The sequence below is a fragment of the Pogona vitticeps genome, chromosome 6, assembly GCF_051106095.1.
Source record: "Pogona vitticeps strain Pit_001003342236 chromosome 6, PviZW2.1, whole genome shotgun sequence".
Classification (NCBI taxonomy): Eukaryota; Metazoa; Chordata; class Lepidosauria; order Squamata; family Agamidae; genus Pogona; species Pogona vitticeps.
In genome coordinates, this window is record NC_135788.1 from 105,641,031 (window position 1) to 105,691,943 (window position 50,913).

Genomic DNA, 50,913 nt, shown 5'->3' on the forward strand with positions numbered 1-50,913 from the left:
TAGGTTTTTTCCTTCTTTTTATGGACACTTGGACACAATTTAGATTTGCCACACTGGATGCATTTATTCCCATTGTTGTTGTTGTTTAGTCGTTAAGTCGTGTCCGACTCTTTGTGACCTCATGGACCGGAGCACGTCAGGCCCTCCTGTCTTCCACTACCTCCCGGAGTTTGGTCAAATTCATGTTGGTAGCTTTATTCCCACACAATGACCATATTTTATTCTGCCTTGCATGTCCTCCTCCTCATAGTATTTGAATTGCTGTATGGTGTTTATGGTTGTCCTTGTGTCCTTGTGTTCCTCTTTGTCTTCTGTGCTGCAGGGCTGGGTCGAACTTTCTCTTTCCAGAGCTCAAATCCTATCTTTGCACAACTCAGCTGTCCTGAAAAATCTCTCTTACCTGGACTCCACACACTACCCAATCTTTTATTGATGATTCGCTGATACCTTCAAAATTGCAGGAGTTCGTTAGTATCTTTGCATTCATGCAAGATTCCTTAAGCCTTTCTCCTATTGCCTGGTTCCAGGTGAAAAACTTAGATCTTTCTATTCCCTTTCCCCCCCTGGGTTTACAATGGATAATGGTTGAAATAATCTATGAATGTAACAAGTATACTCTGTGCTTCAATATTAGCATACAGTGCTTCACATATTTCTGTCCCCTTTTCTTCAATCAAGTATAAAGAACATTTCAATTTCCACAGCTTCCTCTTTATCTGCCTTGGCAATATTCACATAGAAATAGAACTCCTCTTTTGAAGTTGTCTGGGCTTTAAAGCTAGGCTCTGTGTTTGCATATGTAATAGAATTTGTGGTTTTAGGCCATAGACTTATAACTTTCTCCCTTTTTCTCCCTTGAATTCCTTTTCCTTTGGCCCTTTACAGATTCTTGAATTTAATTATCTCTGCCACCAAGTTTGAAGATTCTGGCAGACCACTTACAAAAATCACAAGACTTCTGCTTTCAGACAAATTTTAAATTGATTTAACTAAAAATCATTAACAGAACTTTCTCTTACAGTGCCCTCTATCACATAAACTTGAAGGAGTGTTTCTGTCCAGTCCCTGTTCTTCTGCAAAGCATGCAGTTCATTCAGGAACTATCTAGTGTCTTTGTTTATATATTGCTTCCGCAAGGTAAACTTGATGTTATAGCCACATCATCAGCATGGTGGCTTAAGATGGAGCAGTGATAGTGTATCTATGACACACAATGTATATAATGACAAACATAATAATGTTATTAATGCCACAGAATTCCCTAGCTATGATGAAACAATATGCAGTACTTTTCTAAGAGAATACAATACAATTTTCATTGTAGCATACTGCCTAAAAACTATCAGCATATTCTGGCCTTGGCATTTGCCATAAAGGAGATCAATGAAAATCCTCGGATTTTACCTAATCTCACCCTGGGCTTCCACATATATGACAGCTATGATGATGCAAGGAGGACCTATCAAGCCATTCTGGTGCTTCTTTCAGGATTGAAGGGATTGGTCCCCAACTATAATTGTGACACACAAAATAATCTCAAAGCAGTCATTGGAGGGCTTGAATCCCATATTTCCATGTATCTGGCAACTGTCTTCGATATCTATAAAATTCCACAGGTAAGACATTTCTTTGACTGTAGATTATGGAAAATGTCCAATCTTTCTTGGTCCTTCAGGGCTGGAGACAGTTCAACACTTCAAGAAACATCCAGTTGATGAGATATTGTGCTTCTGTACCCACAATTCAAAAAGCCAGGAAGGGGCCCAATATTGCTGCACAATTTTGTGCCCACACTGCCAGCAGAAAAAAAAACATGCCAGGTTCTACATAGTAAAGGGCAGCTTGAATGTTGACAACACCAAAGGTAGCAGTCAAGATGGTCTATAGGATACCCTCTTGTGCTCACTATCATTCACAATGAGACACCAAGCAGGGGAAATTCCCAAAATTTGACTCCTTTTTCCATCATTTAACTACTTCTCACCCAAACACAAAGCATTTGCCAGGGCTATACCTGATTGACTCGAAGTGAAATGGTTGAAATTTGTTGGGTAAATAATTCAAACTGAATTAAAATGCATAGCATTTGTACACTCTGAGTAAGAGTTCTGGTGATTCAGCTTGGCCTTTGCTGGTGAGGTGCACTACAATTCGATAATTCTAGGGAAGCAGCAAATCAAATTGTCATGTACAGTGTGTCTTAAAAGGTTAATCTCCAAGAAAGAAGGTCCCCATGATGGGTCAGCCAGATGACTGGGAAAGAGAGAACCTGGTTGAAAAAAGGGATGAGAGGGGCCTCTTGGGGAGCATGAACAATTTCAGGTATCAAAGCCCACATTCTATTCTTTCAGATCAATCCCTTCTCTCAAGAACACTAATATAATATAACCCTAGAACTGCAGAGGTGGAAGGGACCCTATGGATCATTGAGACCAGCTCCTGTCCAGGAGGCACAGTGGGGAATCAAACTCCAAGGCTCTGGCTTTGCAGTCAGATGCCTAAACCACTGAGCTATCCAGCACTTCAATAGTAATTATACCCATTTACCTTATAGGATCACAGTATTTATTTTTTGTTATAGTGTGGAAGAAATGCCACAAAAACTTTGAAGTGCAATGTACTCGCCATTATTATTATTATTAATACCTCTTTCATTCCCACACTTCTTTTAACTTTTTCTTAGCTCATATATGGCCTTGCACCAGTAATGAATGATAAAACTCCTGGTATTTCCTTCTACCAGATGGCACCTCCAGAAGACCTTCAGTACAAAGGGATACTCTCCTTGCTTCTCCATTTTAGGTGGAGGTGGATTGGGTTTCTTGTTATGGACAATGACAATGGAGAGCAAATTCTGCAACATGTAATTCCGCAGTTTTCCAAGCATGGTGTGTGCTTTGACTACATAGAAAGATTACCCAAATTTAATTTTGACGATAATATTTTTGAAATGGTAGAAAAGGGGATAAAATTAAAAAATGAAGCAATAGGTAGCAAAACCAATGTAACAGTGGTGTTTGGAGAATCTTATTCTATGGTCCTTTTGAGAATGTTGGAGTACACATCACAAACTGAACAGGAGACAAATACACCAAAAGGAAAAGTATGGATAATGACATCCCAGGTGGAGCTCTCTTCATTGGCTTTTCAAAGGACATGGGGATCTGATATAATCCATGGTGCTTTGTCCTTCACAATTCACTCCAGTGATCTGCCATCCTTTAGATCATTTGTTGACCTCAGAAACCCCTTCAACACAAAAGAAGATGGTTTTCTCAAGGATTTCTGGCAGCAGGCCTTTGACTGCATTTTCCTCAATACAGTTGGAGCCCCAGTTGATGAAGGCATTTGCACTGGGAAGGAGAAGCTAGACCATCTTCCTGGGCCTATTTTTGAAGTGAGCATGACTAGCCGCAGCTACACTGTCTACAATGCTGTCTATGCTGTGGCCCATGCTGTACAGAATATGTTCTCATCTGGACTCAGACGCAGAGCAATGAGCAAAACAAACAGTAAGAAGGCTCAGAATTACCAGGTGTGGCAGGTAAAAGGTTTAATATGATAGTATATACAGTGGGGTCTTGACCTGAGAACTTAATCCGTATTGGAAGGCGGTTCTCAAGTCAAAAAGTTCTCAGGTCAAATCTGCATTTCCCATAGGAATGCATTGAAAACCATTTGATCCGTATCTGCTCTTTTCCGTCCATAGAAACTAATGGGAAGCTGCTATTTTGCCTTCCAACACTAGAGGGGGATATTTTGTTTCTTTTTTTCTTAGGTCAAGAAAGGTTCAGGGAAGGCAGGGAAGATACAATCCAGGCAGTACCAGGCAGTCTGAAGACTCCCAATCCACTTTCTAAACGCTGGGAAGAGTGAGGAAGCAGACAGGCACCCTTTTCACTGGCCAACAGTTAACTGAAAGTTCAAATTTTGCACTTTCCCTGCCTCCCACGTGGGTTTTTTCAGTTCTTAACTCATATCTAAGTATGTAAGTCAAGTCAATATTTTCCTATGAGAGTGGTTCTTAAGTCAAAATGTTCTTAACTCAAGCCGTTCTTAAGTCAAGACCCCACTGTAATATCTTGGGTACTGTTAGAAGGAACACCATATGGTGTGAAATAGTCTATTCAAGCTCTTCTTGTACTCGCATATTATTCCCATCCTCCTGTTTTAGACCATATTTAGACCACATCCACTGGACTAAATGTCAAGGGGAACCTTTACCTTTACCTAAGGTTGAAATTATTGCAAGGAATGCCATCATGAAAGGCTCATAGGAACAATGCAAAAGCCTAAGAGACAACAATACAAGGGACATCACTCTAATACATTAGTGCCTCAACTTACAAACGTCCCGACTTATGACCATTTCGAGTTACAACCAGCTCCGGCTGCAAAATTTTGCTTTGACTTGCAGCTGGAGCTTCTAGTTATGAACAGAAAAAGGCAGGGGGGAAAGGTGGCTTCTATGGCTGGGTGGTAATCAGGCCAGCCACCTGTGCCCGTGGGCTTCATATTCATATATGAATACAAAACTCCCATGTCTAGTTTCAGCCTTTAGGCAAATTGCACCTTCAGTAATTTTCTTCACTGCAAATTAGAGTTAGTTTACAAAACTTCATTTGTTTTCTCAAGACATGTGTAAATTCATATATGTGCTTGGAGAACATATACAAAGGCTGACAAATGAGTCTTGCATCCTTTTGTATTCAACAAAATAGAAACTGCACCATATGGTAAAGCAGCCTTTGCAAATCTGAGTTTAAAATAACGAACTGCAGGCTTTCATGACTTCTTCGTTTTCCTTTTTCCAACCAGCTCCATCAGTTTTTGCAAGGCATTGTTTTTAATAACAGTGCAGGGGAAGAAGTTTCTTTGGACCTTAAGGGGGAGTTGGTAGCTGGATTTGATGTGATCAACTGGATTCTTGCAAAAAATCAATCTGTTCATCGTAAGAAGGTTGGGAAGGTAGATTGCCATGCTCCTTCAGATCAAGCATTTACCATCAATGAGAATGCCATAGCATGGAACAGCTGGTTTAACCAGGTAGGATCCCATTACTGTTACTCTAGGAGAATGTGTGATCTAATCCTCTTCACATGAACTTAAAAGAAATCCATTTCTTCTGCTTAGTTTTTATTCCTTTCTTAAGTGTACACAGTTTCATTTTCGTTGATTCTTATCAAATGTCAGCATTACTTGAGCGTCTTATGGAAAGTTCCAATATCTCAAGGACCTGTAACCTGAACATTACTATTCTGCTCTTTAATCATTTAGACACAACCATTTTCTCTATGTACTGACCCCTGCCATCCTGGTTCCAGCAAGAGAATAAAGGAAGGGGAGCCATTTTGCTGCTACGATTGCATCTCATGTCCAGGAGGGAAGATTTCAGACCAGGAAGGTAAAAAAATTAAAAAAAATAATAAAAGCCCCAAAATGTTCCAGATGTAGTATCAATAGTATTATTCACATTAAATCATTTAACTGTATCTGCAGGTCAGCCAGTAAAGAAACACTTTTGTAAAGAAATCCCCATGGAACAGCCGCTGGTGACTTGTAAGCAACTTCCTGATCCTCAGTGGGAGGGTCCAGTGCCTTTACTAATGGGGGGGGCAGCTATGCTGCTGTGCTTACTCCCACAGGTCCTTTTTGGATCCCAGGCCATATCATGGGAAGAATGAGCTGGCATCGCAACCTGCAGAACCCAATTCCGGAATTCCAGTGATGGTCCTGGAGCAGGACCAGATGACTGTGCATTGCTGGAAGCGCCTAGTCCGACCTGAAGGCACTCAGCCCAAAGTTACTTGGGGGGGATGATAAATACGCTGAGTGCTGATGCAAAAAGAACTCTAAATCAGCAGCAAATCCCGGAAACTCCTGAAACTTTTCTAGCAGCCATTATCTCGCAGCTGGATGCCAATTCCATGACGCTGTTGTGTTGTGTTCTCATTCATGGAATTATGCTCCTCATACTCCTTATAAGTTGCCGAGGCTTTATTCAATGTATACCAATCTTCTTTTCCATGATAACTACCTGTCTCAAAGCTTCGCCGGCAGGCCTTCACCAAAAAGATTTATATGTAGTTCGCAAATATATGAAACAATATGTGTGTTTGCGTAACAAACAAAAAAAGGGGGGAAATGTGGGAAATAAAGGCTGTAGCTGCATTCTGTTCCAGTGACATGCATACACTCCTGGCAGGAAGTGGCAGGTGCCAGCAGGCAGGGTAACCCCTTTTCCTGCCCTTTCGCTTAGAGGTAGAGCATAAGATCAAAGGGTTATTTCAGCCAATCCTAGTTATGATTAGGTAACTAGTATCCTATCTGAATTCTAACAACAGACTATGCAAATCATGCTAAGTTAGCTCTCAGGGCGTTGCCTGTAAGCTCCGCTGGCTCGGACATCCACTATCAACTCCTTTGTTCTCTCTCTAAGGCAATTAGCCTTCCTTTGTTCCGTGATCACCCACATATGATTATTTCAAAGGTATAATGAGAGAGATCTTCACAAATGAACAATTTGGTAAGGAGACAATGCAAGGAAGATGCTGAAGAGAATACATCATGCTGGGTTGTGCTTGTCTATATTCTGTCTATTAAAGAGCTGTTTTCTGCATGAAAATAGCAGTTATAGCATTTGGGTCATTTTGGTGATGAGATGTTTTCTGAGATGAGCATGTCTTTTCTTTTACAGACATGAATGACTGTCAGCCATGTGCGGAAGGAAGTTATCCAAGCAAGGAGCGCAACTCATGTCTTCCAAAACATGTTAGCTTCTTGTCCTATGAAGACCCTTTTGGGATGAGTCTAGCAACATGTTCTCTTTCCTTCTCTTTCATCACAGTTCTGGTGTTAGCAATATATATAAAGCACCACAACACTCCCATTGTGAAAGCCAACAATCGGGACCTCACTTACATTCTCCTCGTCACCCTCTTGTGCTGCTTTCTTTCTGCTTTGCTCTTCATTGGCCGTCCTCATGAAGGCACGTGCCTCCTGCGTCAAATTGTCTTTGGTATTATCTTCTCGGTGGCTGTTTCCTGTGTGCTGGCAAAAACCCTCATAGTGCTGCTGGCTTTCATGGCTACCAAACCAGGATCCATGATGCAGAAATGGGTGGGGACAAGACTTGCCAGTTCCATTCTTCTTTTTTGTTCCCTTATCCAAGTAGCCATCTGTACCATGTGGCTAGCAATTAATCCTCCATATCCAGATGTTGACATGTACTCGGCGACTGAAGAAATTATCTTGACCTGTAATGAAGGGTCGGTGGCCATGTTTTACTGTGTCCTTGGCTACATGGGTTTCCTAGCCACTGCCAGCTTTATTGTAGCTTTCACAGCCAGAAAATTACCAGACTGTTTCAATGAGGCCAAATTTATCACTTTCAGCATGCTGGTTTTCTGTAGTGTTTGGTTAGCCTTTATTCCAACCTACCTCAGCACCAAAGGAAAATATATGGTAGCTGTGGAAGTCTTGTCCATCTTAGCCACCAGTGCAGGCTTGCTGGTCTGCATCTTTTCCCCAAAATGTTACATTATTCTTCTAAGGCCAGAATTGAATAATTGGAAGCATCTAATAAGAAGAAAGACTTGAGAAAATGTGGGCTTTTGATTTAACTTTGCTTGTCCCTTAGCCAAGTCTGGCTAAAAACCTTCAGAGAACTCTGAAATCCTCTAGATGGCTGGATAATGGACTGAAAGGCTTTTTTCTTCCTTATCTACTGTTATAGATTAGGGCTTCGGCTTTATATTCTTTCCTATGGATTCTGTCTGTTTGAGTTTTGCCCTTACAGGTCTGCCACCCTATCTGTCAGATGTACACCTCTATAACACTAGCCTCTTTCAACAGCTCTTATTGAAATCTATAGTATGTTTTTGATTTTTTTCTACAAAGGAAAAGGTTGCAAGCAAAGCTATGTCATAGCTCTTCTGCATAACTACCATACATGTTCCACCAAATCAAAGGCAGTCCTCCTTTCTATAGAATGGTGCCTCGGTAGCTGTAGGCACTCCACTCTGTTTTTAACATCACACAGTCAACCCAACAGGAGACATTGTAGTCACATGTCTTTTGTGCAAATTCCAATAACATTTTTAACTCTTCAATGGCCATTGTGCATATAGATAGACATGCATGCAAAAAGCCATTAACACTAGAATCAAAACACTCCACTGGCATTATCAGATAGCTATCACATTGATTTCTAGCTTTTATGTGATATATGACCAACCTGACAAAGTTTCTGAGTGTTTGAACACATAGTGGATCAAGAGTGAGTATTTAAAAAACAGAACAGATTATGAATAAATTCTTCTTTGGTGTACGTAAGTAAACGTGTGTGTGCCAGCCGTTGAAATAATATTCATTTAGTTATGGTAAAAGTTTAAGAATGTTTACTGTATAATGTGGTAAAATAAACTAACAGTACTTGACCCTTTTACTTGATATAGATTTGTGCTTGACAGATATAACAGCTTCATAACAACTTCCTTAATGATATACAGAAAGCATATGTGAAAAACCGTGCTTCTCAAAAGAAAAAAAAACTCATGCTAACAGACAAACAGAACAAGCAGAATAAGACTCAGCCTAACCATCACTTCTTCTATCTGTCCAGCAGTTAATCCTGTTAAACACCCATGGGCTAGCACAAACAGAATCTGGTTGGTTACAATATTTTATTATGTAAATATCACATCTCAATCATATATATACACACACACATGCTGGTTTGCACAATGATATATTCTAACACGATCAAGTAAAATGCAGACTTCCTTTCAAGTTCCCACGAGTTGCGGACCTCCGTATGTCCCCTCTAGGGGTTGTGCCCAAGAAAGCAGTGAGTGAATTCAGGTTGATTCACCATTTGTCTTATCCAGCTGGGGAATCAGTACAGTGGACCCTTGACTTACGGAATTAATCCATATTGGAACGGTGGCTGCAGGTCGAAAAGTCTGTAGGTCAAGGCTCCATTGACCTACAATGCATTGAAAACCGATTAATCCGTAACTGGACATTTTTGTTCCTTTTTTTCCGGTCTGTAGGTCGATTCTCCGGCTGCAATTCGAACCTACATTTTGCGGCCAGAGAAGCCTGTAACTCGAAAAGTCTGTAAGTGGAGCCATCTGTAAGTCAAGGGTCCACTGTAAATGATAGGATCCCTCAGGAACTATGCACTGCCCATTATACATTGTTTGATGCAGTGGTGCATATGGTTCGGAAGGAAGGGGTTGGGGCAGAGTTGGGGTAATGTGACATAAAATCGGCATTTAGGCTCCTCCCAGTGCACCCTGAGGACTCTGACCTTTTGGGTTTTGCTTTTGAAGGGAATTACTATACGGATAGGTCATTATACTTAATTTCTTGTTCAGCTTTTGAGCAATTTAATACATTTTTTTTGAATGGATGCTCAGGTGGCGGATCTGCGGAGCAAGAGTTGTCCATTCTTTGGATGTTTTTTTATTTTGTGGGAGGCGTGGCACATCCCAATGTGCGCGCCTTATGGTAGCATTTCACAAATTGACACAAGAGTTAGGAGTACCATTGGCTGAAGAGAAGACTGAGGGTCCTTGCCAGGTTCTAAGCTTTCTGGGCATTGAGTTAGATATGGTCTCGCAAGCTAGTAGGCTGCCATGGGGAAAATTGGATGATTTGAAAAGGAGGTTGCACAGTATGCTAGCCCAGAAAAAAAGTCACACTTTGGCAATTGCAGGAAGTGGTTGGCCCTCTTAACCTTCCTTGCAAAGTAGTGGCACTAGATAGACCTTTCTTGCATAGATTGTGTGATGCTATGAAGGGTCTCACAAGACCCCATCATAGGAGGAGATTGTCATTTGGAATGAAGGAGTATTTGAGGGTTTGTATACAGTTTTTGGAAAAGTTCAATGGAACCTCCTTCTGGAGGGAAGAACTTCGCTTAGAGTCTGACCTACAGGTTCAGACTGATGCAGCAAGGTCACAGGGCTATGGTATATTCTTCAAAGGAAAGTGGTGTGCCAGGACGTGGCCTTTAGAGTGGCACAGAGCAGGCATCACCAGGGACCTTACTTTTTTGGAACTTTTTCCAATAATAGGAGCCTTGTGGCTATGGGCTAACTCTGTGGTCACTTTCTGGTGCGAGAACCAGGTGGTGGTCCACATTGTTAACTCATTGACATCTAGGTCATAGAGAGTGATGATGTTAGTGAGGGCCCTCACGTTGAGGTGCATACAGTACAATATAGATTTCCAAGCTCAGCATGTCCCTGGGATTGATAATGTCATCGCTGATGCCCTGTCCCGTCAACAACTGGATTGGTTCAGGATGTTGACTCCATCAGGACGTCCTACCAGACGAGGTATGGAATCTAGAAGGGCAGAGGCTAAAAGGGCTATAAGCTTGACAGTAGTTCCAAGCACCCGCCATAGTTACACAGTGGCGTGCAATGAGTATTTTGCCTTTTGTGATAAGGAAGGTCTTGGGCATGAATGGCCTGCATCAGATGATCAGCTGATGCAGTTTGCAGTTTACCTATACAGAAAAGGTTTAGCTCCTAGATCCATTCAAGGCAGAATAGCAGCTTTGGCATTTTATGCCAAGACCCAAGGTTGTAAAGGCTTCTCAGTTGATTTCCGTATTTGGAAAATGACTGAGGGGTGGAGTAGGGTGTGAGTTGTGCTCAGTGATGATTGTACACTGATATCACTGGCTATTCTGGTCAAGTTAGGGAGGACTTGGGAGGTAATGTGTAGGGACCAGTTTGAAGTTCATCTTTTTAGAGCTGCATCACTTATAGCATTTTGCGGCACACTGCGGATAAGTGAGCGCGTGGCTGCATCCAAAAATGACATATCTCCGTCCTCTTTGCAGAGGAAGGATGTGGTACTGTCAGAGCATCAAGTTGCTATACACTTGCAAAGATCCAAAACTGACCAGTTGGGTAAAGGACAGGTGCTGCTTCTAGGACAGTGTTCTGAGGTGGACATCTCTCCTGTAAAAGCTACATGGGAGCTTTTGCGCCACCAGAATGAGTCACTGCTAACGAAGTACTAATTCAGAAGGTTACATCCCAAGCCTTACCCAAGGCTGGGATACATGGTTGGTGCTTCGGGACTCATTCGTTTAGAATAGGTGCAGCATCTACAGCAGCAGCCCTTGGTTTTGCAGTGGAAGATATTAAGAAGGTGGGCAGATGGTTCTTGCAGAAATACCAGGCTTATGTTCGCCCATTGCCACAGTTTTAGGTTCTGCTGCATTGTTGTTCTGTTTGTCATTGCAAATCCGGAGAAACCCTTGGCACGAGTTTGAGTTCTGTTGTGTGGGCACAGTTACATATTTTGGGCAGCCAGACATGCCAGTTGGACCAGTTGGGGTCGCAATTTGGGCCTTGGAGAGGTGGCCGCTTTGGAATGGAAGGGAAGGAGAGACATGTGCTGGAACGGGTTCATGGAACTGGCAACCCAGTGCATGGTGGATATACCCCCTGACGTTTTGGTGATACATTTGGGAGCAACGACTTGGCCCAAAGGTCAGTAAAGTTGCTGGTCCTCCAGGTGATAGCAGATCTCAGGGCATTTGTGGCACACTGCCCCAAGACAAGAATATTATAGTCAGAGATGATTCCGTGTATGGTGTTGAGAGATGCACATGATCCCACAAGGATTGATTAGGTTCAAAAGGGTGTTAACAGAGAAGTGAGCAGAGCAGTATGGCAATGCCTGGCATTGATGGTTGAACATCCTCTTATTAGAGTTTCTCGGCCTGAGTTATACAGGGAGGATGGTGTGCATCTGTCCAAAGCCTGAACATATTTTTAAAAGATCTACAAGTGGGGCTTAGAGCTGAATTGTTTCAGTTTGGTGGGGGCATGGGACATATTAAGTAGTCCCTGTGCCGTGGCAGGTAGTGCAGAAGGCTAAGGGTTAGTCATTTCCTAAGAAAGCACATAGAGAGTGCTAAACACCCCTCGTCTCGGATGGGCAGCATCAGAGCTTTAGTTGAGAGGAGGGGAAGCTGGGACCCCAGGGGATGTGGAGCAGAGAGGGTTTGAGACCCGGATGGCGCAAACTTGGGGTACCACAACTATGTGATACACGGAAGCGTGCTGTACGGTAAGACAGCACGCTTTCATATAGGTGCTTGATGGGCGGTCTGGACCGGAAAGTCAAGATTGACTCTGATTATAGACCAAGCCTTTTGCACTACAGTAAGCCCCCTTGTGGAAAGGGAAAGTTTTGGGTTATAAATAAGTTAACATAGTTGTGGCCCTAGTTATCCCATATGCCTGTGTCTATCTCCGGGCTGGGTGGGCAAAGGAAAACTTTGGTGTGGGTATGAAAAACAATTTTTCTCGAACAATTCCATAGAGGATTCCCTACTTTGAGTTAGCTTCTACTTTTCCTGTTCAATAATCAAAAGGACTATAATTAATTCTGCTTCTTCTCAAATCTCCTGTGTTTCCAATTGCTGTATAGTAAGCTCATAGCAATTATTCTGACAAGACCTTCAATTCACCCAGTATTATTTGTAAGGGGGAGAGAGGAATTAGAAAGTAGGAAGGATGCACTAATATACCAGTTTTGGACACTCTTGGATTCAAACCTTACTGGAGCAACTTTCATTCCTATCAGATGCTATAACCACTGGGACATGGATGGTTGTCATTGAATAAAATAGAATGTAACAATTGAGTTGAACACGTATTTAAAGGGAACAGATAGGATTATATACAGATAATGACGATTTTACAGATCAGTCTGCTGATACTCTTTCCTCAAACTGTATGCGAGATCAATCTCAGCAGATGTAGAGTCTGTCATCCACATCTTCCACCTCACCTCTACCATCTCCGAGGAGACCTCACCCTTGGCGGCATTGTTTCTCATGGTACCTTCATCTCCAGTTCAGTATCATTCCTGAACAAACCACCACCACCATCACTTGAAAACCTAATGTAAGTACATTTTTCTATATGTTGAATTAATCCTATATTTTGCCACTAAAACAACTAGTTAATGCTGCAGTCTCTGAAAAGCAGCTTTTTACTTTGGGACATAGAATGAATAGAATGTCAAAGAAGTTCCATTCTCTCATTATTAAATAAAACCCATGTAAGCTATGTAGAATCTTTTGAGTTTTTGCTGCTCTTCAGGATAACTATCATCCTTTAATCTCTCTCTCTCTCTCTCTCTCTCTCTCTCTCTCTCAATCTTTTTCCACATATACTCTGTCTCTGTGTGTGTCTGTCTGTCTGTCTGTCTGTCTGTCTGTCTCTGTGTCTCTCTGTGTGAATCATTTTCTGTCCTGTGTGTCAGACACTGGAATTCTTAAATTCTTGCCAGTTGGCTGAGGGCACAGTCTGGAATCATGGCTCACTGAATGTGGGAAATGGGGCTTTGAAGAAACTTCAGGTTTTTTTTAAAATGGTGCGGGCAGACTTCTGACAAGGGCCAGTAATATCAAGTATATAACACCTTCCCTGCAACAGTTTCACTGGCCTATTTCAAGGCATCCTTCAAAACCTCTAAACCCTATACAGCCTTGGTCCCAGCTATCTAAAGGATCATCTTCCCCCAAGCGGGACATGAGTTCTGATGGAGAAAAGTTCTTGCAGCCCCACCACCTTAAGAGACCCATCTGGTGGGTCTTCAGCAGTTCCTTCTCTGTGCTTTGGTCTAGGTTTTGCAACTCCTTGTTGCTTATGTGAGTAATTTCTCCTCCCTTTTGTGGTAATAGATACCACTGAACAGGAGGGTCAGCCAGAAGGTAGATTCCCTGTCTTATATATATATCTGTGAACAGCTCAGCCAGAATTACCAGTTCACAGACCTGCTACTTCATATCACTAATGCTAGAAGCAATTTTCCAAATTCTGAGGCAGAGGCTATTCCCAGTCTCCTGCCCAAATTCATGGAGATACTGGGGTAGGATTTAGAGAAGCTTTAAAAAGAGAAAATATTCTACCTCCAAATATGGCTTTGTTCTATCAGTACGGTGGTCCTCAATCTTGGATCCCCAAATGTTTTTTAGACTACAACTCCCAGAAATCCTGGCCAGAAAAGCTAGTGGTGATGGCTTCTGGGAGTTTTAGTCCAAGGTTTGGAACCACTGCCACAGTATTTCATCTTTTGTTGCTTTGGGCAACATCCATTGACAATTTGGAAGCGTGAAGTACAGCACAGATCATATCCTTTGCCACCAGTGTCCTGCACAAAGAAGACAAATTGTCCACAAAATAAGTAGTGAACATAAATCTGATATCAAAAATGGCAACACAAAAAAACATGATTCAGAACATTTCAAAGTACCTGGGCATTTCTGAGTGACCTGAGATTGTCTTAGAAAACAAAATACTTGGCTTGAAAGAGAAACAGGTGAGAAGTGGTATATATGGATGCTGAAGACCCCACTCTAAAGGATTAAATATTAATCAGCATTTTCTAACTCGTTGTCAATTGTAAAATCCTTCATGGTTTCCAGTAGTTTGCCACTTGTGTCAACTACGCTATTGTTACGTTGCTGCCTCATTGACTGGTAACTGGAATTATTCACAGCCTGGCAGTCCTGTTCTTTTACTAATGAACCATTGTTACTTTGTCCATTATCTGCATGCCTACTTTATTGTGTGGCTATGCATACATATGACAGTCATATAGCCTCACTCTAATATCTGAGGATGGGGACTGCATCCACAAATGCTCACATTAAAATATATCAGGTAGTATATCAGCACTTAATATAATATCAGCATTTCAAGGTGCTACAATATATTTGTCCCTCATTCTCTCTCTCACTCCCCCTGTCCCTGTGTCTCTCTCTTTGTTCCTGTTTTAATTTTTTTTGTCTAATATGTTTGCACAGACTAATATGGCAGCATCTTCAAAACCTACAACAATGAACAGCTTTAGTTGCAAGAATGCTTTAGGAAGCCTACTGTAAAGAATAATAATACTACCAATAACAGTAGTAATAGCACTAGTAAAAATAATAATGTTGTAACAGGTAATTCCAGCAATGATTAAATTCTCATTTTAGTATACTACCTAAGAATTATCAGCACATTCTAGCCTTGGCATTTGCTGTAAAGGAGATCAATGAAAACCCACAAATCTTACCCAATCGCACCCTGGGCTTCTCCATCTATGATAGCTACGAAAATGCAATAAAGACCTTCCAAGCCACGATACAGCTTTTATCAGGACAGAAGATGCTCATCCCCAACTATTCCTGTGACAGTCAAAATAAAATCATAGCCGTTATTGGAAGCCTTGGATCCCATATTTCCATGTATGTCGCATCTATCTTGGAAGTCTTTAAAATTCCACAGGTAATTCACAACTGTCTTTTTTTACATCATAATTGCCTAATATCCTTTTCTACAAAATTATACACAGGTGGATAGCCTGGCTTAAATGGCAGATTCTTACACAGCATCCTTTTGCAGTTTTGCTTAAATAAATATAACCCAAACTAAATATGTTTCTTGCATTTCACTTCTTTACATGGTCTCGCGATGCAAATGTCATTGTTGTTATTCTCATTAATTATCCCATTATCTTTCTGTCTCTTTTTAGCTCATATATGGTTTTCCACCCTTGATGAATGGGAAAACTCCAGGCACTTCCTTCTACCAGATGACCCCTCAGGAAGACCTTCAGTACAGAGGGATTCTCTCTTTGCTTCTGTATTTTAAATGGACCTGGACTGGCTTCCTTGTTATAGACAATGGCAATGGAGAAAGATTTGTACAAAATATAATTCCACAGTTTTCGAAGCATGGTGTGTGCTCTGCCTATATAGCGCGATTGCCCATATATAATTTTGGCTCTGGTGGTTTTGAGTTGCTGCACCAGGAAAGAATGATAAAAACTAAAATTGTGGGCAGCAAAGCCAATGTAGTAGTGTTCTATGGAGACTCTTATTCTATGGCGCACTTGCAAATCTTTACCTTAACAGCAGACACAGAACATGAGACCAAGAAACTGAGAGGTAAAGTGTGGATAACAACAGCCCAAATGGACCTGTCTTCATTGGCTTTCCAAGGCACATGGGATACAGAGATCATCCATGGTACTTTGGCCTTCACTCTTCATTCCAGTCATCTACCAGAATTCAAGACATTTGTTGAACTCATAAATCCCTTCAGTACGAAAGGAGATGGTTTTCTCAAGGACTTCTGGCAACAGGCCTTTGGCTGCACTTTCCTAAACCGAGTCAGAGACAAGGTAGAGGAGAATATTTGCACTGGGATGGAGACACTAGAGAGCCTTCCGGGGTCTGTCTTTGAAATGAGCATGACCAGCCACAGCTACAGCATCTACATTGCTGTTTATGCTGTGGCTCATGCTTTGCATGCCATGGACCTCTCTGAATTTACACACAGAGCAGGAAGGAATACCAAAAAGCAAAACCTTCAGCCTCAAAAGGTAGGTAGGGTGACAGGAGTAATGCACTAATGTGGCAATAAAATGTGGGTGTTGTTACAAAGATACTGTTATTATTTTCAGTGCTATTACTTATTCAATTTATGTCTTGAGAGCCCATAAGAAATGCTGGATAGAGTAGGAGGGCTGGATCTCAGGAGACTGGGGTTCAAAAACCTGGTTTGGCCAAGGGAAAGTCCCTAGGGGTCAACAATTGTAAAACCACTACTCAAATATCTCACATGTCTTGAAAACCCTATTAGGGGTGGTAGCATATGCCTTACCTCTCCTCCTGTCAGCCCAAGATGGCTATCGATTTGCATAAAACACTGTTGAAACAACAGAGTGCCAACATCGACAATCAAAAATCCAGGATTATAAGTGACATATGTGCAAAACCAGGAATCTAAAAGATCAAATGACAAACATCTAATAGTACTAATATCTAAATATATGGATTGCAAGTGTCTTTTAAATACTGTACACAAGAAAATCAACACAGTTAACCAGCAGGTTCCCTACTATTCCTCCTTGACCAAGGCTGAACGTGATGATCTATAGGGTGCCTTCCAGCTCTGAAGTTCGAAAATTAGTAGTAGTAGCAGTATGAAATCCAAATGAACAGCTTTGATTATAAAATTATCCACTCAAAGCTTTTATGGGATCACATATTAATCTTTTATTTTTTCCAAAGTTGCTAAAAATGTCTATGTTGAACTCATATTTGATTTTCATGGAAACACCAGAGTAATCTACAAGCTGCCTTGGGTCATTTTTTAAGGAGAAAGGAGGGATAAAAATGTTTAAAATAAATTTAAATAAATAAATCCTTCCCATATTAAAGACACCTTTTCCATACTCTCTCTCTCTGTGTGTGTGTGTGGGGTTGTTGTGGTATGTTTTACTTCTCTCTCTCTTTTTTGCTATTTTTGTTTCTGATCTGTCTCATTAAAGGAAAACTGATTACAAAGGCTTTTCATTATTTATGACCAGGGAAACCAATAAATGGCCATATTGAGATCTTCATAGGTGCATAGCAAATCAAAAGAGAAGGGGACATGCAACATATGGATCAATTAATATTCATGCAGTTCACCTTTTGTTTCCTTCTGACCTGTCCTTGGTACCAATTCACATACTTTGATTCTCTTGTGTTCAGTAAAAGTTCCCCCGGAGAATAGTTATGTGTTGGTGTATTTGCTGAAATCTACCTACCTGAAAATAGTGTTGTCTTCTTGCAAAACCTCTCATATGTGTGAACTCTCAGACTGAGTGCAAGTTTATACCCATATCTAAACACACTGAGCAAATCTGATTTCCGTTTGTGGCCCATAAAAGTATCACATGAACTCTGCACATCTCAATCAAAATGTAGGCCTCTGCAGCTTTTAATCTCAAAAACCCAGTGACAGACATTTCTCAATTATTCAATTTCCTTTTTCTATCAGCTCCATCAGTTTCTGAAACAGGTCTCATTTAACAACTCTGCCGGGGACAGGGTTGACTTTGATAGTAACCAGAGATTAGTAGCTGGATTTGATGTCACCAACTGGATAATTTCCACAAATAATTCCTACCATCGTATCATAGTTGGAAGTGTGGATCCGCAGGCTTCTCCAGACCAGGCATTTACCATCCATAAAGATATCATCACATGGAATAATTGGTTTAATCAGGTGGGTTCCAGTAGTCAACATTCTGGAAATGTTTGAAGTTCAGCACCCATAATGTCTACGTAAATTGATCCAATGGGGAGGTGAATAAACTTAAATAATAGGATTGATCCAGATTTTGTCCCTTCCTGGTTTTCTAAGATGCTACTTATTGATCTATAGATTGTTATTCTTCGTCATCACTTCCTTCCTGCTAATTCTCCAAAAGTCACATGCGCATTTTCCCCCATATCTCTAGTAGGAGTGTCAAGGATTGCAGCCTTACTTTTCAGTGACTCTGACTGTCGGTAATAATAATAATGACAGTTTATATTACTATGCAGTGCTGCACTTGTATAAAGTAGTTTTGGAATAGGTAGCTGTGTTAGTTTGTGCAAGCATATGAGGCAAAATCCAAAGAAACAAAACAAAATTTTAAAAAGACAACAACATGTGGCACCTTGGAGGTTAACTATTATATTTTAATGTGAGCTTTTGTGGGCATGTCTACATCATCAGACATATGGAAATAGAATGAAATGTTGAATGAAATACTACATATATAAGTAGAATATTCTAAATATTCATTGGCTCTTGGTTGCATGGTACCTTTACATTTTTAAAGTATAAAGTAGTTTTTAAAAGGAAGTAGCATAATGTATAAATTGATGAAACAAAGTGTCAGAAGCCTGTCCCTCAGTGTCTGAATTGTCAGTTCATTCTCTGATAATCAGCTATAGAATTATACCACCTATTGTGTCAAATATATTCTACTTCATTCGGACCAATTTGAAATCCAGAACCAAATCAGACTCCTTCCAATGTTTTCAGAAAATGTCTGAATTGAAAGAGGACTCTTTCAAAATCCTTCCCATCACACTGTTAACAATCCTGAAGACCTCTAGTGGAACACCTTTCCCCACCTAGATCTACCCGAATAACTTGTACTAGCCAAGAAGGGCAGCTGAGGGGCCTAATGCTGAGGGAGGCCCAGAGAGAAAGAACAAGAAGCTGGGCCTTCTTAGCAGTGGCCCCTCGCCTCTGGAACAGTCTGCCCCCAGATATCTGTCTGGCTTCCTCGCTGGGTGTTTTTAAGAGCAAATTTAAGACCTGGCTCTTTAGGCAGGCTTTTCCTCCTGTCATCGCCTGATTATTTTTCCCATCTTGAACTATATTATTACTGTTGTTTTTGTTTTATTATATTGTTTTTACTTTTATCTACTATTGTTAGCCACCCAGAGTAGACTTCAGTCTAGATGGGCGGGGTATAACTTTAATAAATAAATAAATTCTTAGTTATTTGGAGGGAGACGGAGGGATAGAAAAACAAAAAAGCATTCTGTCAAAAAATAGATGTGTTTTTCCCCAGTTTCTCTGCATAAAACTCTTCCACAAAGTCTGGGATATAGGTAAGGGTCAAAAGAGAGTGCAATTTTGTGATTAATTAAAACTCTAATTAAAGTGACTGGTGGAACACTTTTCACCAGGGCTGTCCCATCTCTGTGCTTTGGAGGATGGCTGTTGAAGTAATATATCTCAATACTGATCCTGTTTTCAGGGTCATTCCCAAGGAATTCATGGAATACTTATGCCTTTAAATATTTTAAATTCTGTAAAACCCATTCTTCTCAACTCAAAGCTATATAAAATATTAGGTGCACAGTGTCTCAATGGCACAAAATGAATAGTTCAGCTCTAACTGATTTAAGAGAACATAAAGCTCAATGTGACTGATGTGATTTCATAGTATGTTTTTTTAAAATGCTTGCACAAAGCATAGATTTTAAAAACCTGGTAAATTTCTATATTGCTATAATGTAATGATTCTCAATATAGACATTCTTGACAGAATGCAGCAACAGCATGTGACCTTAGATTTATTTGCCTTATAACACAACTCAGCATCATAGTCTCACAAGCTGGAGAACCATTGTTTTCAACATTATTCTCTTCCTCTTCCATTTCTGGTTTAGGTGCAACCTGTTTCTCTGTGTACTGAGAGCTGCCATCCAGGTTTTATCAAGAAAGTGAAAGAAGGGGAGCCATTTTGCTGTTATGACTGCATCGCATGTCCAGAGGGAAAGATTTCCATGCAGATAGGTAAGAAAATATAATAGACATATACTTGATAAAAGTCTAAATAACAATTGTTATTTTGTGCTGAGTAAATACAAGATACAGTGGTGCCCTGCATAGCGACGTTAATCCGTTCCAAAATAAAGTCGCTATCCGGATTCCTTGCTATGCAGGGCAAAAACCCCCATAGGAACGCATTAAAACACGTTTAATGTGTTCCTATGGGGGAAAAACTCACCGCTTTGCGGAAATCCTCCATCCGGCCACCATTTTCGCCACCCGGTAAGCGAGGAAACCGCACGAAAATGCTGCAGGCAGCCATTTTGTTTACCCGGTGGCCATTTTGGAACCAAAGATCAGCTGTTTTTAAAACATCGCAATGCGAAGTTTGGCCATTTAGAACATTGCAATACGATCGCTTTTGTGATTGCAAAATCCGCATCGCTATGCGGATTCGTCATTAAACTGGGTGCTCGCTATGCGGGGCACCACTGTACTTTGGAGTTTGCTCATTCGTATAATCATTGCTTATATGGGGACAGAGGGCATCAGTCTACTAAAGCTAAATTATTTATCTAAGAGTCTAGGATGCAAAGCACAACACATGAAGTGCAAAACAAAACGAGGAGCTAAGCTAATAAACAGAAATGCTAAAAACAAAGCAGGACTTCAAAGAAACAATCAGTAAAATTATAACGATTTAAAATTCTTGTGACTTTTCTTGAATTTCCAACTGGAAGTTAAACAACAAAGATGATATTAATTTACATACGAAGAATGTGCTTGCGTGTATGTGTTTTATGCTGTCAAGTCAGAACCATCTTATAGCAACCCTATTAGGGCTTCAGGATATGTGAGCTATTTGAGTGGTTTTACCAGTTCCATTCACCCAGTCAGTATCCATGGCTGAGTAGGGGATTCAAACTCTTTACTCCAGAGTCCTAGTCCATCACTCAATCCACTATACCACATTGGGAGTATAGATCCTGATCTTTTACCCACTTAAAAATCACCATAATAGAATTCTGATTAGACTGCTGGGATTGTATTTTGAAATCAAAAGCATGCCTTTTCTTTTTCAGACATGAATGACTGTCATGCATGTCCAGAGAGAAAATACCCAAACAAGAAACGGAATTTATGCGTTCCTAAAGATGCAAGCTTTCTGTCTTACGATGAACCTTTGGGGATCACTTTAACCTGTTTTGTTATCTTCCTTTCCTTGATCACAGCCCTAGTGCTGGCAATATTTATAAAACACCACAACACTCCCATTGTCAAAGCCAACAACCGGGACCTCACCTACATTCTGCTCGTCTCCCTCCTGTGCTGCTTTCTTTGTGCCTTGCTCTTCGTTGGCCGTCCGCACAAAGGGATGTGCCTCCTGCAGCAACCTGCCTTCGCCATAATTTTTTCTATTGCAGTCTCTTGTATACTGGCAAAGACCATCACTGTCATTTTGGCTTTCATGGCCACCAAACCAGGATCCAGGATGAGAAAGTGGGTGGGAAAGGAGTTGGCCATTTCAATTGTTCTTTCCTGCTCTGTTATCCAAGCAGGAATCTGTACCGTCTGGCTGACAACCAGACCTCCATATCCAGATGTTGACCTGTACTCAGTGACTGAAGAAATTATCTTGATATGTAATGAAGGGTCTGTGGCCATGTTTTACTGTGTCCTTTGCTACATGGGTTTCCTAGCCACTGCCAGCTTTATTGTAGCTTTCCTAGCCAGGAAGCTACCAGACAGTTTCAATGAGGCCAGATTCATCACTTTCAGTATGCTGATGTTCTGTAGTGTTTGGTTATCCTTTGTCCCAACCTACTTGAGCACAAAAGGAAAATATATGGTAGCTGTGGAGATCTTCTCTATCCTAACCTCGAGTGCTGGATTGCTGGGTTGTATCTTCTTCCCAAAATGTTATATTATTGTGCTGAAACCTCAGCTAAATCACAGGGAACAACTAGTAAGGAGACATGTCTGAAGAAATCAGGGACAGGAACCAATGGTATACTTCTGCAGTTCCATCAGTGGAACTGGGAATGAGCAATTTGCTTGCAGATTTGCCTACATATACACATCTTTTACCCCCATATTTAAGGTTTTCTTTCAATAGCACTTCTTGACACCTTTAGGCTGCTTTTCACCTTTCTCACCCTTACTGTCTTCTGACAGCAAGAGTAGAATAACCTTGGAAATGAATCCAAGTTTCTCATTAATAAAGAAAGGGAAGCTTATCTAAGGTTCTCCCACCAAATCCACTATGGCTGAAATACTAGACTCGGTTCTATGGTGTCTTTTCTCTCCTTTTCGGTTGTTCTACTTCATCAGGTTACCTGAAATGTTTCCATCCCACTTGTCATTACAAAAATGGTAATTTTAAAAGCTGCTGCCCCGGTTTACTTGTCTCATTCCCCCTTTCATTCCCTTCCACCCTTTTCAGTTCTGTTTTATGACTTCTAGGTTGTAAACCTGTAGTAAGGATGCACATGAATTTTTACCAGTTCAGCCTTCTGAGCTGAAGTGCAAGATAATAAATGCATACAATGAATAAATCAGTAAGCTTTTAAATAGTCATCCATGCAGATCATATATACATACAAGTTTGTGGAAGAAACTGTTCATACTAGAATCCAGAGATGGCACTAATATCATCGGCCAAATGCAACACTGATTTCAAACCTCTTTTCTATGTCTGCAAGCAAAAGGCAGGTCTCTAACTGTGAATGGTGCCTAGCTAGTTATAGGTACCCCATTTATATTTTGAGCCATGCAGCCAGGCCAAAAGGATACAATTAAAATAACATGTCTTAATCATGAATACAATTAAAAGAACTTATTTGTCTTCAATGGCCAGACTTATTCTTCCAGGATACTGATATACTGGCTAGAGTCCTTACACAGCAGTGTAAGAACAATAGCAAAAGCTAAAGTGGGTTATTGTCACTAATTAATGATTCAACACTTGTATCCTTCAATGCTTCTTAACATGAGTTGGTGCACAACAAGGGGCATCAGCAAAAACTCATTAACCCCTGCATTTGCCACTGCCATTTATGCTATTGCACTTAGGTCAGAACAGAATACATAATCAATAAGATTCTGCCCATAATTTATTCTTTCTTTATTTAAAGCATTTATTTATTGCTTCTGTGTACTCAGGGCCCCCATGGTGATTTACAATCTTTACAAGATTCAACATTCAAAAAAAATTTTAAAGAGAAGATTTAATACATTTTTTTAAAAACCCATATCAAAACTTTGTCCAAAAGACCTGCTGGAAACTCCTGTCCCTTTGGAATACTACAGTTTTAGCTGACCATCTGAAACTCAATAGGCTAGTAGACAGCCTAAATTCTCTTGTATGGGAGATCCATCAATATTGTGCTGCTTCTGAGTCATATATAGACATATATTGAGGCAGACAATCTTTGGGATGGAAATGACAGTCTTGCCCCCAGACTCTATGTCAAACTACCCTAGGTCTGGAGATGGCTGAAAATGCCCCTTTTAAAAAGTAGAAGTACCCACACAGACACTTGTAGTTTTAGTTTAGGGTTTCGGAGCAAGGGGATGGTGACCTTGGGAGAAACCCCAGGCAAAACCATTGTTCCTAGAGGTCTTCAGAAGCAGAAATAGGTCTTATTTTGTAATTCATATTGGAAATAAATACACAAAGAAAGAAATAACTAGGTTTTTCTCACGTAACTCATAGACCATATGTTGCCCATCCTGCTGTGCCTAATACACATGTGTTGAACTTTCTGTCATGAGGTAGGATCGAGCTGGTCTGGTTCCTTGCTCACAGCTCTTATTGAAGTCTATAGTATGTTTTAGATTTTTTTTTCTACAAAGGAAAAGGTTGCAAGCAAAGCTATGTCATAGCTCTTCTGCATAACTAGCATACATGTTCCACCAAATCAAAGGCAGTCCTCCTTTCTATAGAATGGTGCCTCGGTAGCTGTAGGCACTCCACTCTGTTTTTAACATCACACAGTCAACCCAACAGGAGACATTGTAGTCACATGTCTTGTGTGCAAATTCCAATAACATTTTTGAACTCTTCAATGGCCATTGTGCATATAGATACACATGCATGCAAAAAGACATTAACAATAGAATCAAAACAATCCACTGGCATTATCAGATAGCTATCACTTTGATTTCTAGCTTTTATGTGATCTATGACTGTCACATACAGCACTGATGGTACCTGTCTGTCATGGGTTTGGAGGGAAAGTTCCATCCTATGGGGAGTGGAAGGCGGGACATCAGGGGGGAGGAGCTGTACTGTATATATATTTGGAGCTGGTGTGGAGAAGGGAGTTGGAGTCTGTGTGTCAGACTGGGTACAACTGTTTGTCAGTTAGTACATACCTGATAGGTTCAGGTTTCTATCTAGGTAGCCAGAACTGATAGGTTCAGGGTCTGTGCGTTACCTTAAAGTGTTCCGGGGGAACCAATCTGTTGTATGTATATGATTGGGACTATGCCACGTTCCAGTATCCTATTTACCTGTTCCTTTTATTTACCCTGTTTGTTGTTTCAATAAACCTTGTTCTTTTGTTAATTAAAATCCATTCCTGGTCTGTGTGACTCCTTATAGGGAATGGTTGGTGGCAGCATAACTACAGGGTGGGATACTCCAGTAGGTCTGGGGTCGCTACATTGACCAACCTGACAAAGTTTCTGAGTGTTTGAACACATAGTGGATCAAGAGTGAGTATTTTGAAAACACATTTTTTTTAAACAGATTATGAATAAATTCTTCTTTGGTGTACGTAAGTAAACGTGTGTGTGCCAGCCGTCAAAATAATATTCATTTAGTTATGGTAAAAGTTTAAGAATGTTTACTGTATAATGTGGTAAAATAAACTAACAGTACTTGACCCTTTTACTTGATATAGATTTGTGCTTGACAGATATAACAGCTTCATAACAACTTCCTTAATGATATACAGAAAGCATACGTGAAAAACCGTGCTTCTCAAAAGAAAAAAAAACTCATGCTAACAGACAAACAGAACAAGCAGAATAAGACTCAGCCTAACCGTCACTTCTTCTATCTGTCCAGCAGTTAATCCTGTTAAACACCCATGGGCTAGCACAAACAGAATCTGGTTGGTTACAATATTTTATTATGTAAATATCACATCACAATCATATGCATACACACACACATGCTGGTTTGCACAATGATATATTCTAACACGATCAAGTAAAATGCAGGCTTCCTTTCAAGTTCCCACGAGTTGCAGACCTCCGTGTGTCCCCTCTAGAGGTTGTGCCCAAGAAAGCAGTGAGTGAATTCAGGTTGATTCACCATTTGTCTTATCCAGCTGGGGAATCAGTACAGTGGACCCTTGACTTACAGAATTAATCCGTATTGGAACGGTGGCTGCAGGTCAAAAAGTCTGTAGGTCAAGGCTTCATTGACCAACAATGCATTGAAAACCGATTAATCCGTAACCGGACGTTTTTGTTCCTTTTTTTTCCGGTCTGTAGGTCGATTCTCCGGCTGCAATTCGAACCTACATTTTGCGGCCAGAGAAGCCTGTAACTCGAAAAGTCTGTAAGTGGAGCCATCTGTAAGTCAAGGGTCCACTGTAAATGATAGGATCCCTCAGGAACTATGCACTGCCCATTATACATTGTTTGATGCAGTGGTGCATATGGTTCGGAAGGAAGGGGTTGGGGCAGAGTTGGGGTAATGTGACATAAAATCGGCATTTAGGCTCCTCCCAGTGCACCCTGAGGACTTTGACCTTTTGGGTTTTGCTTTTGAAGGGAATTATTATATGGATAGGTCATTATACTTAATTTCTTGTTCAGCTTTTGAGCAATTTAGTACATTTTTAATGGATGCTCAGGCGGCGGATCTGCAGAGCAAGAGTTGTCCATTCTTTGGATGTTTTTTTTATTTTGTGGGAGGTGTGGCACATCCCAATGTGCACTCCTTATGGTAGCATTTCAGAAATTGACACAAGAGTTAGGAGTACCATTGGCTGAAGAGAAGACTGAGGGTCCTTGCCAGGTTCTAAGCTTTCTGGGCATTGAGTTAGATATGGTCTCACAAGCTAGTAGGCTGCCATGGGGAAAATTGTATGATTTGAAAGGGAGGTTGCACAATATGCTACCTCAGAAGAAAGTCACACTTTGGCAATTGCAGGAAGTGGTTGGCCATCTTAACTTTCCTTGCAAAGTAGTGGCACCAGGTAGACCTTTCTTGCGTAGATTGTGTGATGCTATGAAGGGTCTCACAAGACCCCATCATAGGAGGAGATTGTCATTTGGAATGAAGGAGTATTTGAGGGTTTGGATATAGTTTTTGGAAAAGTTCAATGGAACCTCCTTCTGGAGGGAAGAACTTCGCTTAGAGTCTGACCTACAGATTCTGACTGATGCAGCAAGGTCACAGGGCTATGGTATATTCTTCAAAGGAAAGTGGTGTTCCGGGACTTGGCCTTTAGATCGGCACAGAGCAGGCATCACCAGGGACCTTACTTTTTTGGAACGTTTTCCAATAATAGGAGCCTTGTGACTATGGGCTAACTCTGTGGTCACTTTCTGGTGCGATAACCAGGTGGTGGTCCACATTGTTAACTCATTGACATCTAGGTCATAGAGAGTGATGATGTTAGTGAGGGCCCTCACGTTGAGGTGCTTACAGTACAATATAGATTTCCAAGCTCAGCATGTCCCTGGGATTGATAATGTCATCGCTGATGCCCTGTCCCGTCAACAGATGGACTGGTTCAGGCTGTTGACTCTGGGGGTGATGGCCCATCAGGACATCCTACCAGATGAGGTATGGAATCTAGGAGGGCAGAGGCTAAAAGGGCTATAAGCTTGGCAGTAGTTCCAAGCACCCGCCATAGTTACATGGTGGCGTGCAATGAGTATTTTGCCTTTTGTGATAAGGAAGGTCTTGGGCATGAATGGCCTGCATCAGATGATCAGCTGATGCAGTTTGCAGTTTACCTATACAGAAAAGGTTTGGCTCCTAGATCCATTCAAGGTAGGATAGAAGCTTTGGCATTTTATGCCAAGACCCAAGGTTGTAAAGGCTTCTCAGTTGATTTCCATATTTGGAAAATGACTGAGGGGTGGAGTAGGGAGTGAGTTGTGCTCAGTGATGATTGTACACTGATATCACTGGCTATTCTGGTCAAGTTAGGGAGGACTTGGGAGGTAATGTGTAGGGACCAATTTGAAGTTCATCTTATTAGAGCTGCATTACTTATAGCATTTTTTGGCACACTGCAGATAAGTGAGCTCGTGGCTGCATCCAAAAATGACACGTCTCCATCCTCTTTGCAGAGGAAGGATGTGGTACTGTCAGAGCATCAAGTTGCTATACACTTGCAAAGATCCAAAACTGACCAGTTGGGTAAAGGACAGGTGCTGCTTCTAGGGCAGTGTTCTGAGATGGACATCTCTCCTGTAAAAGCTACACGGGAGCTTTTGTGCCACCAGAATGAGTCACTGCTAATGAAGAACTAATTCGGAAGGTTACATCCCAAGCCTAACCCAAGGCTGGGATACATGGTTGGTGCTTCGGGACTCATTCTTTTAGAATAGGTGCTGCATCTACAGCAGCAGCCCTTGGTTTTGCAGTGGAAGATATTAAGAAGGTGGGCAGATGGCTCTTGCAGAAATACCAGGCTTATGTTCGCCCATTGCCACAGTTTTAGGTTCTGCTGCATTGTTGTTCTGTTTGTCATTGCAAATCCGGAGAAACCCTTGGCACGAGTTTGAGTTCTGTTGTGTGGGCACAGTTACATATTTTGGGCAGCCAGACATGCCAGTTGGACCAGTTGGGGTCGCAATTTGGGCCTTGGAGAGGTGGCCGCTTTGGAATGGAAGGGAAGGAGAGAATGCGCTGGGATGGGTTCATGGAACTGGCAACCCAGTGCATGGCGGATATGCCCCCTGACCTTTTGGTGATACATTTGGGAGGCAATGACTTGGCCCAAAGGTTGGGCAAGTTGCTGATCCTTCAGGTGATAGCGGATCTCGAAGGAGGAGCGTTGTCTTGGTGAAGCCAGCAGCTCTTAGGAATAGCTCCCGGAGAAGCTAGAACCGCTTCGGTCTGGGAACCCCCTAGAAATGGGGAAACCGAGGAAGGGTCAGGAGAGACCCTTCTGCAGCAGATGGTGAGCCACAGAAGTTAGAAGATTGGGCAGCAACTCGATATTTCTTTCTTCTGGAAATTCACTAAACACAAACCGAAGACGGGCGCCATTTTTGGCAACCAGCCAAGACAGCTCCGTTCGCCGGGAATAAGAAAACAAGAAGCATGGCGAAAATATACATCAAAGTAAGTGGAAGCCCTTGTTCTATGAAAAAAAACTCATTAAAATGAAGAGCAAGTGATTGTGTGAAAATTTATGTCCGAAATGAGAAAAGAAGCGGCATATTCAGCATGCCAGCTTTTACTCAAGCTGAAGGTCGAGTTGTTTTTAAAGGAACAGCCCGGCAGAAATAGCTCGTGTCCCCATTAAAGGAAAAAAAAACTCCTGAAGAATTAACACTGGACAGGCTTTGAAAGAATAAATTCTGTTGTAAGCTGTTCACTTTGGACCCTTTTCTTCTTTGGATATATATTTTTAGACTGTGTGGGACTCTGGTTTCCGTGGATAATATATTTGCTGAGACTCTGATTGTTGGCCCTCCCTTTTCGGGGGAGGAGAAGGAAGCCTTTGGAAGCAAAAGGGAGAAGAACGGACTGTGAGCTGTGAACTGGGGGCCATGCGGTTTGAACTGAACTGGGGATTTTGATAAATGACACTCTAATAATATAGTCTTGCCGGGTGAAGGTAAAAATAAACTTTGAGAAAAGAAGGAACAACCGGTCTGGAGGTCGGCGATGAGAAAAGGGACTGGACTAGAAAGACACAAGAGATTCATGTTTTAGATTCCATTTCTTGCTTGAGTGTGCCTGCTATTTTACTGTTAACACTGTAATAGTTGTAATGTGAAATATTAGAAATATTAGACTCGAGTTTGATCTACACATTATGTATATTTGGTCAAAGGGGAGAGGGAATTTCAAGTGAGGGATAAAATAGTGGAAACTGAAGAGTATTTTGTATATATAGATCAGATATATTGGAAAAATGGAACCTCCCCCTGAGAAAATTAGAGATCAATGGCTAGATTGGAAAACCTCTTTTCAAATGACAGTGTTGGAAAAGTTTACGCAGGTAAATTATTATCTTGACCAGATGCAAGACTTAATTAAAGACTCTAAGGAAGAGAAAATAGCAGAGGTTAAACTACACCTAAAAGAAATGCCAGAACCGCGTGTATTGATGGAAATATCAGATAATGTAAAAGGGATGGAGTGTCACCCAGTAAGCGATGTAGCGATAGCAGCTAGGAAAATTGAGGTTGAAAAGCAAACTTTGAATGATATTGTTCCCCCTTTTAAAATATGGAAGAAAACAGAGTCATAGAAACAAAAGAAGCACATGGAGAAAAGGGGAGAGGTGAGCAGAATCTATACTATTTTAGGCCTGTCGAGTGTACTCTCAAGACAAAAGGAGGGTGAAAGAGGGGATATATCTCACAATTGGCCTTGGTGTTCTGATGCTGTGGGAATAACTTAGATTTAAGCTGTACTATATGTGGAAGTTGAAAGCTAAAGGGGTAAATACATAGAAAAAATAGTTAGAAGAAGAAGAAGAAGAAGAAGAAGAAGAAGAAGAAGAAGAAGAAGAAGAAGAAGAAGAAGAAGAAGAAGAAGAAGAAGAAGAAGAAGAAGAAGAAGAAGAAGAAGAAGAAAGATGAGCTTTTACTGAAACATGAATAGATTAGATGTTTACATACTTGATATGAAAAGATTGAATGATTATATATTTGATGTTTTCTTATACTCAAAACCCTCTTCCCACCTCTTCCACTGCCCTTTGCCTTCTGTATTCCTTCCCTATGACCCAATAGCTTTGAAAATAAAATAAAATTATATTTTAAAAAGGTGATAGCGTATCTCAGGGCATTTATATTCATGCTGCCAAGAATATTATGGCCGGATATTATTCTGTGTATGGTGTGGAGAGATGCAAATGATCCCACAAAGATTGATCGGGCACAAAAGGGTGTTAACAGAGAAGTGACCAGAGCAGTATGGCAATGCCTGGTGGTTGCACATCTTCTTATTAGAGTTTCTCGACCTGAGTTATACAGAGAGGATGGTGTGCATCTGTCCAAAGCCTGAACATATTTTTAAAAGATCTACAAGCGGGTCTTAGAGCTGAATTGTTTCAGTTTGGTGGGGGCATGGAACATATTAAGTAGTCCCTGTGCCGTGGCAGGTAGTGCAGAAGGATAAGGGTTAGTCATTTCCTAAGAAAGCACATAGAGAGTGCTAAACACCCCTCGTCTCGGATGGGCAGCAGCAAAGCTTTAGTTGAGAGGAGGGGAAGCTGGGACCCCAGGGGATGTGGAGCAGAGAGGGTTTGAGACCCGGATGGCGCAAACTTGGGGTACTGCAGCTATGTGATACACGGAAGCGTGCTGTACGGTAAGACAGCACGCTTTCATATAGGTGCTTGATGGGCAGTCTGGACCAGAAAGTCAAGACTGAATCTGATTATAGACCAAGCCTTTTGCACTACAGTAGGCCCCCTTGTGGAAAAGGAAAGTTTGGGGTTATAAATAAGTTAATATAGTTGTGGACCTAGTTATCCCATATACCTGTGTCTGTCTCCGGGCTGGGCGGGCAAAGGAAACTTTGGTGGGGGTATGAAAAACAATTTTTCTCGAACAATTCCATAGAGGATTCCCTACTTTGAGTTAGCTTCTACTTTTTCTGTTCAATAATCAAAAGGACTATAATTAATTCTGCCTCTTCTCAAATCTCCTGTGTTTCCAATTTAAGCTCATAGCAATTATTCTGACAAGACCTTAAATTCACCCAGTATTATTTGTAAGGGGGAGAGAGGAATTAGAAAGCAGGAAGGATGCACTAATGTACCAGTTTTGGACACTCTTGGGTTCAAACCTTACTGGAGCAACTTTCATTCCTATCAGATGCTATAACCACTGGGACATGGATGGTTGTCATTGAATAAAATAGAATGCAATAGTTGAGTTGAACATGTATTTAAAGGGAACAGATAGGATTATATACATATAATGACAATTTTACAGATCAGTCTGCTGGTGCTCTTTCCTCAAACTGTATGCAAGATCAGTCTAATCAGATGTAGAGTCTGTCATCCACATCTTCCACCTCACCTCTACCATCTCCGAGGAGACCTCACCCTTGGCGGCATTGTTTCTCATGGTACCTTCATCTCCAGTTCAATATCATTCCAGAACAAACCACCACCACCATCACTTGAAGACCTTATGTAAGCACATTTTTCTATGTTGAGTTAATCCTATATTTTGCCACTAAAACAACTAGTTAATGCTGCAGTCTCTGAAAAGCAGCTTTTTACTTTGGGAAATAGAATGAATAGAATATCAAAGTAAAGAAGTTCCATTCTCTCATTATTAAATAAAACCTATGTAAGCTATGTACAATCTTTTGAGTTTTTGCTGCTTTTCAGAATAATTATCAACCTTTAGTCTCTCTCTCTCTCTCTCTCTCTCTCTCTCTCAATCTTTTTGCACATATACTCTGTCTGTCTCTCTGTGTGTGTCTGTCTGTCGGTCTGTCTGTCTATCTTCCTGTCTGTGTGAATCATTTTCTGTCCTGTTTGCCATACATATATTCCCTCTCAGACACTGGAATTCTTGAATTCTTGTCAGTTGGCTGATGGCACAGTCTGGAATCATGGCTTACTGAATGTGGGAAATGGGGCTTCGAAGAAACCTCAGTTTTTAAATGGTGCAGGCAGACTTCTGACAAGGGCCAGTAATATCAAATATATAACACTTTTCCTGCAACAGTTTCACTGGTCTATTTCCAGGCATCGTTCAAAACCTCTAAAGCCCTATATAGCCTTGGTCCTAGCTATCTAAAGGATCATCTTCCCCCAAGCAGGACATGAGTTCTGCTGGAGAGATGTTCTTGCAGCCCCACCACCTTAGGAGACCCATCTGGTGGGTCTTCAACAGTTCCTTCTCTGTGCTTTGGTCTAGGTTTTGCAACTCCTTGTTGCTTATGTGAGTAATTTCTCCTCCCTTTTGTGGTAATAGATACCACTGAACAGGATGTTCAGCCAGAAGGTAGATTCCCTGTCTTATATATACAGTGGACCCTCGACTTACAGACGGCTCGACTTATAGACTTTTCGAGTTACAGACTTATCTGGCCGCAAAATTTAGATTCGACTTGCAGCTGGAGAATCGACTTATAGACCAGAAAAAAACCAAAATAGAACAAAAATAGAATAAAAACTGCCAGTTATGGGATTAATTGGTTTTCAATGCATTGTAGGTCAATGGAGATTCGACGTACAGACTTTTCGACTTGCAGCCACAGTTCCAATACGGATTAATTCTGTAAGTAGAGGGTCCACTGTATATCTGTGAATAGCTCAGCCAGAATTAGCAGTTCACAGACCTGCTACTTCATATCACTAATGCTAGAAGCAATTTTCCAAATTCTGAGGCAGAGGCTATTCCCAGTCTCCTGCCCAAATTCATGGAGATACTGGGGTAGGATTTAGAGAAGCTTTAAAAAAAGAAAATATTCTACCTCCAAATATGGCTTTGTTCTATACGGTGGTCCCCAATCTTGGATCCCCAAATGTTTTTAGAATACAACTCCCAGAAATCCTGGCCAGAAAAGCTAGTGGTGACGGCTTCTGGGAGTTTTAGTCCAAGGTTTGGAACCACTGCCACAGTATTTCATCTTTTGTTGCTTTGGGCAACATCCATTGACAATTTGGAAGCGTGAAGTACAGCACAGATCATATCCTTTGCCACCAGTGTCCTGCACAAAGAAGACAAATTGTCCACAAAATAAGTAGTGAACATAAATCTGATATCAAAAATGGCAACACAAAAAAACATGATTCAGAACATTTCAAAGTACCTGTGCATTTCTGAGTGACCTGAGATTGTTTTAGAAAACAAATACTTGGCTTGAAAGAGAAACAGGTGAGAAGTGGTATATATGGATGCTGAAGACCCCACTCTAAAGGATTAAATATTAATCAGCATTTTCCAACTCGTTGTCAATTGTAAAATCCTTCATGGTTTCCAGTAGTTTGCCACTTGTGTCAACTACGCTATTGTTACGTTGCTGCCTCATTGACTGGTAACTGGAATTATTCACAGCCTGGCAGTCCTGTTCTTTTACTAATGAACCATTGTTACTTTGTCCATTATCTGCATGCCTACTTTATTGTGTGGCTATGCATACATATGACAGTCATATAGCCTCACTCTAATATCTGAGGATGGGGACTGCATCCACAAATGCTCACATTAAAATATATCAGGTAGTATATCAGCACTTAATATAATATCAGCATTTCAAGGTGCTACAATATATTTGTCCCTCATTCTCTCTCTCACTCCCCCTGTCCCTGTGTCTCTCTCTTTGTCCCTGTTTTAATTTTTTTTGTCTAATATGTTTGCACAGACTAATATGGCAGCATCTTCAAAACCTACAACAATGAACAGCTTTAGTTGCAAGAATGCTTTAGGAAGCCTACTGTAAAGAATAATAATACTACCAATAACAGTAGTAATAGCACTAGTAAAAATAATAATGTTGTAACAGGTAATTCCAGCAATGATTAAATTCTCATTTTAGTATACTACCTAAGAACTATCAGCACATTCTAGCCTTGGCATTTGCTGTAAAGGAAATCAATGAAAACCCACAAATCTTACCCAATCGCACCCTGGGCTTCTCCATCTATGACAGCTACGAAAATGCAATAAAGACCTTCCAAGCCACAATACAGCTTTTATCAGGACAGAAGATGCTCGTCCCCAACTATTCCTGTGACAGTCAAAATAAACTCATAGCCGTTATTGGGAGCCTTGGATCCCATATTTCCATGTATGTCGCATCTATCTTGGAGGTCTTTAAAATTCCACAGGTAATTCACAACTATCTTTTTTACATCATAATTGCCTAATGTCTTTTTCTACAAAATTATACACAGGTGGATAGCCTGGCTTAAATAGCAGATTCTTACACAGCATCCTTTTGCAGTTTTGCTTAAATAAACATAACCCAAACTAAATATGTTTCTTGCATTTCACTTCTTTACATGGTCTCGCGATGCAAATGTCATTGTTGTTATTCTTCATTAATTATCCCATTATCTTTCTGTCTCTTTTTAGCTCATATATGGTTTTCCACCCTTGATGAATGAGAAAACTCCAGGCCCTTCCTTCTACCAGATGACCCCTCAGGAAGACCTTCAGTACAGAGGGATTCTCTCTTTGCTTCTGTATTTTAAATGGACCTGGACTGGCTTCCTTGTTATGGACAATGGCAATGGAGAAAGATTTGTACACAATGTAATTCCACAGTTTTCGAAGCATGGTGTGTGCTCTGCCTATATAGCGCGATTGCCCATATATAATTTTGGCTCTGATGTTTTTGAGTTGCTACACCAGGAAAGAATGATAAAAAATAAAATTGTGGTTAGCAAAGCCAATGTAGTAGTGATCTATGGAGAGTCTTATTCTATGGCGCACTTGCAGTTCCTGACCTTAACAGCAGACAGAGAACATGAGATCAAGAAACTGAGAGGTAAAGTGTGGATAACAACAGCCCAAATGGACCTGTCTTCATTGGCTTTCCAAGGCACCTGGGATACAGAGATCATCCATGGTGCTTTGGCCTTCACTCTTCATTCTAGTGATCTACCAGAATTCAAGACATTTGTTGAACTCATAAATCCCTTCAGCACGAAAGGAGATGGTTTTCTCAAGGACTTCTGGCAACAGGCCTTTGGCTGCACTTTCCTAAACAGAGTCGGAGACAAGGTAGAGGAGAATATTTGCACAGGGATGGAAACACTAGAAAGCCTTCCTGGGTCTGTCTTTGAAATGAGCATGACCAGCCACAGCTACAGCATCTACATTGCTGTTTATGCTGTGGCTCATGCTTTGCATGCCATGGACCTCTCTGAATTTACACACAGAGCAGGAAGGGATAACAAAAAGCAAAAGCTTCAGCCTCAAAAGGTAGGTAGGGTGACAGGAGTAATGCACTAATGTGGCAATAAAATGTGGGTGTTGTTACAATATTTATTTATTTATTTATTTATTTATTTATTGGATTTATATACCGCCCCATAGCGCTACAAGCACTCTCCGGGCGGTTTACAATTTTAATTATAAAGGCTACACATTGCCCCCCCCAGCAAGCTGGGTACTCATTTTACCGACCTCGGAAGGATGGAAGGCTGAGTCAACCTTGAGCCGGCTACCTGGGATTTGAACCCCAGGTCGTGAGCACAGTTTTAGCTGCAGTACAGCGTTTTAACCACTGCGCCATGAGGCTCTTAATGGCCGGCAGATGGTCTTTGGCTCCTTCTGGGTGTAGGCACGATGGTCTGGTGCGGTCCCAGGGGCAGCTCCGGCCTGTAAGCTCTCTCTCCCCCTAGGCCAGGTGGTTGATGTTGAGAGGGGGTGAGGCAGCCAGGAGCAGCAGGCCGCAAGGCCTGTAACCACAGAGGGAGATCCAGTAGGGGCCCAACCACAGACTCACTGCCTCTCACACAGTGAGCTATGGCCGGCAGATGATCTTTGGCTCCTTCTGGGTGTAGGCACGATGGTCTGGTGCGGTCCCAGGGGCAGCTCCGGCCTGTAAGCTCTCTCTCCCCCTAGGCCAGGTGGTTGATGTTGAGAGGGGGTGAGGCAGCCAGGAGCAGCAGGCCGCAAGGCCTGTAACCACAGAGGGAGATCCAGTAGGGGCCCAACCACAGACTCACTGCCTCTCACACAGTGAGCTATGGCCGGCAGATGATCTTTGGCTCCTTCTGGGTGTAGGCACGATGGTCTAGTGCGGTCCCAGGGGCAGCTCCGGCCTGTAAGCTCTCTCTCCCCCTAGGCCAGGTGGTTGATGTTGAGAGGGGGTGAGGCAGCCAGGAGCAGCAGGCCGCAAGGCCTGTAACCACAGAGGGAGATCCAGTAGGGGCCCAACCACAGACTCACTGCCTCTCACACAGTGAGCTATGGCCGGCAGATGATCTTTGGCTCCTTCTGGGTGTAGGCACGATGGTCTGGTGCGGTCCCAGGGGCAGCTCCGGCCTGTAAGCTCTCTCTCCCCCTAGGCCAGGTGGTTGATGTTGAGAGGGGGTGAGGCAGCCAGGAGCAAAGATACTGTTATTATTTTCAGTGCTATTACTTATTCAATTTATGTCTTGAGAACCCATGAGAAATGCTGGATAGAGTAGGAGGGCTGGATCTCAGGAGACTGGGGTTCAAAACCCTGGTTTGGCCAAGGGAAAGTCCCTAGGGGTCAACAATTGTAAAACCACTACTCAAATATCTCACATGTCCTGAAAACCCTATTAGGGGTGGTAGCATATGCCTCACCTCTCCTCCTGTCAGCCCAAGATGACTATCGATGTGCATAAAACACTGTTGAAACAACAGAGTGCCAACATCGACAATCAAAAATCCAGGATTATAAGTGACATATGTGCAAAATCAGGAATCTAAAAGATCAAATGACAGACATCTAATAATACTAATATCTAAATATATGGATTACAAGTGTCTTTTAAATACACAATAAAAGCAACACAGTTAACCAGCAGGTCCCCTACTGTTCCTCCTTGACAAAGGCTGGACTTGATGATCTATAGGGCCCCTTCCAGCTCTGAAGTTCAAAAATTATTAGTAATGGTAGTATGAAATCCAACTGAACACCTTTGATTATAAAATTATCCACTCAGAGCTTTTATTTTTTTCCAAAGTTGCTAAAAATGTCTATGTTGAACTCATATTTGATTTTCATGGAAACACCAGAGTAATCTACAAGCCGCCTTGGGTCCTTTTTAAGGAGAAAGGAGGGAGAAAAATATTTTTAAAAATTTTAAATAAATAAATCCTTCCCATAATAAAGGCATCTTTTCCATATTCTCTCTCTCTCTCTCTCTCTCTCTCTCTCTCTCTCTCTCTCTCTCTCTCTCTCTCTCTCTCTCTTTCTGTGGGTGGTGTGGCATGTATTGCTTCTCTCTATCTTTTTGCTGTTTTTGCTTCTGATCTGTCTCATTAAAGGAAAACTGATTATAAAGGCTTTCCATTCTTTATGACCAGTGAAACCAGTAAATGGCGTTATTGAAATCTTCATAGGTGCATAGCAAGTCAAAATAGGAGGGGACATGCAACATATGAATCAATGAATATCCCTGCAGTTCACCTTTTGTTTCCTTCTGATCTGTCCTCGGTACCAATTCACATACTTTGATTCTCTTGTGTTCAGTAAAAGTTCCCCCGGAGAATATTTATGTGTTGGTGTATTTGCTGAAATCTACCTACCTGAAAATAGTGTTGTCTTCTTGCAAAACCTCTCATATGTGTGAACTCTCAGACTGAGTGCAAGTTTATACACATATCTAAACACACTGAGCAAATCTGATTTCCGTTTGTGGCCCATAAAAGTATCACATGAACTCTGCACATCTCAATCAAAATGTAGGCCTCTGCAGCTTTTAATCTCAAAAACCCAGTGACAGACATTTCTAAATTATTCAATTTCCTTTTTCTATCAGCTCCATCAATTTCTGAAACAGGTCTCATTTAACAACTCTGCCGGGGACAGAGTTGACTTTGATAGTAACCAGAGATTAGTAGCTGGATTTGATGTCACCAACTGGATAATTTCCACAAATAATTCCTACCATCGTATCATAGTTGGAAGTGTGGATCCGCAGGCTTCTCCAGACCAGGCATTTACCATCCATAAAGATATCATCACATGGAATAATTGGTTTAATCAGGTGGGTTCCAGTAGTCAACATTCTGGAAATGTTTGAAGTTCAGCACCCATAATGTCTACGTAAATTGATCCAATGGGGAGGTGAATAAACTTAAATAATAGGATTGATCCAGATTTTGTCCCTTCCTGGTTTTCTAAGATGCTACTTATTGATCTATAGATTGTTATTCTTCGTCATCACTTCCTTCCTGCTAATTCTCCAAAAGTCACATGCGCATTTTCCCCCATATCTCTAGTAGGAGTGTCAAGGATTGCAGCCTTACTTTTCAGTGACTCTGACTGTCGGTAATAATAATAATGACAGTTTATATTACTATGCAGTGCTGCACTTGTATAAAGTAGTTTTGGAATAGGTAGCTGTGTTAGTTTGTGCAAGCATATGAGGCAAAATCCAAAGAAACAAAACAAAATTTAAAAAAGACAACAACATGTGGCACCGTGGAGGTTAACTATTATATTTTAATGTGAGCTTTTGTGGGCATGTCTACATCATCAGACATATGGAAATAGAATGAAATGTTGAATGAAATACTACATATATAAGTAGAATATTCTAAATATTCATTGGCTCTTGGTTGCGTGGTACATTTACATTTTTAAAGTATAAAGTAGTTTTTAAAAGGAAGTAGCATAATGTATAAATTGATGAAACAAAGTGTCAGAAGCCTGTCCCTCAGTGTCTGAATTGTCAGTTCATTCTCTGATAATCAGCTATAGAATTATACCACCTATTGTGTCAAATATATTCTACTTCATTCGGACCAATTTGAAATCCAGAACCAAATCAGACTCCTTCCAATGTTTTCAGAAAATGTCTGAATTGAAAGAGGACTCTTTCAAAATCCTTCCCATCACACTGTTAACAATCCTGAAGACCTCTAGTGGAACACCTTTCCCCACCTAGATCTACCCGAATAACTTGTACTAGCCAAGAAGGGCAGCTGAGGGGCCTAATGCTGAGGGAGGCTCAGAGAGGAAGAACAAGAAGCTGGGCCTTCTTGGCAGTGGCCCCTCGCCTCTGGAACAGTCTGCCCCCAGATATCTGTCTGGCTTCCTCGCTGGGTGTTTTTAAGAGCAAATTTAAGACCTGGCTCTTTAGGCAGGCTTTTCCTCCTGTCATCGCCTGATTATTTTTCCCATCTTGAACTATATTATTACTGTTGTTTTTGTTTTATTATATTGTTTTTACTTTTATCTACTATTGTTAGCCGCCCAGAGTAGACTTCAGTCTAGATGGGCGGGGTATAACTTTAATAAATAAATAAATTCTTAGTTATTTGGAGGGAGAAGGAGGGATAGAAAAACAAAAAAGCATTCTGTCAAAAAATAGATGTGTTTTTCCCCAGTTTCTCTGCATAAAACTCTTCCACAAAGTCTGGGATATAGGTAAGGGTCAAAAGAGAGTGCAATTTTGTGATTAATTAAACTCTAATTAAAGTGACTGGTGGAACACTTTTCACCAGGGCTGTCCCATCTCTGTGCTTTGGAGGATGGCTGTTGAAGTAATATATCTCAATACTGATCCTGTTTTCAGGGTCATTCCCAAGGAATTCATGGAATACTTATGCCTTTAAATATTTTAAATTCTGTAAAACCCATTCTTCTCAACTCAAAGCTATATAAAATATTAGGTGCACAGTGTCTCAATGGCACAAAATGAATAGTTCAGCTCTAACTGATTTAAGAGAACATAAAGCTCAATGTGACTGATGTGATTTCATAGTATGTTTTTTTAAAATGCTTGCACAAAGCATAGATTTTAAAAACCTGGTAAATTTCTATATTGCTATAATGTAATGATTCTCAATATAGACATTCTTGACAGAATGCAGCAACAGCATGTGACCTTAGATTTATTTGCCTTATAACACAACTCAGCATCATAGTCTCACAAGCTGGAGAACCATTGTTTTCAACATTATTCTCTTCCTCTTCCATTTCTGGTTTAGGTGCAACCTGTTTCTCTGTGTACTGAGAGCTGCCATCCAGGTTTTATCAAGAAAGTGAAAGAAGGGGAGCCATTTTGCTGTTATGACTGCATCGCATGTCCAGAGGGAAAGATTTCCATGCAGATAGGTAAGAAAATATAGACATATAACTGATAAAAGTCTAAATAACAATTGTTATTTTGTGCTGAGTAAATACAGGATACTTTGGAGTTTGCTCATTCATATAAGCATTGCTTATATGGAGACAGACGGCATCAGTCTACTAAAGCTAAATTATTTATCTAAGAGTCTAGGATTCAAGGCACAACACATGAAGTGCAAAACAAAGCAAGGAGCTAAGCTAATAAACAGAAATGCTAAAAACAAAGCAGGACTTCAAAGAAGCAATCAGCAAAATTACAAAGATTTAAAATTCTTGTGACTTTCCTTGAATTTCCAACTGGAAGTTAAACAACAAAGATGACAGATCAATTTACATATGAATAATGTACAGACCCTTTGCGTGAATGTATTTTATGCTGTCAAGTCAGAACCATCTTATAGCAACCCTAATAGGGTTTTCAAGGTATGTGAGATATTTAAGGAGTGGTTTTACCAGTTCCATTCACCAAGTCAGTTTCCATGGCTGAAACCCTGTTCTCCAGAGTTCTAGTCCATCACTCAATCCACTAATAACACATTGGGAATATAGATCCTGACCCACTTAAAAATCACCATAATAAAATTCTGGTCAGACTGCTGGGATTGTATTTTGAAATCAAAAGCATGTATTTTCTTTTTCAGACATGAATGACTGTCATGCATGTCCAGAGAGAAAATACCCAAACAAGAAACGGAATTTATGCGTTCCTAAAGATGCAAGCTTTCTGTCTTACGATGAACCTTTGGGGATCACTTTAACCTGTTTTGTTATCTTCCTTTCCTTGATCACAGCCCTAGTGCTGGCAATATTTATAAAACACCACAACACTCCCATTGTCAAAGCCAACAACCGGGACCTCACCTACATTCTCCTCGTCTCCCTCCTGTGCTGCTTTCTTTGTGCCTTGCTCTTCGTTGGCCGTCCGCACAAAGGGATGTGCCGCCTGCAGCAACCTGCCTTCGCCATAATTTTTTCTATTGCAGTCTCTTGTATACTGGCAAAGACCATCACTGTCATTTTGGCTTTCATGGCCACCAAACCAGGATCCAGGATGAAAAAGTGGGTGGGAAAGGAGTTGGCCATTTCAATTGTTCTTTCCTGCTCTGTTATCCAAGCAGGAATCTGTACCGTCTGGCTGACAACCAGACCTCCATATCCAGATGTTGACCTGTACTCAGTGACTGAAGAAATTATCTTGATATGTAATGAAGGGTCTGTGGCCATGTTTTACTGTGTCCTTTGCTACATGGGTTTCCTAGCCACTGCCAGCTTTATTGTAGCTTTCCTAGCCAGGAAGCTACCAGACAGTTTCAATGAGGCCAGATTCATCACTTTCAGTATGCTGATGTTCTGTAGTGTTTGGTTATCCTTTGTCCCAACCTACTTGAGCACAAAAGGAAAATATATGGTAGCTGTGGAGATCTTCTCTATCCTAACCTCGAGTGCTGGATTGCTGGGTTGTATCTTCTTCCCAAAATGTTATATTATTGTGCTGAAACCTCAGCTAAATCACAGGGAACAACTAGTAAGGAGACATGTCTGAAGAAATCAGGGACAGGAACCAATGGTATACTTCTGCAGTTCCATCAGTGGAACTGGGAATGAGCAATTTGCTTGCAGATTTGCCTACATATACACATCTTTTACCCCCATATTTAAGGTTTTCTTTCAATAGCACTTCTTGACACCTTTAGGCTGCTTTTCACCTTTCTCACCCTTACTGTCTTCTGACAGCAAGAGCAGAATAACCTTGGAAATGAATCCAAGTTTCTCATTAATAAAGAAAGGGAAGCTTATCTAAGGTTCTCCCACCAAATCCACTATGGCTGAAATACTAGACTCGGTTCTATGGTGTCTTTTCTCTCCTTTTCGGTTGTTCTACTTCATCAGGTTACCTGAAATGTTTCCATCCCACTTGTCATTACAAAAATGGTAATTTTAAAAGCTGCTGCCCAGGTTTACTTGTCTCATTCCCCCTTTCATTCCCTTCCACCCTTTTCAGTTCTGTTTTATGACTTCTAGGTTGTAAACCTGTAGTAAGGATGCACATGAATGTTTACCAGTTCAAACTTCTGAGCTGAAGTGCAAGATAATAAATGCATACAATGAATAAATCAGTAAGCTTTTAAATAGTCATCTATGCAGATCATATATACATACAAGTTTGTGGAAGAAACTGTTCATACTAGAATCCAGAGATGGCACTAATATCATCAGCCAAATGCAACACTGATTTCAAACCTCTTTTCTATGTCTGCAAGCAAAAGGCAGGTCTCTAACTGTGAATGGTGCCTAGCTAGTTATAGGTACCCCATTTATCTTTTGAGTCATGCAGCCAGGCCAAAAGGATAAAATTAAAAGAACATGTCTTAATCATGGATACAATTAAAAGAATTTAATTGTCTTCATTGGCCAGACTTATTCTTCCAGGATACTGATATATTGGCTAGAGTCCTTACACACCAGTGTAAGAACAATAGCAAAAGCTAAAGTGGGTTATTGTCACTAATTAATGATTCAACACTTGTATCCTTCAATGCTTCTTAACATGAGTTGGCGCACAACAAGGGGCATCAGCAAGAACTCATTAACCCCTGCATTTGCCACTGCCATTTATGCTACTGCACTTAGGTCAGAACAGAATACATAATCAATAAGATTCTGCCCATAATTTATTCTTTCTTTATTTAAAGCATTTATTTATTGCTTCTGTGTACTCAGGGCCCCCATGGTGATTTACAATCTTTACAAGATTCAACATTCAAAAAAAAATTTAAAGAGAAGATTTAATACATTTTTTTAAAAACCCATATCAAAACTTTGTCCAAAAGACCTGCTGGAAACTCCTGTCCCTTTGGAATACTACAGTTTTAGCTGACCATCTGAAACTCAATAGGCTAGTAGACAGCCTAAATTCTCTTGGAAGGGGAGATCCATCAATATTGTGCTGCTTCTGAGTCATATATAGACATATATTGAGGCAGACAATCTCTGGGATGGAAATGACAGTCTTGTCCCCAGACTCTATGTCAAACTACCCTAGGTCTGGAGATGGCTGAAAATGCCCCTTTTAAAAAGTAGAAGTACCCACACAGACACTTGTAGTTTTAGTTTAGGGTTTCGGAGCAAGGGGATGGTGACCTTGGGAGAAACCCCAGGCAAAACCATTGCTCCTAGAGGTCTTCAGAAGCAGAAATAAGTCTTATTTTGCAATACAAGAAATAACTAGGGTTTTTCTCATGTAACTCATAGAACATATGTTGCCCATCCTGTTGTGCATAATACACATGCTTTGAACTTCCTGTCATGAGGGAGAAGTACAACGAGACACAATATAAATAAAGCTAAACTAAGTTTTCTCCTTCATGGATTGCTGCCTTGTCGTGGCGAAGGGGCTTGAGTAACTCAGAGAAGCTATGGGCTATGCCGTGCAGGGACACCCAAGACGGACAGGACATAGTGGAGAGTTCCGACTAAACGCAATCCACCTGGAGTAGGAAATGGCAAGCCACTCCAGTATCTTTGCCAAGAACGCCCCATGATCAGAAACAAAAGGCTAAAAGATATGACGCTGGAAGATGGGCCCCTCAGGTCGGAAGGCGTCCAACATGCTACTGAGGAAGAGTGGAGGACAAGTACAAGTAGCTCCAGAGCTAATGAAGTGGTTGGGCCAAAGCCGAAAGGACGCTCAGCTGTGGACGTGCCTGGAAGTGAAAGGAAAATCCAATGCTGCAAAGAAGAATACTGCATAGGAACCTGGAATGTAAGATCTATGAACGTTGGGAAGCTGGAGGTGGTCAAACAGGAGATGGCAAGAATAAACATCGACATCCTGGGCATCAGTGAACTAAAATGGACAGGAATGGGCGAATTCAGCTCAGATGATTATCATATCTACTATTGTGGGCAAGAATCCCGTAGAAGGAATGGAGTAGCCCTCATAGTCAACAAAAGAGTGGGAAAAGCTGTAATGGGATACAATCTCAAAAATGATAGAATGATGTCAATACGAATCCAAGGCAGACCATTCAACATCACAATAATCCAAGTTTATGCACCAACCAGCATTGCTGAGGAAACTGAAATTGAACAATTCTATGAAGATTTACAACACCTTCTAGAACTGACACATCAACATTCTCATTCTAGGGGACTGGAATGCTAAAGTAGGGAGCCAAGAGATAAAAGGAACAACAGGGAAGTTTGGCCTTGGAGTTCAGAATGAAGCAGGACAAAGGCTAATAGAGTTTTGTCAAGAGAATAAGCTGGTCATCACAAACACTCTTTTCCAACAACACAAGAGGCGACTCTATACATGGAAATCACCAGATGGGCAATATCGAAATCAGATTGATTATATTCTCTGCAGCCAAAGATGGAGAAGCTCTATACAGTCAGCAAAAACAAGACCTGGAGCTGACTGCAGTTCTGATCATCAGCTTCTCATAGCAAAATTCAAGCTTAGACTGAAGAGATTAGGAAAAACCACTGGGCCACTCAGGTATAATCTAAACCAAATCCCTTATGAATACACAGTGGAAGTAAAGAACAGATTTAAGGAACTAGATTTGGTGGACAGAGTGCCTGAAGAACTTTGGATAGAGGCTCGTAACATTGTCCAGGAGGCAGCAACGAAAACCATCCCAAAGAAAAGGAAATGCAAGAAAGCAAAGTGGCTGTCCAACGAGGCCTTAGAAATAGCAGAGAGGAGAAGGGAAGCAAAATGCAAGGGAGATAGGGAAAGTTACAGAAACTTGAATGCAGACTTCCAAAGAATAGCAAGGAGAGACAAGAGGGCCTTCTTAAATGAACAATGCAAAGAAATAGAGGAAGATAACAGAAAAGGAAAGACCAGAGATCTGTTCAGGAAAATTGGACATATTAGAGGAACATTTTGCGCAAAGATGAACATGATAAAAGACAAAAATGGGAAGGACCTAACAGAAGCAGAAGACGTCAAGACGAGGTGGCAAGAATACACAGAGGAATTATATCAGAAAGATTTGGATATCCCGGACAACCCAGACAATGTAGTTGCTGACCTTGAGCCAGACATCCTGGAGAGCGAAGTCAAGTGGGCCTTAGAAAGCCTGGCTAACAACAAGGCCAGTGGAGGTGATGGCATTCCAGTTGAACTATTTAAAATCTTGAAAGATGATGCTGTTAAGGTGCTACATTCAATATGCCAGCAAGTTTGGAAAACTCAACAGTGGCCAGAGGATTGGAAAAGATCAGTCTACATCCCAATCCCAAAGAAAGGCAGTGCCAAAGAATGCTCCAACTACCGTACAATTGCACTCATTTCACACGCTAGCAAGGTTATGCTCAAAATCCTACAAGGTAGGCTTCAGCAGTATGTGGACCGAGAACTCCCAGAAGTACAAGCTGGATTCCGAAGAGGCAGAGGAACTCGAGACCAAATTGCTAACTTGCGCTGGATTATGGAGAAAGCCAGAGAGTTCCAGAAAAATATCTACTTCTGCTTCATTGACTATGCGAAAGCCTTTGACTGTGTGGACCACAGCAAACTATGGCAAGTTCTTAAAGAAATGGGAGTGCCTGACCACTTTATCTGTCTCCTGAGAAACCTATATGTGGGACAGGAAGCAACAGTTAGAACTGGTCATGGAACAACTGAGTGGTTCAAAATTGGGAAAGGAGTACGGCAAGGCTGTATATTGTCCCCCAGCTTATTTAACTTATATGCAGAATACATCATGCGGAAGGCTGGACTGGAAGAAACCCAAGCCGGAATTAAGATTGCCGGAAGAAATATCAACAACCTCCGATATGCAGATGATACCACTCTGATGGCAGAAAGTGAGGAGGAATTAAAGAACCTTGTAATGAGAGTGAAAGAGGAGAGTGCAAAAAACGGTCTGAAACTCAACATCAAAAAAACTAAGATCATGGCCACTGGTCCCATCACCTCCTGGGAAATAGAAGGGGAAGATATGGAGGCAGTGTCAAATTTTATCTTCCTGGGCTCCATGATCACTGCAGATGGAGACAGCAGCCCTGAAATTAAAAGGCGCCTTCTTCTTGGGAGGAAAGCGATGACAAATCTTGACAGCATCTCGAAAAGCAGAGACATCACCTTGCCAACAAAAGTCCGAATAGTCAAAGCTATGGTTTTTCCTGTCGTGATGTATGGAAGTGAGAGCTGGACCATAAAGAAAGCAGACCGCCGAAGAATTGATGCCTTTGAATTGTGGTGCTGGAGGAGGCTCTTGAGAATCCCCTGGACTGCAAGGAGAACAAACCTATCAGTTCTAAAGGAAATCAACCCTGAATGCTCACTTGAAGGACAGATCCTGAAGCTGAGGCTCCAGTACTTTGATCATCTCATGAGAAGAAAAGAGTCCTTGGAAAAAACCTTGATGTTAGGAAGGTGTGATGGCAAGAGGAGAAGGGGACGACCGAGGATGAGATGGCTGGACAGTGTCTGCGAAGCAACCAACATGAACCTGACACAACTCCGGGAGGCAGTAGAAGACAGGAGGGCCTGGCGTGCTCTGGTCCATGGGGTCACGAAGAGTCGGACACGACTAAACGACTAAACACACACAAACTAAGTTTTTGAATTCATTGCACTTTCTTCTTCCTGTGTTTGGTTTATACTCCCTAAAAACTCTAGTCCTGTCCTGTTGTCTTCATAAGACAATTGATGATTGTAGAATAGGAATGTTGGCAAAATTAAAGGATTAAAAAAAAAGAGAGTGTGACAACAGCAGAAAGACTAATTGATTTATTTCAATGTGTGTTCTAGAGCAAAATTCACTTAAATCAGTTCATTTTTAAAGTGCCAAAATATTTTGACTTTCTTTCCTCTCCCCCTTCTTTTCTTTTTTCTTGTTCCTCTTTAATTATGTCTACATGCTGAGACAGACTATCACAGGGATTTCTTTGGGAATTCCAAGAATAATAAATGGAATTGGAATGAGTTTTCTAGATCCATGTTTAGTCATATTGGTCCCTTGGAATCAGGTGGATGTCATCTGTCTTGTGTATATCGAGTCTACTCTGAGCATAACTGAATATGAGGCAACCCAGTATATATATTTGAAGTGTTAAGGGAGGTGTTGAAATGATGTTATTTCAGTTAAGTAAAATTTCTGTGAGAGCCACTTTGCCAGGAATTACAACGAATGTCCTAACCTGAGGATGAAGATTGCTAATGACACTTTGGTTCTGTTCTTAGCACAAACTTCCTTGGAGTACAAGAAGAGATTGCAAAAATGTTTTTATGTGGATGAGACAAGGGATGGACAATAGATGTGTTGGTGTCTGTACCATGCCATCAGCAAGAGATGGTGCAGAATATCCTTCTAATACTGAATGCAACTCTTGTTCTAGTTTAGTGCCTAAGAATTACAATCACAACAGGATTGTGAAGATAATTTGTGAAAGAAAACTCAAAGAAAAGCCATGTGAATGATCTCACACATTGTTTGGCCATTAGTAGCCTTACATTTGTTCCAGTTTTCCAAGAATCCCAAACATAACACATTTTAATTTTATCCTTGGATCAAAGTAGGGGCAGCTTTAGTGTCAGAATATGGGCCTGAGAAACTGTAAAGCAACTATTTGTCTTCTGTCTCAAACTGTATGCACAGTCTGTTTTCTATTACGCATTTCACAGTGGTGAGACTACTGTGTATTTTCTCAGAGTCAGACTCATATTTCTAGGATGGGAACAACAACCTCTGCATAGCTAACAATATTATTTATTTTACTTTTCTTACTTGATTAAACTCCACCTTTCTTGCATGGATAATAGCCAAAACAGCTGACAATTAAAATACAAAATGAATAAAAGCATGCAAAATCTAAACTCATATTTCAACACAAATTAATAAAAAATGTAGTTCTTATCTTATTAATGGGCCCTTCTGAGAAGAGAAATCTCTGTCAACCAAGGGCAGTCTGAATGGAAAGTTTTTCATTGCCTGTCATGAGCAAACCGTCAGGGGGCAAGATCCAGCCTCATCTTTCTTGAAGCTGTGTACATTTTTAAAAGGCATTCTGGATCAAAACAAATGCACATGTAGTCCATTCCATTCTTGCAGAGGACTTCAGGTCAAAAGACTTAAATGTCTCTTTGCTGCTTTGAAAGCAACATCAGTGTGTGAATTATTGTCTCTCTCCTCAGTTCACATATGGACTGGTACCAGTGATGAATGATAAAACTCCAGGCCTTCCTTTCTACCAGATGGTTCCTCCAGAAGACCTCAAGAATAAGGGACTTCTCTCTTTGCTTCTGTACTTCAACTGGACATGGATTGGCATGGTTGTTATAGATAATGACGTAAGAGAAAGATTGGTAGAAATGGCACTTCCAATGTTTTCCTAGCATGGTGTCTGCTTTAACATAATTGAATGAATCCCCAAGTTTACTTTTGTCAATGAAATTTATGATATGCTACAAATGGGAGCAAAAATGCATGACAAAGTGATGTCCAGCACAGCCCATGTAGTAGTGGCCTATGCAGAATCTCTTTCCATGCCACTTTTCTTATGGTTTTCATATCTGTCAGAAGCAGAGCATCTAATAAGGAAAGAAAAAGGTATCGTGTGGATAACGATAGCCCAGATGAAGTTTGCTGCATTTTCCAATCAAAGGACTTGGGATACAGGAATATTTCATGGTGCTATATCCTTCAGAGTTCACTCCATTGACCATCCAGGATTTCTTGAAACCAGAAACCCTTCCAATGTGGAAGGAGATGGTTTTATCATGGATTTCTGGCAATAGGCCTTTGGATGTGTCTTTCCAAATTCAGTGGAGGGTGAAGTAAATGGGGAAGTGTGCACTGGGGAAGAAGTGTTGGAGGACCTCCCTGGAGCTTTTTTGAGATGAGCATGACAGATAATAGCTACAGTATCTACAATTCTGTGCACATCATCGCCCATGCACTAGACGCCATGTCCTTATCTAGAATCAAGCAAAATGCTGTAGTGCTTGGAAAGGGACCTGGATTTCAGAATCAACTTCTTTGGCAGGTATTGGCCTATTTTATTTGTTTGTTTGTTTGTTTGTTTGTTTATATGCCATCTTTCTCCCCATATTGGACTCAAGGCGGTTCACAACAGGTAAAATAGGAACTTTAAAAGCACTATATAAATATCACATTTAAAAAACAATTAAGCATACATTAAGATTAATGTCTTCATTTGAACAGCTAAAAGAGGACGATCTTCCTTTCAAAGGTGTCTTTCTCTGAAGAGTGGTGTGACGTGCCCCTTGCATGTCCCTGGATTATTTCACTAATCTAAGACCCACACCACATTCCTATTTAAGCTGCCACCAGTTGATCTCTGCCAACATTATTTACTTGAAAAGACAGGTCCGTACTGCATGTAACTTTTAACAAAAACAGGTTTATTGGATTCAGTTCAAATCTTGAGTTTCACATAAGTAGATTCCTAAAAGACATTAAAGCTTTCAGTAGTTTCGTAATATATTATTCCACACTTAACTCTCTAAATTCCACACTCCTAACTGTTCTTCACCTCCCCACTAATTTTATGCTCTTCCTATCTGCTTCACCCCTCCCTTTATGTCCCCTTGGCTCCACTTCCCAACAACTCTTATTGGTGCACGCCGATACACTCGTACATATGCATAGACAGGGTGATCACTACAAGTGTTTCGGGCCAAACCTCATCTAAAGGTAAAGATCATAACAAGAGGGATCAGGGACCTTGAACTTGTCTGTCCACAATGAGTGTCTGGAAGATAAGCACACAAGACATCCAGCCACAGTCTTCCACACTTCCTTTAGATGTATCGCAACCCTGTTTGAATCATGCCTCTGTACTTATGAACTAGGACATGCAACTTTGGTGATGTATACATGGCAACTCTCCTTAAACTGGAGGCCAATATCTCTGCAGTGTTAAATATTACAATCTCTTTTTAAATGTGTTTTTAAAATTACTTTTAGATTGTGATTTTGATCGTTCCCTGTTTAATAACATTTATAATGGTTTATGTATCTTGTTTGAATTTTTTGTTTTTATTTTAATCATCTTTGATCCGCCTTGAGACCTTTCATCTGGAGAAAGGCAGCATAAAAGTGCAGTACATAAAAATAAATGAATAAAATTGTATACTTTTGGTTTCAAGTATTGGGGTTCACCTTTTCCAGTTATGAGCAGGCATGAAATATTGATGGGCAGCATGGGCTGTATGTCTTTGCGCACAAGAGCACTTGTTTATATGTGTGCACACCCAAATACAGAGTGGGGTTTCACCTCCAGTATTTTGTATTACAAAACATGTGTCATCCCTTTTAAAGGTTCACCCCCCATTCTCAGTTATGAGCCAGATTGCAATGTTGTTCTGCAGTGTGGGTGTTACCCTTTGCCAGATACACACATAAATACAGAACCAAAAAAAGAACAAGGTCCCTCCCCCTGCATTTGCATTGTAAAACATGTCTCATCCTTTTTCAAAGGTTTCTTTTCTTTAGCCTTACAGATTAAAAGAATGGGGTACCAGATACCAAACAAGAGGGAAAGCTTAAAATTCTGCTCTCGTCATTTTAGCATCTCGCTCCCCATTGGGCTAATGCATTTGCAGTTTATAAAAGGAAGATCATCTTCTGCTGAAGGGCACAATGATGTGGTTAAATACTTATATAACTTTGTCACTAGCAAACTATTTTAACAAGAAGATGTCCCTATATTTTCAGCTGCAATTCATATTCCATTTCAGGTTATTTCCTTGGTTGTTTGGGGGTATCTGTGGACATGATCTTTCTTCCCATAAATTAAATCTATTAATAAAAGTCCTATTCTCAAGAATAC

General features: G+C 40.9%; 3 protein-coding genes across 3 annotated transcripts; all 3 read left to right on the plus strand.

The window, feature by feature from the left end:
- The first annotated feature begins 1,574 nt into the window (after positions 1-1,574).
- LOC110088361 (vomeronasal type-2 receptor 26-like) lies at positions 1,575-17,458 on the plus strand. The gene is made up of 5 exons (XM_078378760.1): positions 1,575-1,616; positions 2,684-3,544; positions 4,819-5,046; positions 5,278-5,404; positions 6,698-17,458. The coding sequence occupies exons 1-5, from the start codon at positions 1,575-1,577 to the stop codon at positions 7,597-7,599; spliced, it is 2,160 nt and encodes a 719-aa protein (XP_078234886.1). The 3' UTR covers positions 7,600-17,458.
- Positions 17,459-18,516: 1,058 nt separating this feature from the next.
- On the plus strand, positions 18,517-23,869 carry LOC110088360 (vomeronasal type-2 receptor 26). The gene has a single exon (XM_078378139.1). It carries the CDS (start codon positions 21,223-21,225, stop codon positions 22,120-22,122), a length of 900 nt encoding a protein of 299 aa, XP_078234265.1. The 5' UTR covers positions 18,517-21,222; the 3' UTR covers positions 22,123-23,869.
- A 12,618-nt stretch (positions 23,870-36,487) lies between these two features.
- Positions 36,488-43,369, plus strand: LOC140708267 (vomeronasal type-2 receptor 26-like). Its single transcript, XM_078378143.1, has one exon. It carries the CDS (start codon positions 40,745-40,747, stop codon positions 41,642-41,644), a length of 900 nt encoding a protein of 299 aa, XP_078234269.1. The 5' UTR covers positions 36,488-40,744; the 3' UTR covers positions 41,645-43,369.
- Positions 43,370-50,913: the final 7,544 nt, after the last annotated feature.

What these genes read in the sequence shown, in the direction of transcription:
- LOC110088360 (XM_078378139.1), top strand. Translation starts at nt 21,223, where the DNA reads ATGAATGACTGTCATGCATGTCCAGAGAGAAAATACCCAAACAAGAAA.
- LOC140708267 (XM_078378143.1), top strand. Translation starts at nt 40,745, where the DNA reads ATGAATGACTGTCATGCATGTCCAGAGAGAAAATACCCAAACAAGAAA.
- LOC110088361 (XM_078378760.1), top strand. Translation starts at nt 1,575, where the DNA reads ATGTATCTGGCAACTGTCTTCGATATCTATAAAATTCCACAG. An exon ending in AGAATTACCAGGTGTGGCAG is followed by an intron (nt 3,545 to 4,818) that starts GTAAAAGGTTTA and finishes TTTTCCAACCAG; the next exon opens with CTCCATCAGTTTTTGCAAGG. An exon ending in GGAACAGCTGGTTTAACCAG is followed by an intron (nt 5,047 to 5,277) that starts GTAGGATCCCAT and finishes TTAATCATTTAG; the next exon opens with ACACAACCATTTTCTCTATG.